The sequence below is a fragment of the Mercenaria mercenaria genome, chromosome 4, assembly GCF_021730395.1.
Source record: "Mercenaria mercenaria strain notata chromosome 4, MADL_Memer_1, whole genome shotgun sequence".
In the NCBI taxonomy this organism is placed as follows: Eukaryota; Metazoa; Mollusca; class Bivalvia; order Venerida; family Veneridae; genus Mercenaria; species Mercenaria mercenaria.
The window spans coordinates 95,730,454-95,802,542 of record NC_069364.1 but is presented as its reverse complement, the minus strand read 5'-3'; the positions used below and the strand labels follow the sequence as shown (position 1 = coordinate 95,802,542).

Sequence of the window (72,089 nt, the reverse complement as noted above, 5' to 3'; positions counted from 1 at the left end):
GTTAGTTGAACTTATATTTTACTCAAAAAATAATATAAATAAACAAGAAATATCTTTAAAAATGATGTTCGGCGAATTTTAATAAGGAAAGATGTTTATGAATTTTTCATCGAACATTCATATTTCATCTAACATTTTTCAAATTGCAAAACTAAACACCGCACTTTAACAATTTAAATTGTTCTCTTTTAATTTTTCGCAAAGGTTTCGTAGGGTTGCACTTTGGTTCGTTTATCCTTAGACGAATAATTACAGCAGTAGTTTGATGAAGATTCATGAAGCGGTTCATTAGAAGAGGTCATTAAACGTGTTTATATTTTTAGCAAAATTGGTCCCCATTTGTAACAAAATAGCAGGAGACCTTACGATATTGTTACACATCTAATTTGATAAAAATCCATTACATTTTAGTGATTAATGCGAAGAAAGGCATATCTACTTTTAGTTATAGTGGTCCCTAATAGGGCCCAAGTTCCTATATAAATAAATTTGGAAGAGGACCTTATAATGATGCTCCAGGCCAAGTATGACAAAGATCAACCAAGCTGTTCATGAGACGCTTTATAAAGGCATTTCTAGTTTTAGCTCTAGCAGCCCCTAAAAGGGATCAAATGTCCCAGCTAAACAAAGTTGGCTGCGGGCCTAATAAAGATGCTACAAATCAAGTTTGATCAGAATACATGAGAAAAAATCAATTAAAGGATTTTTTATTTATTATTTTTATTTATTTCTAAAATAGGCCAACTGATCCCGCTTTAACAAATGCATATTCGCTATTCATGAATCTTTGGACAATGACGTCACACCTATAAAAATTGAAGGTGAAGCAAAACATACAATTGTAATTATTTCAAAATTTCTGTTTCATAAGCAAAGTTAGCCCGTAGTCACATCACATAGATAAACTGTATGCAGCGTACCTTCATTTCAGTGTAATGAGATTCAGTCATTATATAGCATATACATAATAAAACAGATTTCAACTGAGTTCAATATTTGCATACCATACTAAAGACAATATTCATATATAATAAATCAGTTAAATAATTTATAACAAATCTATCAAAGCAAACAAGTACTCATTTTAATATGCAATCTGAATAAGTCAAAAAAGCAAGAAACCTTTTCATATGCAGACGACAATTGTAACAAGGAAAATCTTTTAAAAAGCACTTCTCTACATAAAAGACTCTTATCACACCCTTATTCATGTGATACGCAGACCGTATTGAGCTCTTTCTTTAATTTGATATATGTTGGTATTTGAACAGGTTTTTATCATATTTATTAAACTTACTTATCATTTTGAGATATATCAATATTCTTGCTAAATATACTGAGCCAAAGTTAGCTTTAAAACTGTGAACAGCGTCGTTTAGGATAAACGCTTTGTCTACATTTCACTCAGCGTAGCACAATCAACAGAGTGAAAGAAATTGACACTCGTACAATCAGGCAGAGTGTTGCATAAATCTTCCATTTTGATAAATTATCTATAATGCGTTATCATGTAGTTTGATTTGCAAACTGAAGTCACGTGGCATAGGTAACGAATTCGTTCTTAGACGGCGTTCGCCGAAAAAGGGGTCTAGTAGGAAATGTCTACAGCTTCATGTGGGTAACTCTAATTGGTAATAAAAGAATAAATGCATCGATAAGATATTTTGAAACAATAAAAGGCCACCATTGGTTTACGACTGATTAACTAGGACTATCATTAACCTAGTGAATCTAGGTTTACGTTCGATAAAGTAGGTTTCTCGAACAAAACTATTATTCACGAGCGTGAACCTACATGTATGTTTACGGTCGTAAACCCATGTTCACGGTCGTTGGTTTTAACATTGGTTTACGCCCGTGAACCCAGATTTACGCCCGTAAACATAGGCTCATGCTCGTGAACTTAGGATAACGACCGAAATTCATATTTCAATTGAAAAAACTTAGTTTATCGAACGTAAACCTGGGTTCACGAGCGTAAAAACAAAGACAAATATCAAACAGGGAATGCCACGTACCAAAAACGCAGCCTCCCCAAAACAAAAGCCAGAGCACGCAGACGTGCACACCACAAACACACTTAAATACACATACACGCGCACACACACAAAGCCAACACACCAGGACAAAACGAACAAACAAAGGAACACAGTGGGGCACCGCCTTGGAACGGTCAGTGGCAAAAACACCACTGGGGAGCTTAAACCGGTTTATGGTGCGCACCCAACCTCACTCTTACCCCCACGATGTTCCAAAGACACGGGACAGTGTAAATAAAAGTAATCCCCTCCAGGTGAATCTCTAACACACGTAATGAAAACAAAAAGGCATGTCATGTAAAACACAAAAATGCTCGTGCATAAATATATGAAAAGCAAACCTTTAGAGCCCATAACGCATGTACTAAATGCCTTTTCAGAAGACAGAGCAACAAGAGAAACACCCTTAAGGGCCCGACGAAACAGGCCAGAAGACAGATATCAAAACAGTTCAGTCCTGGTAGGATTTAAAAACTGCTTATCATAGAGTCCTCCCCCTCTTCCGTCAGACACAATCAAAGAGGGAAGCGTAGTGTCCATCTGTAAACGGGTTGAACACTAAACATGCGGTATGTCTCAAAACAGTTGGGTCGTAACCTCTTTTAATAAAACGTTTTATAATTTTACCAAATACATTTGGAAAATTACCATGACCCAAGATCTTACGAAGTTTGTAAACCACATCCCCATAAAAAAAGGGTTTAGAATACCTTCTTCTTTAAAGTGTCTTTAAATTACTATTGAATTTTAAAACTAAATCAGAATAACGATAGTAAAATTTAGCAAAATATTTACGCAATTTGTAATAACGGTAGCCTTGCTGAAGAAGTTTACTTGTAATATATTGTTTACGTTCATTGAAATGTTTGACATGACTACACGCTCTGGCAAGCCGAATTAAATAAGAAATATATACCCCATAAGATGTAGCCTGAGGTACATCCCCATCCAAATGGGGAAAATTTACAATACTAAAATTAAAATCATCCCTCTTGTCATAAATTTTGGTATGCATAATATTGTCATAAATAGAGAGATGTAAATCTAAAAATGAAGCATCAGGATCCAAATTGTTAGTTTTAATTAACTGAAGCTCCCTAGGCTAAATAGTACCCACCAATTGACCAAAAAACGGATTATCAATATTAAGAATATCATCCAGATAGCGTGATGTATTATTAAAAGCAGTTATAATATCTGCCTGCGTATCTGGAGAAAGGCTCAACATAGTCTCTTTCATAACAATATAAAAACAAATCTGCGACAAGGGGTGCACAATAAGTTTCCATGGGAATTCCAACTACTTGTCTAAAAACTGCTTTCCCAAACCTGATGTAAATGTTGTTCAATAAAAAGGTAAGGGCTTTACAAGCTTCGTCACAGGTCCACATTGTATAATGTTTAATAATATTGCTAGTAAAAGAAAGCTTTATCAAAATTGCAAGCGAGAAATGTAGCATTCTCTCTGGCAAAAGTCTTTTGAATTAGGGCAGTTAGTTTGTCATTTATTAAGTTATGTGGTAAAGTGGTATATAAAGTAGAAAAATCATATGTACTGACTGTATATACCTTGTAATTATTAATTTTAAACTTATCCAGGATTTCGCCAGAAATTTTAACCGACCAAAATAAGTGTTTACCAGAGTTTTCGTGTACTTTATCGCAGTATCTTTGCACGTGGGCTTTCACAGCAGTTAGACATGATGTTAATAGTTTTGAAATATTTGTAGTTGTACAAGAGCTTGAATTAGCGATGAAGCGAGCTTTATATCGTTGTTTATGCAATTTAGGAATCCAGTATATGGTTGGTAGTTTAAGTTGTTGATCGTCTATACGAACTTTTAAATTAGAAACTTCAGTGATGTGATCAGTGACCAAATTATTTTCAACAGAAAGACTCAATGTATAAGTTTTAGTGCTATTTAGTTCGTTTTGTAAAACATTTATATAATGTAGGCGTCAAATGATGATAATATTGTTGGCCGCCTTGTCTGCTGGAACTAAGACATACTTAAAATGAAATTCTTGGATTTCCTTTTTCAAATGTCTTAAAGTAAACTTGGTTTTTGGTGGAAGTAAACCATGGTTTACGCCCGTTATCTTATGTTTTCGCTCGAAAATATAGGTTAGTATTTGAAAAACTTGGATTTACATTTCGAAAAACCTAGTTTAACGATCGTTAATCCTAGTTCTGGGTTCACGTAATTATAGGACAATTGGCGTGCCATACGCGGTACTAGCCCTTTAACCTCATTGTTAATATTTTCAATTTACGGTCTGGATGAAATCTCAGAAGTGTGCCTTTACATTTTTCTGCATTGTATTTGTTCATTTTTATGTCGGATTTTAGTTATATAAATGTACATTCAATTTATCACTTGTTATGTCAAAACATTCGCAGTAACAAATTAGCGATGAAATTAATTAAACTCTCCCAAAGGCATTCTGCCTGACGCAGGCCATTTTCTTCTATGTATAATATTCTATAACAAATAGGACAATAATTCAATGGAAAAAAGCCATCTTGAAAGAACGCAGCGTAGACAGCAGACCCCTCAAATTAATAACGCTCAAGTCATAACCCAAAGCTATTCACTAGTAATTTTATAGGCCGCAAATGAGCAATATTCATAGATTTATAGCACGCTGTCGAACGTATCAGGGAGGTCAATGATGCTGCTATCATCATGTGGCATAAAACTTTTATTTAAACTGTTCTTGTAATTTTGAACATCGTCTGCACGGATAAAGGGTTTATGCATTATTAATGAATTTATTATTCCTACTGGTGGTTTTGCCCCTGACTAATTCAACATAATGTCACACATTATTTCAGTTTGCAATCGCTTCGTCCTAGTTATATATGTATTACTTTCTATAATATATATTTGATGTTACCTATAATATATAAAATGTTCATGTGCACAGCCATATATATACAGCTATGGTTTCATAATTTTAGGGGGCTGAGTGCTGTGGGTTTAAAATTTCCTTTTGATTAATTATCTTTGTTTTGTTAAATGTTTATTAAATATGACCTACCTACCCACCTGAAAGACATATGTTTCATTTTCACCTGGAAATTTCTTTTTCTATGAATATATTGGTAAACTTCAATATTTGAAATTCATATTCTAAAAGTAAGTACATAAATGTCCACAATATTTACCACATGGAGTCTCTCCGTCAGCAGAAATGACATTATGGAAAGACATAAAAAGTATTTGATATTTTATGTTTTATGTTTTTCTCCCTGTATTCCATGGTTAAGTCGTCCATATTGTATAAATGTGGTACAAAGCCCGCACTATACAGACAAACAGTTTAAAATGTACCCCTGGGGCCGTATTCATAAAGTGTCTTAAGTATAAGTTTTGACTTAAGTTGAAGACAGCGGTTAATGCACAATTATTTACTTCATTCGTAAGTGGTATTTTTCGGTTTTATTTAACAAATAATCAAGGCCTTCGAGTGGATTAGCTTCTGATATATCACGGTCAGAGTTCAGATGCGTAGGAATTAAACCACGAGGGCGTTAGCCCGAGTGGTTAAATACTGAAGCATCTGAACGATGAACCATGGTTCTAACTGCCTAGGAGATATATAATTGCGTCAAGACATTTTTATATTACTAAGTGGAAACGTTGCTGGATAATTATAAGACCTAGTAACTTCAAACAATTGAATTAGTTACGTGACAGTCCCTTCTATGTGGCATTCCGACAATTCTTACTGATTTGTTTTGCCTGGCTTACAAATCAAAACAGTATAAGTTAAGCATGTCTGTTTTGATGTAATAGTATTGCTAAATATGAGACCATGTGCACAATAACTCATTTCGCAAGTGCAATCTGTGGCTCAGTAATTTTCCAGTGTCATGTGTGTAAATAATTTTTTGAAGAAGGTTGTTGGTTGAACTTATGTTTTACTCAAGAAATATTATAAATAAAAAAGGGGTCTAATAGGAAAAGTCTACAGGTTTATGTGGGTAACTCTAACCGGTAATAAGAAAAGAATAAGCATCGATAAGATATTTTGAAACAATAAAAGGCCACCAATCAAATTAAAAGCAGACTCATTCCCCATTTATGCATCTTGTATCTGGCATTTGAAATGAAGCAATGGAAAATTATATAGACTAGATTTATATTTCCATGCCATTTCTCATGCGAGATATAAGGTGGACTAGCTCCTAGACTATGATATTTATGATTTTTTAAATTTTCATCTTTAAACTTGTGAATATAGCCAGTCTGTATCCCATGTTCAATATCATAATAATACAATCAGCTCTTAAAAAGACATTACATACAAGTTATTGTTTAATTCAATGTTATCTGAATATATTTCCTTGCCGCTAGCATTTGCAGTAAAGATATAATAATGATTGAACTGCTAAACTGTTAGGATACTTCAGCCGGTGCTAAGGGAGTAAATTGCGTTCAAGATTTGATTATACTGAAATAAGAAGAAGCATCTTTTGACTCATTAAATAAATGTGCATTTGCTTTGTAGGTGACATTATATAATTATCATATAGCAGCGTGTGTGACATTGATATTTTCAACCCGAGGGCAGAATGTCACCCGAGGCGAAATCCGATTGGTGACATTCTCAATCTGTTTCTAGGTTTGACAATATCAATATCACACACGCTGCCATATGATATTTATTTTATTATACCGAACACAATTAAGTATATGTACATGAAAATGTTAAAAAATGTTTTTAGTTATTTTGTTTTTCTTTCTGACATTTACTGTCGTCTGAATCGCCTGTGTACACATTGAATAGTGACGTCACGGGAGGCAATCATTTTATGATTTGGCTTAAAATTGAAGCAGTTATTTGCCCTTATATGACATTCAAAATATTAGCGTGGTCACATGACGTGTTCGCTTAGTGACGTGTCAAAAAGGTTGAAATGTTTTTGATAGTCAAAATATCTCTTTCTCGGGTAATGGGATTTTATCATTGTCAGCAAAAATGAGGTAAAATCACAGGCGCTTGAAGCTCTTTCAATAAATAAATGCATTATCATGTCCCACCCACCTAATATACTATGAAATAGTACAGGTTGGCAAGTAAATCGCGTATTTTTGTTATATTTTACCAGCTGATAACTCGAACAGAATCTCAGTTTTCAATGTAAACAGCCTTTCAGATGAAAGAAAAAACGTTCATCCTATGTTACACTGAGCACAACTAACAAAAAAGAGATTAAATTCATCCAATTTACCAGCTAACTAACACTATCAAAATCTCCGTTCTGGTAGTCCGCCATACCTTATCCAGCTTCCGGTTGTAAAATCCTAGGTAAATCACTTTCGGGAAAAACCCATTAATTCATCCTTAACAATTCTTACCAAAAAAAACAACAAAGGTGATTGAACAAATATATAAAGACTACCTGCAAACACCCCGGGTCGATTACAGTAAAAGAAACTTTTGTTTACTTTGGAAAACCCTTAACGGTTTTAAGAATTGTGACGTATTATTCACGACGTCATTACAGCTTGAAGATGATTAGGCTCTGCTTTGTGGTTTCTGATACAAAGTGATTGATCGTTCTGAACTGTTTTCGACTTTCTCAACACGCCTCATTTTGAAGATTAAATGCTGAAACTAAAAACTAATTTTGTAGGGTTTCAAATTAAAAGATCTATGTTAAAATCTGTCAAGGGACGGCTAAATATCATTACTTCAGTTAATGTAGTGTCTGGTGATTTTATTAATCAAGGAAGCATATCTTTCACGATACATGAAATTATACTACTTGTCAGAATAATTTGTATGTTTAATATATTGATAACGTAACATATAAGCACAGATAGTGCTTGACTCGCTTTTCGTGTTGTCATTGCTATAATTATTGTTGAATTGCTTTAATTAATAGAATTTGGGTCATTTGTGACTGATTTGGGTTCATTATATGGATAGCTGGGTCCCAGCATCATACATTATGTCATATACAAAAGTTAAAGGGAACCAGATATTTGATAGAGCAAGTGCTCGTTGTAAAACGTTATGTTGAAATTTGGACCAATCAGAAACAAGTTCTAAAAATAGCACGTCTGCTGGGGTATAAATAGGTAGATGGATGACGGAGAAGGCATTCGGTATCCAGCGGTTGAAGAAGATACATCGAGGATTCAACTAATAATTTATCCCAGTACCTTGAGAAGGAGACTATTGCAGTTACCATGTCAGGGCGGATAAATTATTAAAAAGAAGACTTTGGAAGTTCTTAGACTAAAGAAGAGTAGCAGAATTACGATAAGGTTTCGAGCTATAGGGCCAGCGCATAGGAGTTTTACCTTAAAGGTAATTAATGCTATAGACGATAGTATATAGGCTGAGCATCGGGAAGCTGAGACAGAGACCCAGAGTTTGGTAATCTACTGAGATAGTAGGAGAGTTCCAGCTTATAGACGGTTCAGCATTATTGGCGAAGTAAGCCATGGCATCGGGGATAATACCTATATGGTAGTTGAATGCTACATATGATAGCATATAGGCGCTGAGCATCCAGGAGTCAGGGCAATCTTATAGAGTTTGAGAGGACAGAGGTCGAGCATCTATGCGATAGGACTCTTATGTTGTTGATTCAAAGACATTGTCTGACGGGAACTTCAACAAAATGACCAGTCAAGTATAGAGTCTCCAGCCTATAGGAGTTTGAGCTAATCATTTTTAATTGAAGATTGTTAGTTTGAAACATTTAGTGATTTGCCTGATCCCTGAATAGTCTGTCTCATAATAGAAATCATTTACGAATCATTGGTACACGAATCATTTAGGCAAAGTAGCCAGAGGAAAATTCTATATATGAGATATTTGGTCTCACCAGCTCTACTTTTTAACAAAGGACATTCTACATCGTTTGTCAGCTAGTCTAAGACATAGTCACCTTAGCGATTGGACCCAAACCATTGTTCAAGATACTAAAGGCGTAGGCACTTCCCTGGGTCATATAACTCGTATCCTGACACTACTATTGTTCGTTACTAGAACACACAGCTGAATAAATACACTTACATGTAGACGCGGTATGACTCGTAAGATTTGTGTCATGCCTACATCATTAATATATCGGCAGTATTGCTTTTTGTGCCGTTGGAATCTTTTTTAATGGCATGATAGAATTGCTCCGAATCTCGCGCTTTGCGACTTGAAGGGTACCCATAGTTTACCCAAATGCTGTTTGTTGTCACAAACATAAGTGTTTATTTTGGCGGGAAATGTGCACGTGCGTTTCATGGCGTATTAAAGGTGTTTTATTGAATAAAAAAGAGAGATATACATATTTCTTCTATATATGCAGAAATCAAAGTGGCGAGAGTAGTTATATAAATACCGCAGCGGAGCCCTATTTCACCTAATTTAACATTCAGTCCCCGGTTCAGACTGACCAATGCCGGACAATTTAAAATCTACAGGTTTTAAACCCAGTAAAAACCAACTAAAAAGTTTTAAATACATATGATATAGATGAGTTTACAGAATAAAATATATTGTTTGAAAGAAAGAAGATTTACTGATAATATAAATCCTCATTATGTTACAACAAAAAACGGGAGAAAAATGATAAGGGCTACTTGTTCATCTTGTGGAAAAATGAAATCAAAGTTTGTTAAAAGTACAGGGGGTAATTTAGATATTCACAAAGCAATGTTACCTTTATTACCTAAGAATGGTTTAACACTTCCAGGATATAATTATTGTGGGCCAGGAAATCCCCTAGATAATGGACCCCCTGTCAATGAACTGGATGCAGTATGTATGGACCATGATTTTTGTTATGACAGTGGTGTAAAAAAGGGTACATGTGATAAACAAATGCTTTCCAATTTAAATAAAACTAAATCAAAAACATTTGGAGAAAAGATTGCAAAACATTTAGTTGTAAAACCAGCTATCAAAACGAAATACACACTTGGTCTCGGACAAAAACAAAAATCAAAAAACGGGAAAAGGGGGTAGAGTATACCCCCGGAATCACATGGAGTGATGAATTAGCAGAAGAATTACACAAACCAATTAAAAGAAAATTTATGAAACGAAGAGTGATAGTTAATGATATTGATGATACTTGGTCAGCTGATTTAGTTGACATGCAAGCTTTTTCAAAATATAATAAAGGAGTAAAGTACTTGTTAACCGTTATTGATATATTTAGTAAATATGCTTGGGTTATTCCATTAAAGAATAAAACTGGAGAATCTGTTACTGAAGCATTTGAAAAAATAATTTTAGAAGGACGATTATCAGTAAATTTATGGGTAGATGAAGGAAAAGAATTTTATAATAAAAAGTTTGAATCATTTTTGAATAAAAATAAGATTAATATGTACCATACATTTAATGAAGGAAAGGCTGTAGTAATAGAAAGATTTAATAGAAGTTTAAAAAGAATAATGTGGAAATATTTTACAACAAATAATACTTATACTTATTTAGATAAGTTGCAGGATATGGTTGATAAATATAACAAAACAAAACATTCTAGTATAAAAATGACACCAACCGAAGCTAGTAAAAACTTAAATAAAGGTACTGTTTACTTTAATTTATATGGTGATTTAAAGATACCAAAGAGTAAAACAAAATTTAAAATTGGTGATCGAGTTCGCTTAAGCAAACTTAAAAGACATTTTGAAAAAGGATATATACCAAACTGGACAGAGGAAATATTTATAATTTATGGAATTAATAATACAAATCCCAGAACGTACACTATTAAAGATTTAAATGATGAAATAATTCAAGGTTCATTTTATGAACAAGAACTTTTACCTACTACACAAGAAGTTTTTAGAATAGAAAAAGTTATTAGACGAGACTATAAGAAAAAACAAGCTTTAGTAAAATGGAAAGGTTACAATGAAAAATTTAATAGTTGGGTACCATTTAATGAATTGAAAGAAATTTAATTTAAAAAATATATTATATAAATGAGTAATAAAAATCTAATTTCTAATAATGGAATAGAAACAATAGATCAGTTAATCATTCACTTAACCAAACTAGCTGCTGCTTACAGAAAAAGTTATAAATTTTGTGGGAGAGTAAGTACCGGATTATATATTACAGCAGGTGTCTTTGGTTGCTCAGCTGCATTAGCACTTGTTCCAGCTATTCCTATATTTGTAGCAGTTGCTGGCGCTGTTCCATCAGTAATTACTATATTTACTTATAGACTAAAACTTGACGACAAGAAATTTATTTTAAAAGCACATCATCACAAAATAAAACAACTAATAACAAAAGCACGGATTGGAAAAGTAAATAAAGAAGAAGAGAAACAAGTTATTCAGGATATTTTTACAATACTATTAGAAATGCAGAAAGAAAAAATATTCAATGCCTTTTGAAACGTATATGAAGGAATTTAAACTTAACGGATATAAAAGTAAAAAAGAAGAAGAGTTATATTAACTTTAATTAAAGATTTTTTCTATAAGTATTTTATATAAATGAGAAAAATTATATCAGTTGAAGGTAATATTGCATCAGGAAAAAGTACGTTTTTAGATATTATTAAAGAATATAATCCTAGTTTTAATATAATTCCAGAACCAGTTCACGAATGGCAAAATGTTATGGACCCAAGTTATAATTCATATAACCTTTTTGAACCTGCTGCTCAAGAACCTTCCAAATATTTATTTCCTTTTCAGCTAACAACTTTAAACAGTCATATAAAAATGTTATCTTCTGCTAAACAGTTTGATGGTGTTTCTATCCTTGAACGTTGTTATTTAACTAACAGTAACGTTTTTACAAAACAACATCACAACAATGGTGTTATAAATGACCCCGAGTGGGCAGTATACAATCTTTTCTTAACTGATCATATTATAAAACCATACGGAAAATATCCAATTGATGGATTTGTTTATGTTAAAACCGACCCAGAAATATGCTTTAAAAGGCTTCAAAAAAGAAACAGAACGGAAGAAAATAGAGTTGGTTTAGATTATTTAGAAAAACTACACAAATTACACGAAGAATGGTTAAACAGAATGTTTCAAGAAGGTATTAAAATTTTAACAGTTGATAACAATTTAGAAAAAATGACTTTAAAATCTTATTCAAAAGATATAGATAATATTACCTATTTTTTAAATGTTCTTTAGATGCGTATTTAGAGATTTTTTTCTATAAGTATATTATATATAGATGGTTAATAGAAAGGTAGATAGAATGATTATGTCAAAATTATCTAGCACTTTAGGAGAAATAATGAATCCAGACAAAAATTCATATAAGAAAGTTCTTAAAAGAAGAAATGTTATTAAATCAAAACTTGATCATATAGTTAGCGATGAATATAAAAATCATGTTATTGATAAATTACAAAATGTTATAGATCCTTATCTTTTGAAAAATAATTTATTTGAATGGAACTGTGGTTGTCTATTAACTGAAGAAGAAAATGCTGAAAGATTATGTGATTGTCCCAGACCAAATAATATTCGAAACAATCCTAAAAAAGTTATTGTAACCGACTGTGATACTAATGAAGAAAAAACATATAAAAGCAATTATGCAGCGTCTAAAGACCTTGGTATTAATTCTGGGTTAATAACAATGTGCTGCAAAGGAGAAAACCGAGTAAAATGTGGAATATCAAAAACTAATGGAAAAAGATATAAATTTAAATATTTTATTTCTTCTTAAAGATAATTTAAAACTTTATTATTTTATTATTTTTTAATTATTTTTTAATCCTTTTTTGCTTAACGAATTTTATTTTCTAAATATAATATATAGATGGAAATCGAGAGATCTACAAAACAATATTATAAGAAATTTGAAATTAAAATTACATATAGACAAGATCCAAAGAATCAATTATATTTAACTATAAACAACTCTTATGAAATACTTAAATCTGAACTTAAAACTTTAAAAGGTATAAAAATAAACGTTGTTTTAAAAATAACTTTTGCAAAAATGGATAAAACTGATACAATATATAAATCAGCTTATTTTCAATCAAAGGCTTTAGAAATTATTAACACAAACGAAATAAAAAGAACTTTACATCAAGCTTTTGATGAAATAATAAATAGCATTGGTAATTGGATTTCTGAAGGAAGTGGCTGGAGAATAGAGTCAGTTGATGCTCATTATATAAATAGATATAAATATAGTCCATTGGCTGCTTCAAGTTATTTAGAATTACCAAAATCATTACAAAATTCAATGAAAGGATTAATAAATATAAAGAATGATGATAACGAATGTTTTAGATGGTGTCATTTAGCTTACAAATTTCCTGTAACAAAACATTCTGAAAGAGTTTCAAATTATAAAAAACATATAAACGATCTTGATTATACTGGAATTAAATTTCCTGTTACATTAAATCAAATACCTAAAATTGAAATTTTAAATGAAATATCATTTAATATATTTGGTTATGAAGAAAATAGTATTTATCCATTGTACATATCAAAATATCATTATTCTGAAAGATGTGACATGTTATTAATTACCAACGAAAAACAACAACATTATGTTTGGATAAAAGACTTTAATAGATTAATGTTTAACAAAACCAAAGATCAACATAAAAAACATTTTTGTAAATCATGTTTACAGAATTTTTCACAAGAAAGAATATTAAATGAACATATTCCAAATTGTTTAGCTATTAATGGTACCCAAGGTGTAAAAATGCCAAAAGAGGGAAGTAAAGTACAATTTAAAAATTATCATAAAGGTTTAGCAGTACCTTTTGTAATTTATGCTGATTTTGAATCAATAACTAAAAAAGTTCTAACTGCTTTACCATCAACTGAATCTTCATTTACTGAACCATATCAAAATCATATAGATTGTGGTTACGGCTATAAAGTTGTTTGTTGTTATGACGATATTATACTAAACCAACCCAGATTTATAGAGGTCCTAATGCAGTTTATAAGTTTTTTGAAAAAATTGCTTGAGGAAGAGGAATATTGTAAAGAAATATTTAAAGAGCACTTTAACAAAGAACTAAGAATGTCTAAAAAAGATGAAAGTGAATTTAAAAAACAAAAGTTTTGTCATATCTGTGAAAAAGAATATATAGAAGATTCAATCAAAGTAAGAGACCATTGTCATATAACAGGAAAATTCAGAGGAAGTGCTCACTCAGAATGTAATATTAATTTTAAACTAACACACAAGAGGTTATGACGGTCATTTCATCATGCCGCAAATAGGGAAATTTAAAAAAGAAATTAATGTTATTCCTAACAATATGGAAATATATATGGCATTTATGATTTCCGACTTGGTTTTTATTGATTCATTCCAATTTATGTCTCAATCATTGGATAACCTAGTAAAAAATATTCCAGAATTTAAATATTTATCTCAAGAATTTGATAAAAATATAGAATTATTAAAAACAAAAGGTGTTTATCCATATGATTACATGGATTCATTTAAAAAATTCAAAGAAACAGAATTACCTTCTAAAGAAGAGTTTTATTCAATTTTAAATGAAACTAATATTTCTGATAATGAATACGAACATGCTAAAAATGTTTGGAATAAATTTAAAATTAAAACAATGGGAGAATATCATGATTTATATTTAAAAACTGACGTATTACTTTTAGCTGATGTATTCGAAAATTTTAGAAAACTATGTTTAGAGTACTACAAATTAGATCCTTGTCATTATTTTAGTAGTCCTTGGTTAGCTTGGGATGCAATGTTAAAAATGACTGGAATTAAGTTAGATTTAATAACTGATATTGATATGTATCTTTTTATTGAAAAGGGACTGAGAGGAGGAATAAGTTATATTTCAAACAGATACAGTAAAGCAAACAATAAATATATGAAAGATTATAATTCAAAAGAAGAAAGCAAATACATTATGTACCTTGACGCAAATAATCTTTACGGTTGGCCTATGTGTCAACCTTTACCCTCTGGAAACTTTAAATTTATATCCGAAAAACAATTTAAGAAATTAATTGCAAAAGGTAAAACTAACTTTATAGTTGAATGTGATCTTGAATATCCAAAAGAATTACATACTGTACATAATGATTATCCTTTAGCTCCTGAAAAAATTATTATACCAGATCAATGGCTTTCTGATTATAGTAAAAATATTAAAACAGAATTTGAAATAGGAAAAAGTAATGTAAAGAAGTTGGTTCCAACTTTAATGAAAAAACAAAATTATGTAGTTCTTTTTAAAAATCTTGAACTATATACACAATTAGGGTTAAAAGTAACAAAAATACATAAAATATTAACTTTTGATGAAAGTCCTTGGTTAAAAAAGTATATTTATTTTAATACTTAAAAAAGATCTAAAGCAAAAAATTCATTTGAAAAGGACTTTTTTAAGTTAATGAACAGTTCTGTATTTGGTAAAACGATGGAAAATTTACGCATAGGGTTAATATTAAATTAACTCATGATGAAAATATTTTATTAAAATACATAGCCAAACCTTCATTTGTTAGTTCAACGATGTTTAACAAGAATTTGTTTGGTATTCATAGAATAAAAGAAAGTTTGTTATTAAACAGACCTTGTTATGTTGGAATGTGCATTCTAGATTTATCAAAATATTTAATGTATGATTTTCATTATAATTACATTAAGGAAAAGTACGAGGGTAATTGTAAATTACTATTCACTGACACTGATTCATTATGTTATGAAATAAAAACTAAAGATGCATATGAGGATTTTTATAAGGACAAAGATTTATTTGATAATAGTGATTATGATAGTAATTCAAAATTTTATTTTGATAATAATAAAAAAGTAATTGGAAAATTTAAAGATGAAGCTGCCGGCATTCCCATTGTTGAATTTGTTGGATTAAGAAGTAAAATGTATTCTTATTTATTAGAAAATGAAGTTAATGTTAAAAAATGTAAAGGAATTAAAAAACTTGTTGTTAAGAAAACAATAGTTCATAAAAATTATAAAGATACTTTGTTTAATTCAACCCAAACTAATCACACCTTTAAAGTTATTCGTTCTGATAAACACAATCTTTCCAGTTATGTTATAAATAAAACATCTTTATCATGTTATGATGATAAAAGATATATTCTTGATAATGGTATTGATACATTAGCTTATTCTTAAATTAAAACTTAAATTAACTCTTAAATTAAAACTTAAATTATAGAACCATAAATTGTTAACTGAATATTCATAACGTTTAAAGAATTAATATAAATAACATCATTTATTTTAAATTCATTTGCATAATTAATAGAAATAGATTCATTTTTTCTATTATTTTTTACATGATAACTTTGAAGATTTACATTTTCTTTATTTTTTATTTGTAATTTAGCTTCTCCTTTATCTAATTTAATTGCATCAACAAGAATAATTAAGATGCAATTAAAATTAATTGTTACATTATTACCATTTTGAACTAAACCAGGACTAGCATTTACAGTTTTCCATTGAAATAATCCACCATCGGTATCTTGGGTATAACATGTTAAAAACAATGGAGGTTTTCTTATTAATTGTCTTTCTATTTTATTTACTTTTTCATTTATATTATTAAATATTCCCATTATATTAATTATTCCAGTTAATTTACATGTCCTTATTGGTTAAAATAATTTATAATAGTTTGTTCATTTTGTTTTACATTATTAATTTTTAGTATTTTTTACAGTAAATCATACAACGGTACTTTATCTTGTAACATTTTAATGAAAAATAAACAATAATATCCGCAAAGCATACTTGTTTTGTCTGATATTGAACATAGTTGTATTTTACATTTGGTATATACTTAAATACTTCTTGCGGCGGAGGAAGCCCAAATGGATCGAAATACATATTATTTAAGTAACAAACCCAATGTGTTCCAGGACCAACAGAGTCGTCCAAATTTATAATTCCACACTCGTTCTTTACTTTTAATTTTAATAAATTATTTCTACTAAATACACCCCTAAAGTTTTTAATTTTTAATTGTTTTACCCATTGTTCAATTTCAAAGTTAGAAATAGGTTTGTTTATAAATTTAATTTTTTTTTTACTAAATTTTATTTTTTTTTTTTTACTATAGGAATTCGTCTGTAAGGTCTCCGTTGTGAATCAATCTGTATACCCTGGCCATGTCCCTTACCACTTAACAAAGATGTAATCAAAGGTATTCCTAGACTAGCAGCCAACATACCTAAAAACCCACCGTCTTGTTTTTGTTTTTGTGTTAATTTAATCACTCCAGATCCTACTAATTGCTTTCTTAGTTTGGTGTAAGATATGGTGATATCATATTTCTCTTATCATTAGCTACTGAAATCATACCATTTCCAAGTATTTTACTAACACAAGTACTGGCCAGTCCAGAAAGGGCTCCAATGCCTAGAGGGGCTAATATTTTTGGAGCTATTTTTGCTGCCATTGGAAGAATTGTTTTTCCTAACAAACCAGCCAAAGCTCCTAAAAATCCACCATTTTGACCTTGACTGGACATTTGGCTTTTTGAAATTGTAATTTCTAATCCCTTATTATTTGCAACAGCTTTTTTAATTTGATTAATTTGTGTTTTTGTTAAAAGTAAAGGGAAGTTTCCATGTAATTGTTCATGTTTTAATCTAAAAGTATGTGGAATTTTGTTGTTGTAGGCCCGGGCTAAATTTTTCTTTTGTCCATCTGTAAGGTTAACTTTATATTCAATATAATTTGATGTCATTATATATAATTTATATTTATTTTATTTAAACAATGACAAGTTCATTTAAACAATAACAAGTTCCTTTCCAATAGTATTTATTTCAACTGTTTCTTCATATAATACAATTGCGTAAATACGAATATTAGCTGCTGGTGGAATATTTAATTTAGCTGTTAATGTAATGTGTTTAGGATCTTCTGTAGTTACTTCCTTTTTATATTCCAAGTTAAAATGAATAAATCCAAACAAACTTCGAAAATTAAATCTATTTAAGAGACTTCCAGTAGTCTTATTATTTTGTTTATAATAATAATTAATTACATCATCATATATTCTTGATATACTTGTGTATTCTGTTTCTGGATAAAAAACACCATTACCAACTTCAAGACGACAAGAGCTCAAAATGCAATTTTCATTTGCTGCATTAATTTTAAATGTATCTAACAAATGTGGATTATGTTCTTGTGAATTACTTTTATCAGGTCGTTGTAAATAAACAAATACATGTTGTGGTTTTGTTACACCAGCTGTTATTCTAAAGGTTATATTAGTTTGTTGCATATCAGTTGATTGTGTTATCATTTCCCGAAGGTATGACCATCTTGCTTTTGTAAATCTTTCAGAAATTAAATTAAGTCCAAATTCATTAAAAATTAAACGTGGAACCCATAGAATTAATTTTGTTACAATTACTCTACCAGGATCAGCAGCATTAGCTCTAAAAATTAATTCATCATCATCTGTCAGCTGTAGTGTTATTTGAATTTGACTTGGAGGTATAATATTAGTTTCTAAACCTTGAAAAAATGAATAATTATTTAATGGAATTTTAGCATTTACCTCTTTATTATCCTTGATTAATTCATTTCTAAATTTAAAACCTGAATTATCAGCAACAGCAGCAGTAGCAGTAGTATCTAAATAAATATATTCATTTGTTCCAGTTGATTTTGCATAATCCTCAGACAATTCAACTAAATTTTTTACATTTATTACTTTGTATAAATTATTACAATCATAAACAATTTTTTCCATTTTGTTTAACCACTAACTGATTGATTAATGAAGCTGCATTATTAATTAGAGCAATTTGGGCTCCATCTCCGTCACCAGCATACCCGGCACCATCAGCAAGCTTATTTACTTTAAAACTTACTTCAAAATAACCATTAAACCAATCAAAATATGAGCTTCTATCATTAATTGTAAAGTGATAACCGTTTTTTGTTGCTTAACATTATTTCCCAGGGCAGATATTAAAGCTGTATCTAATTGAATAGGAGTTAATTCATATCTTTCGCAATATTGTTTTGTTCTAAACATGTATATATTATATATTATATATTATTTTATTTTTTATTTTAGTTTTTATTAAAGTTAAAACTTTATTTTTTATAAATTAATCTGTTAATACGTTTACGCGTCCCCGATCCTGACAATAATCTATTTAATCTTATATTAATATCCTCCTCATTATCATTATTTTTACTGTTATTCTTTTCTTGTAATTCCTTAGCAATTAAATTACCAACTGCCGGAGCAGGTTTCTTTTTAAATTTTTTAACAATTTTATCAGCAGCTAAATTTCCAACTTCTGTTCCAACCTTTTTTGTTCCACTTTCAAGTGCTGCTTTTCCTGCTGTTTCCAAAGCTTTTTTTCCAGCTGTGCTAATTGAAGATGCAACTCCGCTTGAAAACAATTTCGTTAAAGTGTCAAAGAAACCTGGTCCATGTATGATTTCTTTTCCCGTGTGAGCATCAACATAAATAAATATTCCTTTATTTTTGTCATAAACTTTTTTGTACATTATATAAAACTAAAATTTATAATTTCATATTTCTTTTAAAATTAGTGTAAAACTTGTTTCAACCTCATTAAAATTAATTATTCTACCAAATACATCTGTAATATATATTCTAATTGAATTTATAATATATTTATTAATTTCAGAATATCCAACTCTTTGTGGTTCTTTTGTAAATGGATAAGCTCTTGTTAAATCTGCAGTACTTAAAGCATAGATAATATCACTGAAATTACCATCAACAAGTGAATTATCAATAAGATCACAATGAATGTAAATTGTATCAACAGAGTTAGTTATATTTGGTGTTGTAGTTCCCCATTCAGTATTTCTCAATGCTTTTTTCTCAAACCCAAGCAATGTATGAAAATTTGACATTCTTAAATCCAACATAAAATTATCTGTAATTGAAATCAAAATCTTAAAACTACTTAAATCAAATTCCAAACTTATTGGAGCAATTTCTGATTTATTAAATTCAAAATCATCATTACTATTAATGTTTCCCTAATATAATTATTAATATCTGTGTAACTGTAAGAACCATTTGTAAATATGATATCTTTCCATTCTTTACCATTATTGTAACGAATTCTTTTATTGTCATATTCATCACTAATATTATGCCAAGAGTAGGTCATAGTGTTAATACTATCCAAACCAACAACATAAGTTTTATTTTTATCTAAAATTAAAGAACGACTAAATCTGATTGTAAAATCACTAGGAGTATTTTTATCATCTTTAACTGTTTCAGAACTTAATACTATTTTTTGTTCCATTTATATATTCAAGAAAAATATTTTTTATATAACTTTTCATGTTGTTCTGGTAACAATTTTTTCATTTTTAATAGTTCATCAATTATTCTAATACCTTCATTTTTTAGTTCTTCATTATTATTTCCAGCATCAATTGAACCACAAATTAACTCCAACTCATTAACCAATTCTTTTGGATTACATGGACAAACGTCATAACCTTGTCCCCTAATTACTTTTTTAAATTTCATAGATCTTTTATTGATAGGTAATCCTGACTTTTCTGTTAATTCTTTGAATATTTTTATTGAATGAATTGAATACATTTTATTATTGTTATATCTTTTATTAATCAAATCAATTAAATCATCATCTACTTTAGTGTTAATGACTTCTTTTCCAGTTATTCTATCCTTAGCAATTAATTTGTTTTGACTATAAAGTTTATTTAAGTTAATAATTAAATTACCATATTGTCCATTTGGTGAAACTTTATATGAATTATGATGTTTTATTCCCTTTCTAAATACCTCTGAGTCATTAATCATTTTTGATAAGCGTTCACCGTATCTTTTAAGATTTTCTTTGTCTAATTTTAACTCTGAAACATACTCACCTGCAGTCATAGGTTCTGCATCTGAAAATTCAATTTTTTCATCTGGATTTTTTTTTACTGTGTTTATTTATTCTACGAGTGCATTTCTTTAATTTTTCGGTAACCTCTTTTCTTGTTTTTATCCAATCATCTTTATCTTTGTTTATTACTAACTCTGATAATACAGGTAAATTCCAATCTGATAATACATCTTTATCAATATTTATATTTAAATTTGCCTCAAATTCTTCTGCTAATTCTTCAGGAAATTCTCTAGTGTCTTCAAACTCTCATCATCATCATCTTCATCATCTTCATCATCCAAACCCATATGATCTTTCGGCGGTAATAATCGTATTGGTTCTTGGAATAGCTGTGGTAAACCCTGGTATGTTTGTATGTCTTTCATTTCATCACCTAGTAATGCTAATTGTTGTTTTATTCCAGGTAATGCTTTTAACTGACTTGATAATTGTTCTTTTTGACTTTCTATTTTTTCAGTAATTGGTTTATAAATTTCAGTATACATGTCCCGATTTGTAGCTTTTTTAATTTTTTCTCTCATTATTTCTTCTCTAAGATCTCTCATCTTTTGCCCGACTAATTTTTTTCTTATTATCATTTCATTAAGTTTTGATTGCATTTATATAATAATGTAAGATAATGTAAGATATTGTAAGATAATGTAAAATAATGTAATATTATATAAATGGAAATTCCAATGATACAAAAAGTGATAAATCCAATAACTTTACACAATTTTATCCTTTTATGCCAGATTCATGTTTTAGAATGTTAATATGTGGATCTTCTGGATCTGGAAAAACAAATACATTAATGCATATACTTCGAAAACCTCTTATATATTATGATAAATTATACTTGTATGCTAAAAACTTAGAACAATCTAAATATCAAGATTTAATTAACAACTTAAGCCAAATTGCAAAAAAAAATTAAAGTAGATCCAAATGAAATACTTGAATGTTCTAATAATGAAAAAATTGATGTTAATGATCTTGAATCAGAAAAACAAAAAGTAGTAATATTTGATGATTTTGTATGTGAAGATAAAAAAGTTCAAAATGAAATAACAAAATACTTTATTCAAGGACGTCATAAAAACTGTTGTGTTATTTATTTAAGTCAGTCTTACTATAAAACACCAAAAGATATCCGAATTAACTGTTCACATTATATTTTATTTGAAAGTCCAGGTAAACGAGAAAATGATATGATTTGTAATGAACAAAATATAGATCGTGATTCATTTGCTAATGCAACAAATCAAAAATATGATTTCTTATATATTGACAAACCAAGGAAGTTTTTAAGAAAAAACTTTACTGGTAATATATAATGGGAGTTTTTAATAATATAGAACAAATAAGTGAACCTGAAAGTATAAGTAAAATTAAATTTGATATTGATTTAAGTGATTATGCTACTAAAAAACAATATAAAAAGCTTAGAAAGGACATGGAATCATATCTTCACAGAAATAAGGAACTTGATAACACAATGAACAGAGCATTAGATATGGGAGGTAATGAAATAATCAACCTAGGAAATCCAGATAAACCCGCTGATGCAGTTCCAAGACGGTTTGTGTATAAAAAAATTCAAAGTGTAATAGATAACTATAATCTTGAAGATATTAAAAGTATAAAACAGACATTAGAAGCAGAAGTAAAGAATATTGAAGAATTAACAAAAGATTTTAAAAAGAATTCATTATTGATAGTTGAATTACAAGGTAAAATTGAAGAAGAAATGAAAGCTATGACTGATTCTATTAAAGAACTTGAAGAGAAATCTGATTTGACAGATGACAATATAAAAAAAAGTATTTAGAACCAATTTTGAAAAGTTATACACTCAAGTTCAAGAATTAAAAGATAGTATGATTAAACATGAAGAACTAAAAGACAAGATTATTGAAGCTGAAAAAAAGTTACAAAATATGTATCAGTTAGAAATCAGAACAGAAATAAATAAACTAAATACTGAAACTGAAAAAAAGCATAAAGATTTATTAGAATTAATTTCAAATAAACTTGCAGAATATAAATCTGAATTGGAAAAGGCAGCTTCACAAAGAGGTGATGATCATGACACAGCATTAGAGGATTTTAAAGAAGAAATTAATTCTAAAATAGATGACTTTAAAAAACAAATTCGAAATTGGATTAGTATTGTTGACAACCGTCACAATTTAAAGTATGCAGACTTAAGTAATATTACAAAAAAATTACAAGAAGATATGACGCAGCTTAATGCTAAAGTTGAAGAACATAAAAATGAACTGGACTTTGTAGTTGAAAAATCAGTTAAACAAGGAGAGTTAATTACTGCTAATACTGAAGCAATTAACACAGTTAATAATCAGCTAGAAAATTTGAAGAAACAACTTGTAGACCTGATTAATAATGTTGATGCACGTCACAATATAAAGTACGAAGAGTTAAGTAAACTTAAAGGTTTATTACAAAAAGATATTAATGAATTTAATGATAAATTTAATAATAAAATTAAAAAAATAATAAATGATTTGGACTCTGTAGTTGAAATATCAGCTAAACAAGGAGAATCAATTACTGCTAATACCAAAGTAATTACTGCTAATACTAAAGCAATAACCGCTAATGTCGAAGAAATTACCACTAATACCCAAGAAATTACAAAAGTAAAAAATGTTTTCTTAAAACAAGAAACACAATTAGCTAGAACAAAGAATACTGTTTCTAAAGTTGCTACAACAAAACGACTTGATGATTTAGCTGAAATAATTCTTAAACTTAAAAAGAAAGACAGAAAAATAGAAGAAAAACTAGAAAAAGTAAAACGTGAAGTGTTTCTCTTTGAATACTATTATAATCATACTTTTGATTACATACAAATGAAAAAGTATTTTGACCGTCGTGGTGCCTGGATATATTCAACATATAAAAATATGGCCGATCTGAACTATTTAAATATATTTGAAATAAGACCTGGAATTATCGTAGATTATGAGGATTTTATACTTATAGACCAAAAATATAAAATAGATGTACTAGATATGCTTTTGAGTGGTGTGTTTATAGTAAAAAAAAACGGAACTTATATAATAGATATTAAGATTTTATTAAAGGGTGTGAGCTCTTTAGGTGAACCGGATAAACCGACTAAAAGCCCAATATCACATTTTATATTTAGGTGGCGGAATTATAGGCCTCAGGATGATGTTTTATTTTTTGATATATTTGATAATGTAAATATAACAGCTGAGGCAGCTGAGGACTTTGACACTGATCAGTTAATATCTATGTATAAGAAAAAAATTAAAGTTTATCTAAAACAAGGGACAATGTTTGACATTCATCCTTATGAGGATTCAGCATCTACAGAAGTAACATTTATGCTTTTGATGGGTAGCTACATTAGATTCTACATATCGGATGAACCTGTATCTTATGATGGAAACAGACTTTTGGATTAAAAGTTTAATTAAAGTTTTAATTACTATGTGTACCCTAATAATATACAACAAGGAATTCCTTATTCTTCATCTTACTGTAACTCGCTTGTTCGGCTATATAAACTTGTTCAAGAACATCCTAATCTTCAGAAGTGTGGTGTTGAACTTAGACTTATCATGCAAAATATGAAAGCAGTGAAGGAAATATGCACAGAACTCGGGTGGTAAACGATCTGGCAACGTTCGAAGTCAATACGTGCAAACGGATTACAGCGTAATTCTCAATGAGATGTTTCAAAAAAAAACCGACATAAATGTTTATCTTAAAAGGAATGCAATAAATCGTCTGTTTAACTTATAACACCATTTGTAAACGCTTTGCGTCATCAAATTACAAAGATATAATCTATACGTTTAATGGTTCATGAATTACAGTGTCATTCTCAATTACCAGTCTAAACAAAAATCTATTTATCGACACCGGTGTCATTTTCAAGTTTGTCAATATCAACAATAACAGCTGATAAAAGGAATGTGATAATAAATCGTCTGTTTAACTGCGGTATAATAGTTAGTACATAAATAAGAAATTCGAAAGTATTTATAGTTAATTATTTTTAATATTTTTAGATTTTGTTCTCATTTTTGTTAATTGGTAAGGTTTTGTCAAGTTAAAGCAACCTGCCAAAGTTTTACTAAAAGTTTGCCAAGGTGGCAGCAACTGCCACTTTGCTGCCTTCGTGGCAGGATTTTGGCAAAAATTTGGTAGAAGTGTTTAATCATAATTTACTTAAAGTACTATGAAAACCTGTTTTTTTTTCTTATTTTTTAAATTGGCAGGCATTGGTCAGTCTGGACCGGGGACTGAATGTTAAATTAGGTGAAATAGGGCTCCGCTGCGGTATTTATATAACTACTGGCGAGGCTTATATTAATTATAAGTAAACGCATTCAGACTTACTAACTAGAGAAAAATCTGAATTGTGGTCGTCTTGGAGTCCAAGGCTAATGCTTATGCAAAGTCCTGAAAACTGGTGTGCAAAAACTTAAAAATTACGCATTTGAAAAAGAGACAAACGTATGTTAAGTAATCGTAACACCATTCACTGGCCATTAAAGTTATGTACAAAAACACTTGGACGGTCCTCTATGTTATTGTTTTTTTTTTCATTTAACTTCTGACGTAAATGACTCATATAACACTTGGAAAAGGTAGAAATATTAGATCTAATTCTGTTAGCGTGTGTGAAATATATTCGTTAAACAATTCACCACTTTGGTACCAGTATTAAGATTCAAGGATTATTTGTAGATTTTATAAGGTAAAAAACAAAGACAAATATCAAACAGGGAATGCCACGTACCAAAAACGAAGCCTCCCCAAAACGAAATCCACAGCACGCACGCACGCACGCACGCACGCACGCACGCACACACACACACACACACACACACATACACGCGCACACACACAAAGCCAACACATAAGGACAAAACGAACAAACAAAGGAACACAGTGGGGCACCGCCTTGGAACGGTCAGTGGCAAAAACACCACTGGGGAGCTTAAACCGGTTTATGGTGCGCACCAAACCTCACTCTTACCCCCACGATGTTCCAAAGACACGGGACAGTGTAAATAAAAGTTATCCCCTCCAGGTGAATCTCTAACACACGGAATGGAAACAAAAAGGCATGGCATGTAAAACACAAAAATGCTCGTGTATAAATATATAAAAAGCAAACCTTTAGAACCAAAAACGCATGTACTCAATGCCTTTGCAGAAGCAGAGCAACAAGAGAAACACCCTTAGGGGCCCGACGAAACAGGCCAGAAGACAGATATCAAAACAGTTCAGTCCTGGTAGGATTTAAAAACTGCTCATCATAGAGTCCTCCCCCCTTTCCGTCAGACACAATCAAAGAGGGAAGCGTAGTGTCCAACTGTAAACGGGTTGAACACTAAACATGCGGTATGTCTCAAAACAGTTGGGTCGTAACCTCTTTTTATAAAACGTTTTATAATTTTACCGAATACATTTGGAAAATTACCATGACCCAAGATCTTACGAAGTTTGTAAGCCTACATTTGTTAGAATTTTATTTCTTTTTCGTTTTTTTTTTTTGTGTGTTTTTGTTTTTTTGTTTTGTTTTGTTTTTTTGTTTTTTGCACCATGAATGACACTTCCCACTTCGTAATTTTGGATCGCCCATAACTTATGTCATGCAAAGGTTCTAAAATTGTTGCTAAGCAATGCCTACGGATCATTCACTCCTGTCAGACCGAAGCTGAACACGGAATGGCCGAATACCAAAACTGCTCATGTATATTTTAGACAAAATATGTAAATTTTAGATAAAATTATGATCCGTTATGTAAGTACCTTTGAAAATAAAATTTCCGACTTTCAAATGGTTTTTAGCTGACAGCAATCCGTCATCATTTGCCTTCAAAATCGCCGTTAATAAAATCGAACCGAGGCGTGAAGTTGCCAACCTGGATCTCTTTCAGAGATCTACTGTCTTTTCAAGAGATCTATCCTGCATATACTTTTTAATGGATTGAGCTCCAAACACCTGTGGTAAAATAAACTCATTCATTTCATTGTACCGATGCATTGCATTTGCAAATATAGACGTAGAATTACACTCATTAGGTTTTGAGCAAGATATTTTGTTTTGAGGGAACAATCTACAGCAGGAAGACTCAGTATCAAACAGTCTCATAGCCAAGGAAATGCTGATTCAGTATGACTTCGGCTTTCCAATTCAAATTAACATTGTCAACGCACGGGGAGTAAATCATGCTTATAAATGTCTTAAACTAGTATTTTGTACTTGTTCAGTAATGAGGATTTAACTAAAAGTACGTGACAAAGGACAAAGTAATTCCTTTATCGGTTGAAAGGCGCATAATGGTTATGTACTTTAAAACATGTGTTAAACATAATTCGGACTGTACTTTTCCTAGATTATATTCATTTAGACCCAAGTTTAAGATATAAATGTGCTCTTTTTATGCATGTTAACAAGTTATGTTTCTCAGTCTCAAAACATCCCGTCTAACTTACTTTTGGAAACGGCGATAAAACGACTTGCTCAATATTTATTTATTCACCTCTGGCGCATAAATACATAACAATGTTCACTGAATTAAAAACAAATAACAATATACTCAAACAAATGAAGCTTGTCTACTAGCAAGATTGTAAAGCGGCGCTGAAATCAGCTTCGTGTTCAGTAAATTTGAGCTGCTGCAAGTTGATAATGATTTCATTTCCAAGACAGAATCTGATTCAAGTTCACAGAAACTAACAAGACTGCTGTTGGTAGAATTTTGGTATCTGAGTCCCGCAGCCCGAGGTCCAAATCCATTACATTGTTCAACAGGAATACGATCTGTATCACTGTAAACCTCGTTCAAGCGTCCAGAAGAATGTGATTGGTAGCAGGGACACTTCTGTGGTCGTCTGCCGTTCTTATATGTCTGATCACGTATATTGTCCGGGTGTAGCAACCCACTGACGTTCTTCATGCCGTTTAGATCGAGAAACGTCAGTTTTGAAATGTTGTTCGCATTTCGTCTTATAGAATTAACAGCCGTTCTATCGGAACAATAAATTGACTTTGACTTTCCATTAAGCTCCAGCAATTCTTCCGACGTATAGCAACAGCGACATAGTGTTCTTTTAAAAGCCAATCGGAACTTCTTGGACATTAAATTATATAGGATTGGGTTGATAGTCGAATTGCAGAAGTAAAGGACCCCTGAAAAAAATATTTCCAAATCATCTCAGCGTGAATTTGCAAAGGCCAATAACTAGTGGAAGCATTGATTTACGTTTTACCAATGTACGCATTATTTAATATTTCTCTTGATTGTATTTCTATCAAACAGCAGCAAATAAACTCATTCAAGATCCATGTAAATAAAAGTCACTGCTGTACTACGACTAAGAAACGCATACGTATTTTAATCAAGAAATGCTATCGTGAAAATATCCATCTAAAAGAAAAAAAAGAAACATTATAAATGACAGAAACCATTCAAATAAAATGAATTGAATGGTTTAGTAATAATTCGATTTTTCAACAAAAAGAAAAAAAAGAAATACCGGATACGTAGAAGAGGTCTGACTGAAATCGTATCAGTGTTGGAGTCCACATGTCAGTCGGAACGTACGACGTGATTAGACGCTGTGCATGAAAAGGTGCCCACTGCACGAAAAAGGCAACCACTACAGCAACTGTGAAAGAAAAATACGTACATTTATACATGTATTAAAGAATCTAACATATAATGATAACTGCTTACTCATTGTGATATTTTATGTCAACTGTAATATAAAATTCAGACTACTTCTTCTTCGTATCATTTTTATTGGTATATGTTTCATTTTGTTACAGTAAGCATATTAAACTCTACAACGGCATACTGACATATCTGTTTTTCTTTTATATTTCATTTCCAAAAATAATTTTAACATTGATGCATAGTATACAAATACTGTTTTCTAGCACGTTAGTCTTTTCCCCTTAATGCTTGATTACAAGACTTTAAATTGACATATGTAATGGAGATTCGATAAGTTAAAGATCTTGCAGTCATCTGACAATTAAACGGACATAAAACAAGGAAATGACACATAAAAAGTTTATTGAATGGTGTTATATTATTTGCAAATGAATACAAATTATAAGACATTACACAGCAGACGTCATATTAAAAGAAACATTACTCTCTGTGTGAATGTAGCGGACCAGTCACCAATATCGCATTTTTCGTATGCGATTTCGGCATTCTCCGGTTTTGTTCGGAAAGTCATGCGCAAATTCCGCTACATTCACGTTCAGAACATTCAGAAGAATACGAAAATTACTAAGTATCATCACGAATTCACTTATTAAACTGTAAATTAAATATTCACCTAATTTAGAAAGTTCCCACTATTAACTTACTTTTCCTAATCCAACAACTTTACCATCTTTCCCCCGCCCCCGCCCAACGCACTTGATGCATTCAGTAACTGCACAAGAAACAGAAATTATTTGGTCACTGTGCACTGGACGTTTGACCTACTGACCTCAAATCAACAATTATGGGTCATTTACCAGTCATAATTGACCTCTGTATCAAATGTGATCTTAGACCAAAGCATTCTCTAGTTATTTGGCAAATATTGTTCTACTGTTCTGGGTCAATGTGACCTTGACCTTTAACCTACTTACCTCAAAATCAATAGGGCTTATCTGCTGGTCATGATCAACCTCTCAATTAAGTTTCGTGATCCTAGACCCAAGCGTTCTCAAGCTATCACCTGGAAACGGTTTAACTATTCCGGGTCACTGTGACCTTGACCTTAAACCTACTGATCTCAATATCAATAGGGGTCATCTGCTGGTCATGACCGACCTACCTATAAACTTTTATTATCATAGGCCCAAACGTTCTTGAGTTATCATCCGGAAACCGATTATCTACGGACCGACCGACATCAATATACCCCTCCTTCTTCTAAATGGGGGCATAAGTACATGACTTTTATTTATAGGCATCTTTATAAAATGTAAATTACATTTTTTTTTTCACAAAAAATAATGAAATAAACACTGATGCGGTGTTTGATGTATGTATAGTAATTTTCATTCTTATTTATCATTTTTAACATTTTGAAATAGTCTTGGATATACTGACCAGCTGTTTAAAGGGTCCGACCTACTTTGCAAAAATATGCTTATGTGATATGAAAGAGCTGTACAAAGGTACTTAACTTGAAAATATGTTTGTACGATAAAGAACAAACTGTACGAAGGTACTTAATTGAATGGTGTACTATCACATGCTGCGTCTTCAAATGTTATATTATATTTCTATCTTAGAATGACCTTCGAATTTTAATTGTATAAAGATTGTTGTTTGTATGAATCTATATGCATTTAAAATTATCAATATTTTTCTGGGATAACCAAGTTTTGACAGTTTGGATCAAAGAAAGTGTCAGTTTCTTACGAAATAGAATGCTAAAATTACGGTTTAGTAGAATTTTTCAGCAAACAAACAATATCTGTATAAACAACCTATCTGTCCAATACATTTTACCGTCCTGTCCCGTGGAATTGGATACTTAAAATATTCTAAAAGAATTGTCCCCCTTTAAAAAAGAACGCCATTTGTAAAGATATAAAAGTAAACTATTGTCAAAAACGATGTTTAACCTAGTTATGTAAAGTTTAACCACTGGGACATTGTTGCAAATGCATAAAAACGATGGCTTGTAACAGCTTTTTTTAATGGTGAGTTTTTAAAAGCGCTGAACTGTCCGGAAGTGTGGTCCCTTCATGCAGTCCCTTTCCGGAATTCAATACATATATGAGTAAATTGACAATGGTTTTGTAGAATAATATAAATGTTTTATATGCTGTTTAATTTTAATGTAAAACTTTTTTTCTTTCTATGATTTAGTGATTTTCGAACTTGTTTCTCCGAAACATGGACCTAACTCTTAAATAAAATACTAGCACTAAATTCTAGCAGATTTTACGTCTCTATTAAATGTTGAAAAAAGTGGTAAATAAATGTGAAAATTGGAATTTGTCATCATTTAATGTGAAAAGAAGTACTGGAACACAATTTAAACTAGAGCTGTTTTTGAGAAATGCGCATGTCTCCCAGAACTGCCTAATCATCTGAATAGTAGTATATGAGTAAACTATGCACCAAGACCTCAACTGCCTTATCATCTGACATGATTTAATCTTGGGCATAAATAACCCATATACTACTATTCACATCAGTAGTATATAAGTCCTTTGTGTCCCAAAGACCTGGGCGATTTTCGGTAATTCAAGGGCAATAATTCCGAAGTACCCTGGCTGATTTGGCTAGTTATCGAACTTGGCCGAGGACTTATTGGCAAAGACATTTTGTTCAAGTTTGGTGACGATCGGATGAGAAATGTTCGATTTAGAGTGCGGACAAGATTTGTGACAGACACACAAACACACACACACACAGACAGGAGTAAATCAATATGTCTCCCACCACGCTGTGTGGTGGGAAACATAATTATACCATTTGTATCACTCATTGTGTACAGAAACGTTGTTAATATAAAAATAAAATGCCCCCAATCTGACTAAAGTACATCTCCTATTACGCTACGCATAGGATCTGAGAACGACCTACTGATAGCCTCGTTCTGACGACCCTTTCGCTAGCCAAACAGAGCTTAACTTACAACATTTTGCAAATCTTCATTTAGCCTTGATTTTTTGATATTTACAATTCTTATGTCATAATATGTCAGATAGCCGGTTAGCTCAGTCGGTAGGCCACTTGCTCTGTAAGCGATGGGTCCCGGGTTCAAGCCCTGGAATGATTGCACATTTTTTTTACTCTTTGACATTCGAACAAGTCGTCTGATTTGTTCAAATAAAAATAGCAATTCTGGAAATCCAAAATATACAGAAGACGTATGTGAATGGGTCGTTCTCAGATCTTCGTTTAGAAGATCAAGTACTTTAGTCAGATTGAAATGCCCCTTACTGCTTAGCTGCAGCAAATTTTGACTATAAATTATTCATATCCAATACTCTTGTTCGAAAAGAAGTTAGTTTCGCGCAAAAACTTTCGTCCTAACATTAATTGAATTTCAATGAAACATATATACTGACATTTAACTTCGTAACTTAAATGATTAGGAATACATGTACTTACTTAACATCCGAACTACCGCTTTCCGTGCCTTCGTTTTTGACTTGTGCTTTGACTCCAGTTGTGATGTGCGCAGCTTTGCACCAATTAAACCATACATAATAGTTATGAGCGCCATGGGAAAGACAAAGAATAAGAACGTTGATATTTGAAAAGCATATGTCATCCCTTCCTGCCACTCAAATGGAATATTACATTGTAAAGAGTCTTCGATTCCCGTACCGTTGTACGTCACATACGGAAACACCCGAGTATGAATTGGATAAGGCAAAGCAAATAGGCACGATAAAATCCAAATGGAAAACACCATTTTCATAGCACGTGATAAGTTTGATAGAGTTTGTGCTTTGAGTGGATGGCATATTGCCACATATCGCTCAACTGTGAATGCGGTGATTGTAAGAACTGATGCGTATGACGTCATTTCCGCCAAAAATGATTTAAAAATACAGAGTGCTTCTCCGAATCTCCAAGGATAGGATTCCCATATGCCGTATAATTCTGTTGGAAGACCTGAAAATAATTAAGGAAATATATATCTGGCACGCACTTTTCTAATTTATGTATACACTCGAAGCAAGATTAAAACAACTCGATGGCAAATCATATGACAGTACTCTTTACTATATAATACATTTTTTAAAATTATCTAATTGTATATTTTACCCCTGGAAACCAGGGTTAATACCGATCAAAAGAATTGCTATGGGATATCTTCGTAATCGAGAAAAGATAAATAAATGAACTAACGATATCTTTTAGATGGACATAATTGCACGTATTTCCTGGCAGACGTTCTCTAAGGATGTTTAATTGCGGCGAAAATTGAATATAAAGAAGACAGAAAAAATATCGGTTGGATATAATTTATAAACAATTCTCCTTGGAAACGCGAATCAGAAGACGTACAGAAAAGAATAACAATTTTAACTATCTTGTCTCATATTATGTATAGGATGTATTATATGTTTGTGGTTTTAATATCATAATAATAATATGAACAAGTATTTTGTTCAGAATAAAGTAGTTTCATATATCTACAGAAGAAAAGACATAAACCTGTTACACATTTCATTAAGTATTTACATCAGATGATAGTTTACCTAAGTCGTTTCCTTAACTGAAGAAAACCAAACATTTTATGTTTCTTTTATATTTCGATTAAATTTGTTTATCATCTAGTAAACAGAACAGCTATGCCGCCTTTACAGAATTTTCCAACATCCCAAAAATACTAAAAATACTTTGTTTTTATTTTAGCATACACACATAGCCATGTGCTGTGAGTAACGTTTCAAACTTTCAACAAAATCGAATAGTCATTGTAAAAATTCACACATTTAACGACAGAAATACACAATATAAGCATTCAACGATTTTTATGTTAGAAAAATAACTAGACATTTGTTGAATGCAAGCATTTTATATAACTGTAAATTTTATGACAACTATATACATTTTCACTTTTTACAGATTTTACTTCGGCTCAGCAAATTTGTGTTGAATGTGACAAGTTAAATTAGAAATGATGGATGTTACAAAATGAATATTAGATTTAGACAGACAGATAAAGATGAAGTTAAGGAAAAAGAATAGGCTCAATAATACTTATTTCGAAAAGACTTTTGTAGCTTTTCTGATATCTGTTCTGTTTGTTTTGATTTATATAACTTTTTGAGTAGAAAGTTTCGTCTTCGAAAACGTTTGCAGATCTTCCAGCTCTGTCAATATTGTTCCAATGTCGTCGGCGTAATGAACTGAAAGCTGATCCTCTGGAAGTACTTGTGAGGATCATTGACCGGTTACATAGGAGCTGTATCATAATGGTATTTTGTCTGGACCAGTCTGAAGTTACTTAAACATTATTACTTAACAGTGTAGACGTTGTTACAATATTGTTATTTCAATTGTGAATACAATATTCCTTCTGTAATATTCATTTCAGTTTTGTAGACTTAAACATGTCAAATACAAAGACTGATCTATTGTTTACTCGTAAACTGAAATAAATATATCTGAATGAATTATCATGATAAAACTATCTTGGTAACGTAGGTCCTAATACAAAGACACTCCTATGTCTAGCATGAGATATTCATCCAGAAAATATAACTTACTTTAACTTCAAGAGCTCTATTATAGTGTCATGTTGCTAAGTTATAGAAAAGCGAAATTAATACATAAGACTTTTATCGTATACTTTACAGTAACGGATACTCTTTCAATTAACAAATTTAAGAAATTAATATTACAGAATTATTTTGTAGATATGTTATTTTTTAACAACAGGTCTATTTCTAGACTCATAAGGGAAACATTGTGTTCGAATCTGTAAAATACAGTACCAAAAGTGGCATCTCATATTTATAGGTTATTAGATGTATATCGAGAAATATACACGAGTTCTGCAGCGGAAATATTGCGCGACTTTAGGAGCACAATATCATTCCGCGAAAGAACGAATGCATATTTCTCGATACAAATCTAATAATCGTTTTAGATTTGTTCTTTAGCCTGAGTAAAAATGAAAAAAAATCGTCGTTAAAGAACTTTTAAACGTGACGACATGCATAAAAATGACGTCACAATGGACGTCAAATACTCGTTATGAAACTGGAACGTCAATATGGAAAACTATTGACGTTTCAGGTTCCACTTTAACTTAACGGAGTGTATAATTGAGTATGTAATAACATCTAATATACTTGTAGGCTCTGTAAAATACATGTTTTATACTTTGATACAAAGTGAAATTTCCAGGCATTGGCGAACACCTGGGCGAACATCTGGGTACAACCACCTCCTTTCCTAACACGAAAGAATTCTGCACCTCTAACATGAAAGAATTCTGCACCTCGGGCGAGATTTCGAAACTAAAAGAAGCGATTTGAAGTCAGCGGCCTCAACAGTTAAGCCACGGAAGCCAACAGTGTGTACTCGTACAAGAAAGAATGTATATATGTCATCTGTTCAAACTTTATACCGAGTGGTTTTTCAAAAATAGTTTATTTCATGTTTTAGAAATTTCTTCGAATAGATAACTTTGAATCATGATGATGTGCTTGATAGTGTTAGATGGAATATAAATATAGATATTTTATTGCCAGTGCATAGTGTTTATTTATTTTTTAAATTTATTTTCACTTTTGTGTGTGTGTGTGTGTGTGTGTGTGTGTGTGTGTGTGTGCGTGTGTTTGTGTGTGTGTGGGGGGGGGGGGGGAGTGTAGCGCCGCGTTTAAACTGCATTTCAGTTAATGTCATGACGGGTAATCGTTTCTGGATTCTGTAAAAGTTTTAACCTGTTTCCGCATGTACATGCCATCTTCTCTACATAAATTGGAGGTGCAGGACGAAATGATTTCTGACATAATGTCTTTTATCAATTTAACATTCAGAACATAAGCCTAGTCCGACGATTCGTAGCCCCTAATGAGCTACACGGTTCGGCTTCCAGTGTATACGGGGTTAATAGTTGATTAAAGCGCAAGTAAATAATAATATTAATAATGAATAATAAAATGTTCTGTTCGAAAATTAATATGTAACTTGTTATGGACAGAGATTTGTAATTTTCAGAAATAGTTGCTGCTGTTTATTAGCAGTTTCCGGGTATAATTTTCAGAGAAATTAGTAAATGTAAGAATGTGATGCCAACTAATATGCATTTTCACCGATTGAAAGATATATAAATTATTTTGCAGGTGAATTTATTTAAGCTTCTCAAAATCATTATCTTATTAAGTAACTAGGAAATATTGTATTGTGTGAAAAAATATGTTAAAGAATTTTTCTGCTCTCATGATTAAAAGATACTATCAGAGAGAGAGAGTATTAGACAACCGCTTATTGCTACTTCCTGTAGTGCCCTAAAAAAAGGAAGAGGAGTTGTCAAAACACACTTCAAACGGCGTCTGATCTACTTCCAACACCAAGTAAAGCATTTATTTGTACCTTCTATTACAGGACGTCAAAGATATTTCGTTAAATGCAGATTTGGCTTCATTTCGTTAATATGACATCTCTAAGTTTAGGACAGCTGAATAAAGGTATAAGATTGTACTCAAAGCAGAGCTCGAACAGTAAGTAAAGCACCAACTTCGGTTTAAGCAATAGTTACCATGCTCTCCTTACTGCCATATGAATCTCCTGTCACGTGAGACCAATGAAGTATTTTACTTTTGTACAGACATCTAAATAAAACAAGGACCCAAGAACGCCATATTTGTTATTATTGTATAGCTTTGTTATTATTATGATAACTGATTACAATAATAAGTTTCTTCAGTATAATTAGTACTTAGTGCATCCGGTGGCAATTTATTTAGGCTTCTTTACAGTTGTTACCCGAAACATGGTATGAGATGTAGAATTTTTAAATGTCAAAAGCCATACAGGTTGTGAATTATACTTTTCCACTTGGTGTCGATTGTTGCATGTCCGAAATTAAATCGTAAATTGTCAACATCTTCTTCCAGTTGGGCGTACATGTGTTGTAAAAAGTATCTCTGATTTGTTTACACATTCGTAATTTACCAGTTATAGAAACAGATTATAAATGAAGCATGAAATCCATTGTATAGATATCAATAAGTTGTTATTTCATAGACCCTCTAAACGCAGATACTGTCCATATCTTAACGGCAATATCAGAAACGAAACGTCATTGAGATGATTATAGACTAGATAGACTGTAAGGTGATAGATAACCAACAGAGATAATTGGATGGAAAACAGGAAGCTGCAGGCGTAAATCCATTTAAGCTTGTCGGGTAGTTAAGGCTTGTCAATTGCAAGAAAATAATTATGCCAATTTTCAAGAATGAGTCGGAAAGAAATTTGTTATGCTTGAAAAACTGTTCTCGATGATATTCATTAGAAATGAAAAATAAATAAAAGTACTTTAATGAAAAGGATGGTTTTACACATTTAACAATTTGAGCTGATTTCTCCTCAACATTCTTATCTTCATAATTTTCTTCTAAGATATAAATAAGTACAATTCTCACTTTTACGCTGAGGAGTCATTAATTTCTTAACATGTAGCTATATAGCTATAAACGTATGTTAAAAATACATAGTATACAGAGTGTAGGTATTAAGTTCCCGCAGTAATGGTTTTTGAGTGTACAGTAACGAAACTTTGTATGACTTTCTTGTATACTTAAACATAATTTGATTAACTATTAAATTTATCTTTTTTTTTGACTTTGGTAATGGTGATAGGACGTCAGGGAGCACTTCTTTGCGTTTACAAAATTTTGCTTTTAATTTCGACAAGTGTTCACTTTATTTAGCGTAAAAACGCGAAAATATAAATGGCTATCTGATGATCTCTCATGATGCCAAATAAGAATGTGCTTTAAGTGTTACATGGTAAACACCGACACCGACGAAAGGGTGACAACAAAAGCTGTACTATTTGAAACAAATCAAATAGTCTGAATAAACGTCGCTTTTATGCACATTTACGTGTTTTTATAGTCATCAAAACTTTGCGTATTTAACATCTATAACCAGAAGTTAAACATGATGTGGTATTAAATACTATATTTATTCACACAGCAAATTTATTCACAGTCTAGGAATCTAATGACTGTCGGCCGTATAAAACTTTGATAGAACAACGTGAAACATTCTGTAATGACAAATCTTTTTTATTAGCTCCCAAAAGGCGTAATGTCTAATGCAAAGTACTTATGTGCTTGCAATATAGTGATAAATCCTATTGTGTGTCTAAGATAGTTTGAAAGGCATTCCAACATTTTTAGTGCTTGTGTCCTGACGTAAGCCTGTCCGAAATAATATCGTCTTTAGTAGCTATTCCCAACATCCAACAGTTGTCAAAATTATCTAGTTTGGCCTATCTGGGATAAAGAGCGTTTTTTGTTACAATATGTGTATGTTTTGCGTGCTGTGACTATGTATATCTCTAAATAAACAAGAAATGTCTTTAAAAAAGATACCCGGCCGCATTAGTCAATGAACACTTCAAGCTACGAAACAGACATGCACTCTGCACTTTTACATACGATCGGGTATTTATAAAGCAAAACAAAATATAGTTTTTAAAGTAAAAATTTCATGTTTTATAACATATTTTACAGAACACATATTTTATATCATAATTATATTAATCATAATCTAGGAAACTTTTACAAAAAAAAAAAAATTAGACTAAAAAGGAGGGACCGAAAATTGTGTATGGTTGGGGAGCGGGGGGGCGGGGGATGGGGGGGGGGGGGGGGGTGCAAAATAACCATTTTTGAACGACGAGTTGACTAGGGGACGAGATGACTGTAAATCGTTTACGGGAGATCACACCGTATCAGAGTGGTATAATCGAACTCTGCCGCAGGGGATTCAGGTTTACGACGTTTTACAAGCTATTTCCACAGGAGTCTGCAACGAATTACAGTGTCTAACAATATAAATCCGGGCACCTGCACACTCCTTAAGAAAATATTTTCTATTCCATTCGGAAATCTGTGGAAATTTTCATCCACCAATCAAAATGTACAGTTTTAATCGGCTGTTGAATGACCTTCATCCCAGATACAAACAGGAAGTAAAGATGAAATCAATACCGGCCTGCGGCCGGAAAAGCAGGTTATGAATTTCTGCCTCGTTTTTGTTGTTTAAAAACTTTACTCATGGCAAGAAAATTGTTCATTAGAATGTATGACCTTTCTTACATTGATTCTACAATTGTTGTATCTTACTGTGACAGAAATAATATTTCAAGTTTATTGCAATAGTTATTGCTTTGGTAACTTTTATTAGAAATTCCAGAAGAATGACTTTTAGAGAAATTGGTAAAAAAACAATATTTCAGCAGGAGATCTTTCTAGTATAATAGGTATCAGACACGAAAATAATTTTGATTGATGTGCATTTTGTCCTTGTAGAGTGAAACGTTTTACTAATTAATCCTTGTTATCGGACCTATTTTAAGCATTCCTGAAGGGATCAAATATAATGCAGGACATAAAACATTATGTATTTTGCATGAAGTCACCAGTTATCTGCCAGCCTCAAAGTAGTAAATTTCGTTGCATGGTACAAATAGGCGTAATTATACTATATTTTTAAGCTTAGATTATAAAGTTAATGGATTTACTTTTATTAACCACGCATTCTTATACAGATAAGACTAAAACCAAACTTTTGACAGCTTGAACACTGACAAATTACAATAAATGTTCGACTTTAATCTACCCTATCGACTACATTAAGTATGTTACCGTAAATAATACGTTATTATGTAACGCAAAATAAACTTTATCACAGAGTACAACACAAAAGGACAAAAAGTGTATATTGTGGTAGGTCGAAAATGCTCACTTAAAAGTAACAGTAATTAAAACAAGATCATCCATAAATTATGTTCAACGTTAAATTACATTACGAGAGCAATCCAACACGAAAGAAACCTGTCATGGTTTGTTCGTTTTGGGTTTAACGCCATTTTTATCAGTATTTCTGATTTTGTTATTTTATATAACATGTGTGAAAGAGATGCGTTTTCAAATTTGCCGACCTTAAGTCTCTACGAGGCTTGTACATGTCCAGCATATCAACAATTTACTTGGGAGATTTATTATTATTTTTTACTTTACAGCTGCGAAGTTTCTCGCAGTGTAATACTATTACATAAAATAGGCTTTCTGTACTAACTTTGGATAGAAGAAGCATTTTAACGCATACAGTTATGCCAACCCTCCCCCACCTCCTCCCTCTCCCCAACCCCACTTGAACTTACTATAAGGGAATAGAATATTGTGTCAATATTAACTACAGTATTATTATTTTTGTTCGATCGAATAAAAACAAACAACAGGAACAAAGCAAACATCTCTATAGTGAATGTCTGTCTGCGATAAGATTGGAGTATTTCAACTTTCCCCAAACAGATTACATAAAAGCAATTGAACAGAACATCCAAGAGGAAAACATCGCGATCTATAAATACTAATTTACTTGTAGCTTGACTCTGAGATATGTTTTCGCAAGCTAATAAATTATTTTAGCTGTAGGAGAGGAAATATAGCTTTCACTGAATTGTGATTTTAAAAAATTACTGAAAAATTCTCAGGTCAACAAGGATTTTTTCTGAAAGTTCAAATTTTCAACTCACATTGTTTTACTTAACTGTATCATTAAAAAACGCAAATTAAAAGTAACACAATATTATAATTATGTTTGTTTTTGTTTGTTTTGGGTTAAACGCTGCTTTTCAACAGTCTTTCAGTTATGCAACGGCGGGCAGTTAACCTAACCAGTGTTCCTGGATTCTGTACCAGTACAAACCTGCTCTCCGCAAGTAAATGCCAACTTCCCCACATGAATTATCAGAGGTGGAGGACGTTATTATTACATCTAGACTTAAAACAGAAAAGGTGGAAACTCCACAGGTCGCTCAACACAACAAAAACGAAAATGTTGCAGGCTCGGTTTGATTCAGCCTGTTCATGGACGGTAGTGGAAATCAATATAAGATTGACTTTTTTGTAGGGGAGGGAGGACGGGGGCTTGGTGGGGGTTTGCCTTCTCCTCCGTTATTTAGTAGTTCAGGGCGGTGTAGACTTAAGTCTTGCGGGTCAAACTTTCGGTCACATAATAACACCATGGTGCTACATTCAGGATTGCATTTGAAAAAATCACGATATTTTCCTCAAAGGAATAGAAAGACGGCTAGGTTTATAAAAACAATGTAAGCGCTGTTATTTTTCGTCTCTAATAAATGCAACATTACCTCGTATGCAAACTTTGGCGAATAGCCTCCCGTGTTAAAAATGTAATTATTTGCGGCAAATTTTCCCAAGCGGCGTCAATTAAAAAAAAAGCTCTATACGTCGGTGATAAATCAGTGTTATTCATGACTTGTTTAAGCCGAGATTCATTTGATTAATCTCTAGGTTCATTAATGTGCTATAAATGATGACTTGAGTACACGTAACAATCGCTGTTAACATAAAAGCGACATTTGCATAAAGTTGTTGAAAACAACACCATTATACAAACAAGATACAATACAATAGATTATTAAGCATTAAACAGTAAGACCTGAACATAAATTTATTGTAAATATCTCTGTATGTCTGGTTAATATCAATGAGTTAAAGAAAGCGCATAATGAATGTTCCATGACATGTTACTATTTCCTCCAGAAAAGAAAAAGTCAGCAAGCTTGATTTTTTATACCAAGGAAATAAAAGAAAGCTGTTATTGTATAGCTCATCAACTTTGATAGAAACCGGTGGGTGCACGCTGATCTATATGAACGAAGTCAGAGATATTTTTGATCATGACAAAATGGTTCATTTTGTTCGTTTTATTGTAAATAGCTTTTACCAAACAATTGAAACTTAATGAAAGAAAAAAGATCAAATGTTAGAGGAAGCACGCAATTGATTTGTCCTAATGTGGCGAAGATAATGCATTTATAATTGAATGTACAATATTAAAGAATTAATAAAGAACTTATTTCTCTTGTAATATGAACCTGTTGAATAGAGAACTTAGGAAAGCTATTTATGATTAAAAAATGTATTATAATAAGTATTTAAAGTATAGAACCTCTAGAAATTGGGAAAAGTATAGGAAATGTAGGAATCCTGTAAATAAACTTAAAAAACAATCTGTTAATAAATATTTTCAAGAGAGATGTATAGGTGGTAGCAAATCTGCTGACTTTTGGAGCACAAGTAAACCATATATGTCTTAAAAATGTTTGTCTGAAAAGCCTAAAATAATCTTGAATGAAAATGAAAAAATGGTTTCAGATAATTTGGAAGTTTCAGAAGTTTTTAATAATTTTTTTACTGCTGTGGCTGAAGATATTGGTAAGGATTATATATTTGACCCAAAAAACCATCCAAGTCTAAACAAAATCAAAGAAAGAAAATTTAAGCCGGATAGATTTACTTTTGAGCATACCAATCAAACCAAAGTTGCCAAAATTATAGACAAATTTAACAGTAAAAAAGCTACTGGTGCTAATAAAATCTCTGTGAAGTTATTAAAATTTGGCAAACAAGCTCTTGTTGAGCCTATCACGAACTTGGTAAATCTTTCTATTTTCGCTAGTTCCTTCCCAGACAAATTAAAAGAGGCCCAGGTCACTCCTTTATTTACGAAAAATGATGCTTTACTCAAAACTAACTATAGACCAGTACGTATTATACCTATCCCATCAAAGATTTTTGAAAAAGTTTTATCTGAACAGCTCACTGTCTATTTTGATCATATTTTTGATAATTTCCTTTGTGCTCTCAGAAAAGGATATGGTTGCCAAACAACTCTTTTAAGACTGTTGGACAGGGTGGCGAATCACGTGATCGTTGTACGTCATATCGCTATTCCGCAAAGAAGAAATTAACAACAAAAGTCGTCGATTCAAATCTTCAAATCAATGTAAGTTTTTTATTTCTCAACCAATTTCTATGAAATACGTTACTTGCGAAGGAGAAAACAGTATTCTATCTCCCATGTTAATGGTTTCCTTCTGGACCGTCGCTAAATATACAAACACACTGGAAAATCTTTTCTACTCGGCCCGATCGCATTGGCTTATCCACCAAGAAAATGTTATTTTTGGCATGCATTTTATACAAATCCTGTTCCAGTGGTCATGTATTCGCAAAGAAAACTTCCAAAGTTTTCTATTTACTCGGATGAAACATATTTAATATGAAATCAGAGTATCAGTGAAAGGGAAAACGTGTGTTTTGTGAATATGCTAATCCACAAAGAAAACAATTTTACGCTAATCCACCAAGTCATTTTTTCAGGAGCATGGCCAATCAAGAAACGAGTGATTTAGCTAACCTCTATAGAATTTGTGGAAGAAGTTTTAAGTACAAAAGAAATCTATATACCCACGAGAAAGAGCATGCTAGTACTTTGCCGTTCCATTGTTGTGGAAAGTCATTCGCTTCTCGCCAAAGTCTACGACGACAAAGGTAATAAGCATGTTTACACTAGTACAATTCGCAGGCATAATTAGTGACCGATCTGTTTGGCAACTATTGGTATGCTTTGTTGCTACTGTCCTTCAGTTTGTAAACTACGAATCCGGGTTATATCTTATACACTTATAAATCGAACTTTATATAACTTTATAAAGCCTGAGAGCATACGATGTACAGCACCGCGCTGACTAAATCAAATGTCAAGTCTCACGGGGGATTCAGACCTAATATATAGAGTTAAATAACAATATTTCGTGTCCGATATATAGCTTACACATATATGTATCAATTTTTCATACATGTACATGTCCGCAAGTGTTGAAAAATACCACACAATCCAGCATGCAGGATGGGCCTCGGACCTTGATAGGAATGAAATATACTTAGGAAATAAAAATATGTCTATATATCTTATCAGGTGAATAATATATGGGTGGGACTTTGGATGCGTATTAATTGAATAACGAGTGCGTAACACGAGTGATTTAATTACTCGCATCCAAACGACCGCCCATATATTAATCGTCGATAAAATATAGAAACATGTTTATTATTTAGACTCTAACACGACAAAATCTTTTCATGTATCCGAACTATGTTTAACGCATTGCACCATTTCATTGTAACGTCAAAAAAAAAAAAAAAAAAAAAAAAAAAAAAGGACGGCAATTGGACGCGCTTGTTTATATAGGAAATGTTGCGGGTCGTGTTAGAACTCTGTTTCTTTGCACGTAAAAGGTGAGCTTTTGTAATCACCCTTCGTCCGTCGTCCGTGCGTCCGTCAACAATTTCTTGTCTGCGCGATAGAGGTTTCATTTATAATTTTATTTTAACCAAACTTGCACACAACTTGTATCACCATAAGATCTCGGTTCCTTTCTTGAACTGGCCAGATCCCATTATGGGTTCCAGAGTTATGGCCCCTGAAAGGGCCAAAATTAGCTATTTTGACATTGTCTGCACAATAGCAGCTTTATTTATGATTTGATTTTTATTAAACTTGCACACAACTTGTATCACCATAAGATATTGGTTTCTTTCTTGAACTGGCCAGATTCCGTCATGGGTTTCAGAGTTATAGCCCATGAAAGGGTCAGCATTAGCTATTTTGACATTGTTTGCATAATAGCAGCTTCATTTATGATTTGAGTTTAACCAAACTTGTACACAACTTGTATCACCACAAGATCTTGGTTCCTTTCTTGAACTGGCCAGATTCCGTCATGGGTTCCAGAATTATGGCCCCTTAAAGGTCCAAAATGTGCTATTTTGGCTTTTGCAGCCATATAGAGGGTTTGATTTGATACAAACTTCCAAAATATCTTCAGCAACAATAAATCTTGGATTCAATGACGAATCTGTCAGATCCAGTCGTAGGTTCCAGAGTTATTTTATATCTGATTACCTCCCCTGATTGTAATCAAAATGGCTTTATATCAGTAAGAACTTATAGGACTTATTTGAAATTTCATCATTGTCATTAGTTGGACTGAGACAATCAAGGTAGATAACTATAGACTGATTTTATGTCAAATTACCTCCCTTTATTTCAAATTAAAATGGGTATAGGACGGATTACACCAAAGAAGTCCAAAAAGTAGTTCCATGCTATGGATGAAATCTGGTATAATGAGTGACCTGAGGAGGTGACGGTTATATTTTTGGCTTAGTTTAATTGCTTATTGTATTGTATCTAGACCATTTTCATTGTGAATTGTGGAATAAGTTTTTTTCTTTGCGAAAAATGTCTACCTACGCGTAATTGCTAAACGGCTGTTTTCATTGGGGCATTTTTAAAGGGTGATGTTTCTCAGAACAGATTATTTTTCTTATATACAACATAACATGTCAATATTTCTCTATTTTTGATAAGAAGACATGTCATACTAAATGACCATATATGGTTTTCATATCATTGAAATGCTCTAAAATGCTGAAAATGAGGTCTGAATATTTTATTGTAAATATGAAATAAAGAAGAAATTGAATTGGTAGAATGTAACCTATATCGTCGTAACTAATGCAGATACTGATCTGAAATTTCTTATGTCAACAGATGGACTTGGACAACCAGTGAAGATACATATTGACTGAATTTATGACAAATTACCTCCCTTTATTTTTTATCTAAATGAATACACCTTAGCAGCTTCTAATGAGATTAGTTTGAAACGTTATTTATGTCTTCCATGGTAAGAAATGGTCATATTAGATAACTCTTGATTGAACATTTATCGATATGAATACTTTACTAATATATTGTTGTATAGGCTTGTACTTTGTATCTTCTACATGCATATACCAATGCATGATTACCTCCCCTGATTTTAATAAAAATGGATTTATCTCTGTAAATATTTATAGAACTCATTTGAAATTTCATTATTGTCTTAAGTTGGACTGAGGCAATCAATGTAGATAGCTATGTGCTGATTTTATGTCAAATTACCTTCCTTTGTTACAAATTAAAATGGGTGTATCTCAGTAACCAATGAAGATACTGATTTGAAATGTCATTTGTGCCATCAGATGGACTCGGACAATCAGGAGGGTAGATAACTTTTGACTGAATTTATGACCAATTACCTCCCTTTATTTTATGTAAACGAATATATATCAGCAGCATCTAATGAGATTGGTTTTAAATGTTATTTAAGTCTTCCAGGGTAAAGAATAGTCATGTTAGTACAAAAACGCAGCATTTGAGCCTAGGACCCTCAAACTTGGTATGGAAATTGGCCCTGACTAGGTCAAAAGGGACTGTTATAAGAAATGTTTATCCTGATGATATTTAATGTGTATGCCTATGTGCTTTATGTCAAAACTTGATCATATTATTTTGAGCAATGATACCCGGGTGACCAATACAGGGCCATCATGGCCCTCTTGTTTTCAGTATCTCTAGTATAGAACATAGGTACTCAATTGCCAAGGACAGATTATTTTATATGTTATATAATAATATATAGACAGTTAGAAGGACGCCATGAATTACGGGAATGGAAATGGATGGCTGGTTTCTATCCTAATAACGTCAGTTTTATGCGTAACCGGGCTCAAATGAAGTGAGCGCAGTTATACATACAACTGTCACATTGAGATATGAACCAGCTACTTCCGTTCCTGAAAATGATCGCGCTCATGTAGCCTTCTTTATGTATTTTATAGAGTCCCAGAGTAGTATCAGGAAATAATTAACCCAGGTAATTCAGCGCCTATGATTCTTTTACTGAGTGTCTCACATATTCTATTACAGGTGCAGCGTTCACGGGGAACTGTTTGTATCACATGACACAAAGAATTTTCTACACAATCAGGCCTAAATGAACACGAAAGAAATGAGAAAAAAGACCAGAAATATTCATGTGACCTTTGTGGACTGAAGGCAAGCAAGTACTCTGGGCTGAAGTCTCATATGGCAACACATCAAGAAGGAAAACGGAAAAGATGCCCTGTGTGTAATGCATGTTTTACATATTCAATGAGAAACTAGAGACACAAGTGACGTATACTAACAAAATTAATATAAACATAGTCTCGAGTAGCTGTTAGTACATGTAACTAATGTTTTATACGACGTATGTTTTAAACGAATATATAGCAATATATCCTTAAAGTATTTATCCCTGCTTTTACATTTTGTATCTCTCCATTTTAAAAACTCATTTAAATAGCAAAACCGCTTTGCAAGTCAAACTGAACGATTATCGTAGTTGACTTGGTGGATTAGCGTAAAATTGTTTTCTTGGTGGATTAGCATATTCACAAAATACACGTTTTTCCTTTCACCGATACTCAGATTACGTATTAAATACGTTTGTTTCGAGTAATTAGAAAACTTTGGAAGTTTTCTGTGCGAATACATGACCACTGGAACAGAATTTGTATAAAATGCATGCCAAAAATAACATTTTCTTGGTGGATAAGCCAATGCGATCGGGCCGAGTAGAAAAGGTTTTCCAGGGTGTTTGTATATTTAGCGACGGTCTAGAGGGAAACCATTAACATGGGAGATAGAATACTGTTTTCTCCTTCGCATGCAACATATTTCATAGAAATTGGTTGAGAAATAAAAAGCTTACATTGATTTGAAGATTTGAATCGACGATTTTTGTTGATAATTTCTTCTTTGCGGAAAAGCGATATGACGTACAACGATCACGTGATTCGCCACCCTGTTGGAGGATTGGAGACAGGCTGTTGATAATAACGAAACGTTGCATCAATTTTAATGAATCTTTCAAAAGCTTTCGACTGCTTTCCCCACGAAATTTTATTGTCAAAATTAACTGAATATGGATTATCAGAGCCGGCTTCAAACCTTCTTCAGTCTTACCTCTCAAATCGTAAGCAGCAAATTAAAATTGGTAATATTGTTAGTTCTTGGGCAAGTATAAGCAAAGGGGTACCGCAAGGCTCCATCCTTGGTCCCCTTCTATTTAATGTTTTTATAAATGACATCTTTTATTTTATAGATAACAGCACTCTTAATGATTATGCTGATGACAATACTCTGTCATTCCATTCTCCAAATTTCAGTGAAGTTATTCAGGTCCTTCAGAATGAAAGTAATGTCGTTATTGACTGGTTTAGAGTGAACAAAATGCAAGCAAATCCAGACAAATTGCAAGCTATAGCAGTTAGCAAGAAATCCTTTCTTAAAAATCCTGTTTTCCAATTGGCAATAGCAGCATAACCTGTGAAGATACTGTATAACTCCTTGATACAGATATTGACTATAAACTAAATTTTGAGATACACATAGGTAACATTTGCAAGACAGCTGGTAAACAGTTAAATACCCTTAAAAGAATAGATAGAAATTTAAACAAGCTCAACAAATTGACCATTTTCCACACTTTTATCTTATCAAATTTTAATTTTTGCCCAATGGCTTTGTTTTTTATGCGCACAACTGTGTTGTTTGTGGCGGCCGTAAAAAGTCTCCCCGTACGTTCAATCAATGTTGTTATATTTTCATCCTTCAGGGATTGTTATTCGTTCTAAACTCTCGATGCGTCTGCGTGCTGTGGGTTTCGTTTTGGGGAGGCTGCGATTTTGGTACGTGGCATTCCCTGTTTGATATTTGTCTTTGATTTTTTTTTTTGCATTTTTGTTCTGAAAACAGTACCAAGAAAATCGAAAAACTGCAAGAAAGGGTACTGAGATTTGTTTACGATGACATTTCATCATCCTATTTTGATCTATTATAGAAAGTAAAAATGCCTTCCTTATATATAAGAAGAATGCGTACAATGGCTATTGAAACATTCAAAATCCTAAATGGTCTTGCCCCTGTGGTTCTCTCTGATTTAGTTGTAAAAAGAAATTCTTCAATTAACTTTAGATATTCTAATATTGTACAGGTATTTAGAGTTAACTCTACAATTTATGGTAAGCACTCCTAAAAATATGCTGCTCCTGTGTTGTGGAACTCTCTCCCAGATGATTTTAGATCATGTGCTAATTTTAGCCAATTTAAAACCCTTATTCAATCATGGAATGGCACAGTATGTAAATGTCCCTCCTGCTCTAGGGGTGTTTCATAACACAGACACAGCATAAAGTTAAGTGCATGCTTGGCTAAATGTATCCTCAAGCTTAAGATGGCTTTTGTTCCTTTCATTTTTGTCTTTTTGTTCTGCCGCTTCATATATATTTTTTTCAAGCACTGAGTTTCATTTTGCCTTTGTAGTCTGTTACTGCTATTGTGTCTACTGTAGATGTTTGTAGTTTGATTTTTCTCTTCCTGAATTTGCTGTAGCTAAATGTTTGTTTGTATGCAATTGAGTCCTACTTTTGTTTGTTTCTCAGATGTTGTATCTCTGCTTTAGTTCATGTTATATTCATTTTTGTGTTTATTGTAATTACATCCCTTTGATAGAACCAAAATAACGTGTCTGTGTACCTATTAACTTGAATGTGAAGTACCTTGTTGCTTGCAACCCTGCCTGTCTGTTGGAAAATTCTAATGATAGAGCTTATAATGTCATGTCTGTATGCCAATTGTTAATTAAACCAAGTTAATTTTTAACCATAATACAAATCTGTATTTTTATGCTATCCAACATGTTCATTCTAATGATTTTGATTTACCCTATGAAAAAAAATGCTAATCAGGTCACTTTCAAATCTGATTTGAGTGATATTCTGATTTTTTTAAGATATTTCTTAACCATGGCACCTTTGCCCCATATTCTTGGTCAACTTGTAACTAATTTAATCTTTGAAGCAGTTGTAAACCACTTTTGGTAGGATTAGCATGTTTCTCATAGATTTTATCCTTCTTACTTGTAGCTTATTTACCTTTGTTAACATACACTTGTTATATAGTCGGTTAAAAAGCTCATCAGAGCTTATGTAATTTGTAAATGTCTTGCCGACTCAAAATAAATCTTATTTTATGTTACCTTATCTTACCAATACAATTAATTGACACTCCATCTCGGCATCAAATGTTTCAATATTTCAGGTCATTACAATGTTACAGTAACGCACACAGTTCCAAATCATTATATATCTGTATGTTCAGATATTGTGTTTGCTTATTTGATGTTAGTGGAAAAGAACGTATCTACTGATTTATTTTTTCCTCTTATGACGTAAGTCCAAGGACTTCGGGATCATTGGCAAACCACTACAGTGGACGGCTTCTTATCTGAATTACCGCTACCAAACAGTCTCAATAAATGGCGAACTGTCTACTCCAGTCCACATGAAATACAGTATACCACAAGGATCTGTTGTAGGACCGAAAAACTACATCATGTACACAAAACCCGTTGGTTCAATCTGCAGAAGCCATGGACTGGAGCATCACTTTTATGCCGATGACTCACAACTGTACTTGTCGTTTAAGCAAAAAAAATATTTCCTACCAGCATACTTATATAAGATTGTACTAAAAATATCTTGAATTATTGAGATCTAGCTTGAGCGTAAAAAGTTAAAATTAGTTCGCTACTAAAATTAATTCTTTAGGAAGTTGGTATTAACCATGTTGCTCTAGATCTGATCTGAAGTATTATCCATTATCTTAAATATTTTTTAATGCACTTGTGTGCTATTCTTTTTATTTTAACTTTCTTAGTACATCCTATTTAGACATGAACCAGGCAGGATTAATGCAAACTTCACAAATCTATCATGTGTCTATTAGTATGGTTTTTAGTACCAACTATGTCTATTAGTATGGTTTTTAATACCAACTGTTATAATAAATAGGTATCATTGGTAGAGTACGGTTTATATAAATGTTGTTTTAATATTTTATGGAATGTGACTGACTGAACTAGATATTTTAGTCACATGTCCATTATATATGGATTTGACTTCCACACTTAGTATATTAGTACACTTTGAGGTAACTTTATCTCACCAGATTCACACACACACACACACACACACACACACACACACACACACACACAGAGTCAAATGCAAGCACACATGCACACACACATTTACACATGTCTGTATACTTTTTTAAGTAATGGACATACACTCACACACACACGCAAGCACACACAAACAAACACACACACCAAAGCACACACAAGCACACATACATATACACACACGAGCACACACATGCTTATACGTATAAATCTGTACTGTTTTAAGTCATCTGGTGGATTTTTGTGGATTTTGATGTTTGTAATATTATTTTTTACCGTTTTATATGTCTCTTATAATTCTAAATTTGAATGGCCATTTACATATGTTTTAATGCTATGTTGTATATACGTGTAGTTTGTAAATGGAAGAGACTAAAAAAAATATATAAAAAAATTCCTACTGTCTGCCAGTAATATTTTCCATCATGTAAATGGACGTTTCCTGCGTAAATAGCCGTATAAAACCTAAGTGCTAAATATTATTTATCCTGGGTAATTTTATGCACGCAAACACGAAACAGTCATTGATTTCTTTAAATAATAAACTTAATTTTAATGATTTGCACTCACTTGATACAGTTAAGCATTTCTCCAGTATATAGTGAGTGAGTTGGATTTTACAGCGATTCGACGAAACAAGGTCTGTTCCAGTATATGTAATGTAATAACGAATGTATAGGTCGTTGAGATGAAACGTCTTGTATAATCTACGATATACGATTCTTAACTTCTTCTTTAACACTAGGAAATGTCACAAAACAAATGTTGACGGGCAAAAGCTTCCCATAATGATTATTGTACATATTCGCAATAACATTTTCAATTTGGTAATATACTTTAATTTACAAGAAAAATTGCTACTTGATCAATTGCGTGTAAAAACAGCATTAATGTTGCTTATCAATATAAATGTTTTCATCATTTTCATCATAACACTGAATTCACGCTGTCTGAACTTATAAAGATGTAAATCATAAATGGGTGCCGTTGTGCAAAAACCAAAGTTTTGACATTGCAATCAGCACCAATCAAGATCAGTCTTATCCGTACTGTTCGTTTATCGATTTCAGCGCTCGTGTTCAACTGATGAGCGAACAGTGTGGATCCAGATCTGACTGCATGGACTGGATCAATACTGGTCGCAAAGCCCCGGAGTGGGCGTTCAAATATATACATTCATGAGAAAACAAAAAGAAAAAACGAGTACCGGGCAAACGTATTTATATTCTTACTTGATATGTTAAATAAAAACAAGCCTTCTAACATAATCAGGGAAACTTACAAATTATTTTACTTACATTTTCCATACGTCTAAAGTTGACATCAATTGTGAAACAAACATTATCAGTACCGCATTTTGTTTTAATTAACCTTATTGATGGTAAAATGAATCGGCGCTTTTAAGGAATTATACCGTAATTAGATAAAAATATCTTGATAAAAATAGTAAAATAGTTCGATGATATGAAACAAGTATATATCACAAAGTATCTGCATAACAAGTGAAAAGTCTCAGTGAGTGTTAATGAAATATAAAGGCTTTAAGTTAGTTTTAAAACTGTTCATTACCCTCAATATTATTAATTTTAAGATCAAATCCTACTTATTCAAAAGGAATGAAACAGCATTGCCCCATCAATCAGTGCGTGACGCCTTTCCTCATTTTAATGCCACACTAATTTGTTATCTTAAATCATAAGCAAAACAATGGTATTTGTTCAACAGCAACATATCATGGCAGCAGTTACTGCAAGGCCAATAGGTTAAATTGAAATTTAACAAAAAAAATGTATCTCAGTTCAAAATGAAAATGTTACAACATAATTTTTAAAAAGTTATGCTTAATTGTTTATTCTGTACAAGAAAAAAGTCATCTTTTACATTTTCTGTCTTTTGTAAATGGAATGATGATAAACATTCAAACAGTACAAAATATCTAAATGAATTTCACATAGCTTCACTCAACAACAATAGGTTTCTTTTCAATTTCACTTACCAAATATAAGCGTTAGCATGTCCGATATAGCAAGACTTAAAAGGTAGTAATTTGTGGCTGTGTGCATGTATGTATTTCGTGTTATCACAATACACGTGCAGATATTTCCCGACATTCCTGTGATGAATATCAGTGCATAAACAAACGTAAGAAATCCAACGGATGTTAAATCACGGCGTTTTTCGCCCATCATTTCTTCTAAAAACAAGTTAAGATCAATTTCTGTCGTCGTGATATTTGAGGTTCTATTCTCCAAAATAGTTTTTGTAAAATTTTGTACTTCAATGTATTCCATTTCACAACGTTTTAAGACAAAATTCACAAATTACATAGTTAGTGATGGACTCACATCTACATTGTTTCAAAATATTAAAAAATGCTCTTTTTCATAGCGAGCCACGATTTATTTACTGCAGTAGAAATAGTATTAACAAAAGGGTTTGGCTGCATTTTACGGCCAAACCATTATAAGAATTAATTTAATTCACAATATTTGCAAATTGACGTGTACACGTTTGTTTCTTTTTCTCTGATAAATTTCAGATATTTGTAAATTTTAGTCTTAATTAGTTTATTTATTTAAATAAAATTGTCAGTAACGTATCCCATTTTCTATTCGTATATCTAAAATTTATTAAAGCTCTTTTCTCTCAACAGCCTGTGACAAGTGATAGTTCTCTGTGAAAATATCCGATACTATTACCAAAGCTATGTCTTGAACAAATCTTGACCGCATTGTATCAATATTGGTAATTTTCACCATTTATAAAACGAAGAATGTGCGAAAGCATAGATTGTGTCCCGTTACAATTTGCCCTTCTCAAGATTTTTGTTTTCAGCGACATTCGAGAGTAAGCTTATTAATTCGAAGTCTTGTTACTCATCCTGCCAGCTTTGCTCAAAAGAGAGAGCACAGATCTACCGACCGAGAGTTGTGAGTTCGTTTGTGCTTATTTGAACTAATGAGCTAAAATTAACAACTATATCAAAACTGTGAAATAATTTTGTTTTATGGACAAAATGTTTGCGAATTTTGCCAAAAATCCTTTCCGTTTTTGGCGGCGAAATAAAATCACGGATTTCAACCTTTGAAAACAAAATGAAAGGGAATTTAATCGTTGTGAAATATTTTTACGGATTGATGCAACGACAAAGTCCATAAATATAAGTCATCCACGAATATTTATGAGTTTTCAATAAACCGTTATTTTTGTTCAACAGTCTTCACATATTTGTCTTTCTCTGAAGCCGCGTCATTTTCTTATTGCTGTATACACAATTTACGAACGTAACTCGTTTTCTAAAAACGCCTAGAATGTCATCTTTTGAAACTCGTAAATCTTTTGGTTCCGACAATTTGTGTCTATGTCGTCGGCGTAATAATCTAACCGAAAATGTTAATGGCCCGACCTCAAGTACATTAGGAGATTATTGACCTGTCATATTGCAAATACAAATACAAATACATGGCATTTATATAGCGCAAAAATTATTAAATATTCTGTTGCGCTTTACAATTACATAACACACATTTAAAATATATACATACAAAATATGAACAGGATTCTAGAACTTAGATTTAGAGATATGGACATGTATAAATACTATTTTACACCACTTCTGATATTTTGTATTTTTTTCAAGACTACACTCATTGTTCATGAAACTGCCTAAATAAATGTGTTTTCAGTTTTGATCTAAAGCTGACTTCAGACTGAATGTTTTTCAGATAGCTAGGTAGATCGTTCCACCATTTGGGACCGACGACTGCCATAGATCTGTCTGCTAATTTTGTTCGCCGTCTAGGTATGTAAAAGTTAGTGTCACTTTGTGAGCGAAGTCTGTATCGTTGTCGAGTAGGTACAAACATTTCCCTCAGATATACTGGAGCTGTACCATTGATGACACGGAAGACTATTACTAAGACTTTGAACATGACTCTAGCCTTAACTGGAAGCCAGTGTAGTTCTTTTAGAAGTTCGGCACTTGGTTGTTCATAGGAAGCATTCTTGACTACTCTAGCGGCATGATTTTGGACTTGCTGTAGTTTATTGATTTGGTAGGCTGGAATTTCTGTAAATAAACTGTTGCAGAAGTCAATGCGAGAATGAACCAATTCATGCACTAATGATTCAGTTGACTTTTGTGTGAGATGTTTCCGTATAACCCTAAGGTTTCGTAACTGCACATGAGCTATCTGACACTTTTTCTGAATGTGATGGTCAAAGTTGAGTGTATTGGTCATAGTTACACCCAGGTCTCTGACATGATCGACGCATTTTACGTCACACCCACCAACGTTTACACTTTTGATGTTTAATTTCGCTAACTGTTGTCTGATTCCATACATAATTATTTCAGTTTTAGACTGATTCATTTTCAGTTTGAAGGTTGTCATCCATTTTATGATTTCATTGAGACAACTGTCGAGTTGTTGAAGAACAGTTGTCTCATTTTGAGAATTTCCCGCTTGAATTTTTAACGCAATCTTGTGGTCGTCCGCGTATCCATAGAGATCAGCTGGATATTTCTGCACCACTCGGTTGAGAGCCGATATATACAGGGTAAAGATCACCGGTCCGGCACAAGAACCCTGCGGTACACCAAACCTCAGTGGCTCCGTGTCAGATGCTGCCTGTTCGACTAAAACTTTCATTGTTCTATTCGTGAGATAAGATTCTATCCATTTCAAGAGAGTGCTATGTATACCAAATTCATCTTGAAGGATTTGAATCAGTATCGGGATATCGATGGTATCGGACGCTGCACTCAAGTCGATCATGACCACAATTGTCATTTGATTTTCATCTATGGTTTCTAAAAGATCATTATACAGTTTGACCATTGCTGTTTCAACCCCATGATATTTTCTATAGGCACTTTGGTAAGCTGGGAGGAGATTGTTAGCTTCAATATGCTTATTGATTTGGTTTAGTGCAGTGTTTTCAAGAATTTTGGAGAGGAATGTTAAATTTGACACTGGGCGATAGTTTTGCAGTTCAAGTGGGAGACCTTTTTTCTTCAACAAAGGTTTTATCACAGCACTTTTCTATTCCTCAGAGAACACACCAGATAGCAATGATCGATTTACAATTTCTGTCACAACGGGAGCAAGTTGTGAAAAATGCTCCTTTAATTTCTTAGTTGGTAGCACATCAAGTTCACAAGTTGTAGATTTTGATGCATATACAATTTCAAAATATCGTTTTCAGAAAGTGGTTTGAACGCAGTAAATTTATTCATAATCACAGGTGGATCTGAGTAGGAAGAATTACCATTGCTAGGTGTTTCAGTTGATAATACGTCTTGTAATGTTGCTCAACTGAGGCCTTTAAAACTATTTGTGGCAGACCCTGAGATTTATTACTGCGTAGCAGGCAAATAACTGGCCATTTCAAGAAGATTCATGCAGAATGTTTTATGTCCTGTATTTGTCATAATGCCCGCGGGAAAGATAACAAAGATGTTACAACTGTTTCACTACGGTAGAATGTAATGTAAAACTGTTATATTCGTGTCAGAAATCATTGTCCGTAGGAAAATTATGTTGAAATATTACCTTTTTCTAATGGTTACACGTGTCATACTGAAGATATGTCTGCAACAAATTTTATAAAAACCTGACATTTATAGGAATGTTGCTTGTACGATTCCGGGTCAATATAATTTTCTAAATGTGTTGATAAATAAAATCTGGAAAGTAGATACCTCGGAAGCACCGAGAACAAGGCAAACAAGGAGTTTTCTTTTTGTGTCAGATGGTACAGGTGGACGAATTATGTGTCACACCACACAGTGGTGTGGGAGACATATTGATTTTCTCCAGTCTGTGTGTGTGTGTGTGTGTGTGTGCGTGTGTGTGTGCGTCACAAACCTTGCCCGCACTCTCAGTCGAACATTTCTCATCCGATTTTCACCAAATTTAAACAAAATATGTTTGACTATGAGACCTCGGCCAAGTTCGATAACCAGCCAAATCGGTCCAGGCATTTTGGAGTTACGGCCCTTGAATTACTAAAGATCGGCCTTTTTACTCTTGTCCGCACTCTAATTCGAACATTTCTCATCAGATCTTCACCAAACTTATCAAAATGTGTTTGACTATGAGACCTCGGCCAAATTCGATAATCAGCCAAATCGGTCCAGGCATTTTGGAGTTACGGCCCTTGAATTACCAAAAATCGGCCTTTTTACTCTTGTCCGCACTCTAATTCAAACATTTCTTATCCGATCTTCGCCAAACTTGAATAAAATGTGTTTGACTATGAGACCTCGGCCAAGTTCGATAACCAGCCAAATCGGTCCAGGCATTTTGGAGTTACGGCCCTTGAATTACCAAAATACTGGTGTGTCTAATTTTCTGGAATTTATCAGTAGTTACAAGGTTGTATTGTCTTTTTCTACAAATTATTTACAGATGATAATTATCTACTTAAGAAGATTCAAGGGTAGCAACTCTGAATTGACCAATATACATAATTAAAGTCTGAAAGCTAATCAAAAGTGAGCCTCTGAATGGACAATTCCACTTTCATTTTACTCCTCCACCTTTTGTTATTTTATTCATACCAAGGTCAATTGCTCACAAGTTTGACAGTCCTGATTGGATAGTTTGTTTAAGTAAACATTAATGATTGACAGTTTTGGGTCTGTCTATTCACCAATAAACTGAAGCCATAAAAGCTAATCAAAATTGAGATACATTTAAATAGGCCCTTTTCCACACAACTAATCAGCCAGACAAAAGATTACATGTATTTGTTTGTCACAAATATAAAATATGCACACTTTCCTCATGGCTTCAGTTCACAGTTATTTTACAAGCTTATATTTCACAATCAGTTATCACCTGCTTGAGTGCAAACATTGATGGTAAGTTTGTCTAGTCTAAATTTTTAATGATTCTTTAAAGTTAAATTTTGTGCCCCCACCCCCACCCCCCGCCCACCCTATGAGTGGTGGGGGCATATAGATTTGGTCTTGTCCTCCGTCCGTCCATCCATCCGAAGTTCGTGACTCACCTAGCTCAAAAAGTATTTGATATAAATTTATGAAACCTTGCATGAGTCTTTATCATGATATGAACTTGCGCACCTCCTGTCTGGCTCCGCCCCCTATTTATAGAGTTATGGCCCCTGAAATAGTAAAAAATGCTTATTTTCACCTTGTGACGTGCCTAGCTCAAAAAGTATTTCATATTAATTTATGAAACCTTGCATGAGTCTTTATCATAAACTGAACTTGCGCACCTCATATTTTTCGTCTGGCTCCGCCCCCTTTTATAGAGTTATGGCCCCTGAAATAGTAAAAAATGCTTATTTTCACCTTGCGACGCCCCTAGCTCAAAAAGTATTTGATATAGATTCATGAAACCTTGCATGTGTATTAATCATGATATGAACTTGCGCACCTCCTATTTATGTCTCCCACCACACAGTGGTGTGGGAGACATAATGACTTACCCCAGTCTCTCTGTGTGTGTGTGTGTGTGTGTGTGTGTATGTGTGTGTGTGTGTGTGTGTCTGTATGTGTGTCTGTCACAAAGCTTGTCCGCACTCTAAGTCGAACATTTCTCGTCCGATTTTCACCAAACTTAAACAAAATGTGTTTGACCACAAGACCTCGGCCAAGTTTGATAACTAGCCAAATCGGTTCAGGCGTCTTGAAGTTATGGCCCTTGAATTACCAAAAATCGGCCTTTTTACTCTTGTCCGCACTCTAAGTCGAACATTTCTCATCCAATCTTCACCAAACTTAAAGAAAATGTGTTTGACTATAAGACCTCGGCCAAGTTCGATATCTAGCCAAATCGGTCCAGGCATTTTGGAGTTATGGCCCTTGAATTACCAAAAATCGGCCTTTTTACTCTTGTCAGCACTCTAAGTCGGACATTTCTCATTCAATCTTTACCAAACTTGAACAAAATGTGTTTGACGATAAGACCTCGGCCAAGTTCGATAACTAGCCAAATCAGTCCAGGCATTTTGGAGTTATGGCCCTTGAATTACCAAATATCGGCCTTTTTACTCTTGTCCGCACTCTATGTCAAACATTTCTCATCCAATCTTCACCAAACCTGAAGAAAATGTGTTTGACTATATGACCTCGGCCAAGTTCGATAACTAGCCAAATCGGTTCAGGCATTTTGGAGTTATGGCCCTTGAATTACCAAAAATCGGACTTTTTACTCTTGTCCGCACTCTAAGTCGAACATTTCTCATCCGATCTTCACCATACTTGAACAAAATGTGTTTGACCATGAGACCTCGACCAAGTTCGATAACTAGCAAAATCGGTCCAGGCGTTTTGGAGTTACGGCCCTCGAATTACCGGAAAATCCGACCTTTTACTTTTATCCGCTCTTATAGTCGAACATTTCCCATCCGATCTTCACCAAACTTGAAGAAAATAAGACCATGGCCAAGTTCGATAACTAGCCAAATCCGTCAAGGCACTTTTTATTTATGGCCCTTGAATTACTGATTGGATCCACTCATCCAGACCATCTAATTGGATCCACTCGTCTAAACCATCTAGAAAAACTAGACATTTTTCATAGGGGCAGTTGTGGGAGACATGCGCTTTTCTCAAAAGCATATCTAGTTTATAATAGTTAAACAAGAATCTAAGGCAGAAGCTGTCTGTTTCGTCGGACCCTCTGTTGAGTTTATCTCGTCGCTCTGCTTTGTGCAAAGGTATTGGGTGCATGCGTATATGGTTATAAAGTTTGTTTTATTTATTTATATTCTATACGAGTATTTTTGTTTTGTTTTATTGTAATTTTTGTTTCTAATACGCATGTATTAAGGAATTCAGCTGGTGGTGTCAACTTTTACTTACATTGTTCTGTAACCTTAGAACATTTTGGGTATTAATAGCAGGATTTTGTGTGCCAGTTACCTGTTTAATTTCCACTGTAGTGTTTTGATATTGACAGTTCCAAGGCGATGTCACCATTGTTTTCCTTAAAGTGTTCTATTGTCCTTTTTGTTGATTTGTTTTCATGTGTCTGTGTTTACGTGTATCATTTACCCTAAAAGCTTACTTTCGTACACTACTGTAGGGATTTGTTTGTGAATGTTGCGCTCTTAGAACGAGCCTATTCCCATTTCATCAGTGTGTCCTTGTTTCAACTCTACTTAAAGATCTAAAGAAATACAATTGAATTCCAAGGGATCGGGCGTTTTACTTCGAAATAACCGAAATCGATTCAAAAAAATTAAATGCGCTTATAACATGTGAAGAGATCAAGAAGGCTGTGAAGTCCCTTAAGTCAAATAAAGCTCCAGGCTCAGATTGACTTTTAAATGAATACTTTACAGAAACTATAAATATTTTATGTTCTTTGTGATATTTTCAATGCTATATTAGAATCTGTTTTTATTCCAGAGAAATGGACCGAAGGTATAATTGTGCCGGAATTGTGAATTGTGAAAACATGTACTAGTATTAGATGTTGCACTTCATATTCTGATTATTTCCAATATGTAGTAGGCTTGAGAAAATGGGGGGGGGGGGGCGTAATTTCGCCGATCCTGTTTTCTCTCTTCGTTGAAGATTTAGAGTTGTATTTATAAGAAAATGTTAATTCTGGTTAATTGATAGATGATGTTTTATTGATTTTGTTGCTTTCTGCTGATGATATGGCGATTTTAGGTAAAACGCCTGAGGATTTTCAGAATAACATTGATTTACTACATACATATTGTTATCACTTGGGACTTGAAGTAAACACTTTGAAAACAAAAATTGTTGTCTTTAGGAAAAGAGAGGTGGCTAAATAATGGCAATCCTATTGAAGTTGTAGATAATTTTAACTATCGTGATACTGCTTTTAACTATACTGGTAGTTTTGCATCAAATGTAGAGCATTTGATTGGCAACGCTTTAAAAGCTCTTAATTTGCTGATGTATAATTAAAGATTCCGATCTGAAGCCTAAGTTATTGTGTCAGTTGTCTGACTCATTTGTAGGATCTATTTTGTCATACTCTTCAGAGGTACGGGGCTATACGAAATCTAAGGAAATTAAACGTATTCACATGAAATTTTGCAAACGAATTTTAAATATTAGAACCAGTACATGTAATGCAAGTATATATGACGAGTTGGGACGGTATCCCCTATAATATAAAGGGATATGTTAGAATACTTAGATATTGGTGTAAATTAATAAATACAGGCAATATAATACTGAAATTTATCTATGTTATATTGATAAAAGAAAGAAATATCTTAAGAAATATTACTACAATAGACCATGAATGATGAAATTTATTGAACTGATCACTACAAATAAAAGGAACGTTTCAAACAATCTAGCCAAATATATTAAAGATCCACTGAAATATGAAATACTATTATTAACGCAAATGGTTAATTGTAGCTTTGTGCCTAATATTTCTGAATGTCCAGTTATATCACAGGTGTTACTGTAAAACTGTTGCCGAGTCGTCAACCATGGGGAACGTACACCTGCGTTAGACACCGCCGTTGGGTAGGGGACACTCATGTGTTGCTCACTGCGCAACAAAGGGTGTGCTGCCATGAAGATGGTCTGATTGTGACCCTCTCCTGCCGGCTTGGCACCTCTGCATAAGGTGGTACATACGGTTCGTTAATTACATTTTACTCATTCATTTGTCAATCATGAATTTTGACCAGTATCGTTATTTATGTTTGAAACATCGTTAGTGCAGTTGACGTTAATTGGTACGCTCAATGCATGTATAAGGTTTACTTGTCTTATATGATTCGTTGCTGACTACAAATAATTGTCAGCATTTAGATACTTTTTATAAAATCGAATGTAAATTCTTCGAGATAATCAAAAGTTTGCGATAAGCAAGTTCGGGAGATCGAGTTTCAAATGTAAAATATTTAGATAATGTATTCTGCTTCAGCTTTGTAAAAACTGTACAAATGTTGATGGCTTGATATTATTTATAAGATACACCCATCAGATACACAGCAAATGAGGCAGTGACCTTTAAAACCATTTTTTTTCAGGCAGTGAGATCTATTACTGTGAGGGAGACAGAAAACTGATGACTTCATGCAAAATACATATTGTTTAATATCCTATAATAATTATTATAATGTCTTTATAAAGGCTGAAAAATTTCTAATAAAGATTTATCAGTAAATATATACCACTTGGAAATGACATTATACACGTTTCATGTCAGATAACAAATGCACTGAAAATATCTGCTTATTTCAAATTACACTGAAAGGCTTTATTCTTAGATTTCTATGAAAATTCTAATACAAAACAGCTTTAATAATAGCTTTGTTTTGAAAACAATAAATGTCCTTTGCACTAAGATGATAACAATTATATGGTCAAATTAACGTAATTGACATATCTAGATATACAAATATAGCCAAAGTGTAAGTAGAGTCTTTGATTTTGATAATATTCGTTGCTTTTGAAAAATGATTTAAATTGAACAAATAAGTTAATATATAAAAAGAAATTAAAATTCATACTTTCTTATACTGTGAAATACATTTTTCAAATATATAATAACGTTTACATATTCAAAGCTTGCAACAGCACAGTGTTGATTAAAAAATATCTATATCCTTTAAACGCGAAATATATGTGGCTTTCCCTATTTCTGGAGCGTAAGGATAGCTGCACTAAAAGTCAGTGTAAGTTAGGATAGAAATTACAAACTCGAGAATATCAACCCGTTGTGGATATATATTTAAATGGTGCATTTTAAAGACGATAGATCTGCAATAAAATACATTTAATATGTAAACAGTGTTTAACGTTTGACTTTTTTTCTAAAAAACACCAGTCCTTTCTTCCAGAAGCAATAAAATACTGACAACGGAAAATTATTCGAACAGTCATTTCCAAATATGTACTGCGCACTACTACACATATATAAAACTGAACTTAGTCAATGAATTTACTGAAGTAAAAGTTGATTTAAGTTCAATAAAAAAAGCAAGATTTATAGGTTATTAGCTTTGTATCAGAAAATGTGCACGAGTTCTGCAGTGAAAATATTGAGCGACTTCTTTTATTTACGCCAGTATTGCCAACTGTATTCAGGCTATTGAACAAATTCATTATATTTATACAACCGTAATACGCCGTCAAACGTACCTTTCTCGCTTGTACATTTGTCTGTATCGTTTATAGACCATTGAAGCGTACTTAATTTATTTTTATCTTTAAACTTGTAAATCAAGTCTCATGCGCATTCAGTCGTTCTTATTACATTTAATTTCATTGGCTCGCGCACGTGCAACGTCCAATGGTATTATTTATGTTACAAAATTACTCAATGGCCATTTCTTTTACGGACACTGCCTAAAACTTGTTATCTTCTTCTGCTAAGAGCTACGACCAATGATTTTACTAATTACATACTCATATATACATTCCGTTAAGTTACTGCAGACCTCATGAATATTTCTCGATACAGATCGAATAACCCTTTTTGTGTAAGTCACATCCCCAGTTAACACTAGGGGCGTCCGGCACTAGTCGGGATGCTAACACTCCTCAACCCGTTACATAATATTAATATGTTTGGATACGTATGTCATAAAATATTGTTGAACTTTACATGTCGTCCATCAGCGAATGTTAATCTCCTAAACTCGTGCAATATTTCCCCTATAGAAATCGTGCATATTTCTCAATACAAAACTTATAACATATAAATATTTTAATGGTTGCAGTGGTATCATACGGTGGTATGTTTAGGACATATGTTATTATTTTTAAGATTAAATTATCTCGTGCGCACGACATCTTATCTTGAGCGATCAACATCTTATCTCGTGCGCACGACATCTTATCTCGAGTGATCAACATATTATCTCGTGCGCACGACATCTTATCTTGAGCGATCAACATCTTATCTCGAGCGATCAACATATTATCTTGAGCGATCAACATCTTATCTTGAGCGATCAACATATTATCTTGAGCGATCAACATCTTATCTCGTGCGCACGACATCTTATTTCGAGCGATCAACATATCATCTTGAGCGATCAACATATCATCTTGAGCGATCAACATATTATTTTGAGCGATCAACATCTTATCTTGAGCGATCAACATCTTATCTTGAGCTATCAACATATTATCTTGAGCGATCAACATCTTATCTCGAGCGATCAACATATTATCTTGAGCGATCAACATCTTATCTCGAGCGATCAACATCTTATTTCGTGCGCACGACATCTTATCTTGAGCGATAAGCATCTTATCTCGAGCGGTCAACATTTATCTCGAGCGATCAACATTTATCTCGAGCGAATCAACATCTTATCTTGAGCGATCAACATCTATTTTATTCTTGAGCGAATCTACGTCCTTTATCTTGTGCGATCAACATCTTTTTTCGAGCGCACGACATCTTATTTATATATATTAAGGCCCTTTGTGTGTGCATTTAGGTCATCAGTAAAACATACGGACAAGTTGTTAATTAGGGTCCCGCCTATTCCGCTGTTATTTAAACTTCCCACAAGTACATGTACAAATTTATCACATCAGTTGGGAGAGCAATGCATATAATTGGTAATCCTATCTTCAAAATCAAAAGAACATAACCAATGATGCATACTGCATGTTAGAACAGCAACAAATTTCAGTTCGACTGATAAATTCGCGCAGAAAAGTTGCATGTATGAATTAAAGGAAAACAAGGAAAATCGTTTAATATATGGGGCGAAGTATGGAAGCCCTGGAGGGACCTTCCCACTTCTGACTTCTAACTTTTGCACTTCTCACTCCCAACTTATTAACTTCCTACTTCTAACTTCAACACTTCTGACTTCTAACTTCCACACTTCTGACTTCCAACTTCCTGACTTTCGACTTCTGATTTCAAACATCCACACTTCTTACTTCCGACTTCTTCCTTCTTCTAACTTCCGCACTTCTAACTTCCAGACTTTCGACTTCTGGTTTCCAACTTCCACACTTCTTACTTCCGACTTTTTGACTTCTTACTTCCCTCTACTAACTTCCGCACTTCTATCTTCCGCACTTCTAACTTCCTGCCTTTCGACGTCTGATTTCCAACTTGCACACTTCTTACTTCCGACTTCTTGACTTCTTACTTCCCTCTTCTAACTATCGCACTTTTGACTTCTAACTTCCACACTTCTGACTTCTAATTTCCTGACTCCCGACTTCCGCACTTCTGACTGCCAATTTTCCTTTTCTGGAAGTCGGAAGTAAGAAGTGTGGAAGTTGGAAGTCGGAAGTATGATCAGAAGTGATCAGAGTACGGAAGTTAGAAGTCAGAAGTGTGAAGTGAAGTAGGAAGTGAAGTCAGAAGTTGGAAGTGAGAAGTGCAAAGTAGAAGTCAGAAGTGAAGACGGAAATCAATTGTCCCTCCAGGGCTTCCATAGCAAAGCCTACATACTATTTTCTTTTGTCAAAGACTTAAATTTATTTCTTTGCATCATCACTGATTTTTTGCTGCCTTTTTTATCAGTTTCCGTATTTAAATGTCTAACCCTGCAAACATGTGAAACGGTAATAAGTATAATCTAAATAAAAACAAAAACGGTGGCAGTCATATGTTTTTACTTATGATCTGAATTCACACAAAGGTCCTTAATAGATATTGATAAGATGACCGAGAACAGATGTTGATCGCTCGAGATAATATGTTGATCGCTCAAGATAACATGTTGATCGCTCGAGATAAGATGTTGATCGCTCGAGATAATATGTTGATCGCTCAAGATAATAAGTCGTGCGCACGAACTAAGATGTTGATCACTCAAGATAATATGTTGATCGTTCAAGACAAGATGTCGTGCGCACGAGATAAGATGTTGATCGCTCAAGATAATATGTTGATCGCTCAAGATAATATGTTGATCGCTCAAGATAATATGTTGATCGCTCGAGATAAAATGTTGATCGCTCAAGATAATATGTTGATCGCTCGAGATAAGATATTGATCGCTCGAGATAAGATGTTGATCGCTCGAGATAATATGTTGATCGCTCAAGATAAGAAGTCGTGCGCACGAACTAAGATGTTGATCGCTCAAGATAATATGTTGATCGCTCAAGATAAGATGTCGTGCGCACGAGATAAGATGTTGATCGCTCAAGATAATATGTTGATCGCTCAAGATAAAGTGTTGATCGCTCAAGATAATATGTTGATCGCTCAAGATAATATGTTGATCGCTCGAGGTAAGATGTTGATCGCTCAAGATAAGATACCGTGCGCACGAAATTAAATATTAATCGCTAAAGATAATATGTTGATCGCTCGAGAAAAGATGTTGATCGCTCAAGATAATATGTTGATCGCTCAAGATAATATGTTGATCGCTCTAGATAAGATGTTGATCGCTCAAGATAAGATGTCGTGCGCACGAGATAAGATGTTGATCGCTCAAGATAAGATGTCGTGCGCACGAAATAAGATGTTGATCGCTCAAGATATTATGTTGATCGCTCAAAATAAGATGTTGATCGCTCAAGATAATATGTTGATCGCTCGAGATAAGATGTTGATCGCTCAAGATAAGATGTCGTGCGTACGAGATAAGATGTTGATCGCTCAAGATAATTTATTCCTAAAAAAAATAATTGCATGTCCTAAACATACCACCGTAGTATCATTTATATGAACTTACAACTATTATTTCGCCCCCTTGGAGAAAAAAGGTTCGTATCTTTTTGCTCCAAGGGGACGATTTGTGATAAACAATTTATTGATGTGTCAATGATGTTTTCTGTAGACAGTCCTAATGACATGAAAAAAGTTAGCTAACATGTAAGTCATTGTTGTTATTATTCTAACCCTTTGTGTTACTGGAGGCCTTTTAATGGTATTCTATATAAGAGGTTAGCGGACTTGAACTATATAAGAGGTTAGTGGTATTGAACTATAAAAGAGATTAGCGGACTTGAACTATATAAGAGGTTAGCGGACTTGAACTATATAAGAGGTTAGCGAACTTGAACTATATAAGAGGTTAGCGGACTTGAACGGTGTTGCCAATTTCATTATCTCTCACGCAAAAGATCTTAAATCACACCGCGTCTGCTATTATTTTAAAGATTTACGCTCTATGCTTTCAGTAGAATTTATTGTAAAAATCTTTCGTGATTTGTGGTGAACATGCTGAGTAAATTTAATATCATGTTAGACAATCATATGAAGAATTAATATAACATCTAATCAGGCTCATATAATTGCATAGACTACATTAACCATTTGTAATTGCAATGTAGCTATCAAACGGTGAAATATTTGCCAGTCTTAGAAACCAACGTTGATATTTCATTGGAAATAAAACGATAAATGGCTGAAAGTACCATTGTAGGCACTAATTTGTCTTAGGGTGATATATCATCTCTTTGGAACTGTAGAGCGCCGTCTATCATTACTAACGTATACAATACCACGGAAACAACTCTAACACCAGCTTATGAAAACTTATTCGTGTACAGAAAGGATTTCTGCGGTCTTATTTTGCTGATATGAACTGATGTTTATGACCCGATGTATTACTAGATAAATATAGATTTTAGTGTAATTTCAATTAAATATGTAAACATCTTAAAAGATATTCCTAATGTTTATGTCGTGGGAATGTCTGTGTGCATCATGCACCAAGAGGGTTTTAAAAAACTTTCCAAAGTGTTTTGTGCCTTTCAGGAGTTTCAAACTATTATGTTTGCATAACTTCTCTTTGCGAGAAAGTATGTCAAAGAACTTTGGTGTGTTTTGTACGGTTAATAGTCCATGACTTCTCAATCACATTTCTCGAAAATATACTTAATCATACAATTGAGACAGTGTGTTAATAGTTTATTGTAACTTTTCTAGATGGGTAGTCCTAGATGTTCATTTATTTGCTTAGTACTCTGAAACTGAGGCGTGCAAATTTTTAGATGTTCTTTAATGCCTGCTTTACTTTAGAGCTGAGGCGTGTAAAGTTCTAGATGTTCTTTTATTCCTGAATAACTTAGCAACTGATGCTAGACTATCTAGTTATTCAGTTACTCGGCCAGAATAATTATTTTATTCATCCAGTCGCCCCCGTATATTTTAAGTCGGGCACCAAGTTATAATTTAGTTTACTTCATTAATCTTCAATGATATCAACATTTCAATAATAGAATATTCACAAGTCTTGATATATTTGGCTGTTGACGCATGATCCAAGGTCCCCAGGCCTTATTTTAGGCGCGGAATGCGACTGGGTAGAACCACTGACCTTCCGTAAACAGCTGGATGGCTCCCTAATATGAAGATTCTACACCAGAAATGAGGTTTCGATACTACAACGGTGTAAAGTCAGCTACGTTAACTACTTAGCACTCCGTCCACCCAAACCCCTAAAAACGATGTCTTAATGCATTGTTGTCCCGTGTCTTAGAGGTGGAGCAAACATTTGTAAGAATCTATGCATAATTGTACATTATTAAGATATCGAACATCTCTACAAAGATAAACTAATGTGACAGAAATTAGATTCTGCAAAAGGAAATGAAAGTAGTGAAGAATTGTTGATATACATGTATTAAGTGTGTATTTTCTTTTATTTACATCTATATGGTTTGATATGTCAATTATTTATCAACATTTGTTTGATACAACCTGTCTTTTAACACAATACAGCAGTTTTTAATGTACAGTTTACCTTTGCGATCATGCTTTTATCAAATAATTGAGTTTGACCCAATGCCGTTGTCATTATCTCCAAAAATACCTAATTTAATGCTTTCACACACCTGCAAATGAAAAAAAGAAATTGTGAGCACATTAACTTTATGCAGCACCAGAAAAATAGGCATTCGTTTTATTAAATACCTACGAATTTTCTTTCTGAAATACAACCAGTATTTTGACTGATTAATAGACAACAATGTATTCAGCTCCCACCGGATGCGAAAGTATTCTAAGATTAACTGCTTGCTCTACTTACAAGGTCAAATGTGACGTCTGAAATGACGTAATGATGATATCTCGACTTTCATGTGTCAAAAAAGTTCACCATTTCAAACAAATTTTCAGCTTTATTTGAAGCATTGCGTGAATAAGTAGCAGCAATGAAAATGAATCAGACAGTAAATTAATAACACTATATGAGCGAAATATATTGTAATTTTTTCCTGTACTTCTAAACTACATCTTACTTTAACTCGGTAAAAGTCTTTCCGACCTCACACTGAAACATGCAGTTATCCTGTTTTTATATTTTAATGTAAACAGCTCTAACATTGTCAATCTACATCATCGTTAACAAATTATCAACAAATTTCCTGTACAAATCTCTTTGCATGGGTTTCGGTCTCTTTTTTTTCTGTAGCAGCAAAGTAAATAGTTTCCGGTCATGGCTGTGTTCCTCACTCTCGAGGGAAATGTTTAAATTGAACACATTTAACAAACTGAAACATGATCTTGCATCAGGACCGCCATTTTTACTCTCCTGGCAAATGCGGAGCTAACGAATTTGTATTCCATACTTAAATAATAATTGCTCTGCTTATATTTCAATTTTGTTAAATTTGATAGAACCTGAACAAATTTCTTTAATGTTTTGACTGCTCTAAATCCACTTTGATCTTCAATTACCTAGTTTTTCCGCCTTTAATTAGAAAATAAATTGCAATGTGGGGCTTGCGGATGTAATTCTAAGCGTCAGATTTTATTATCGGCCTCTGTCAAACATTTTTTAAGAATGTACATTATACCTCTCATTACAATTAAAATCTAAGTAAGTGAAGCCATTTCAGCTTTTTAAATAGCCTTTGATGTAATGTAGGGTAATTTTCCGCAAAAAGCCCGGATAATCCAATGATTTACATAAACCATGCAATTTAACATTTTCTTTTATTGTAATTATGGCGTTTCAGTCTTGCAGATCGAGTTTCCTGAAGAATACAAACGCAAACGTTCATAGTAGATTTTCTTTTCAAGCAAGACTTCAGTCTTTTAAAAAAATACATTTTAATTTCATTTATTACTTTTTCCACAACAAATGTATTAATATTTAAATTCAACGGATCAGGTCTGCTGGTAAAGTTAATCCAGTTAAACCAAAGCTTTTGCATTTCATATTTCAATTAAACCAACCGCCTCGATAGCCTAGTGATAGAGCGTCCGCTTCGAGTGCGGGAGGTCGTGGGTTCGATCCTGGACCGCGTCATACCTAAGACGTGAAAAATGGCACCAGTAGCTCCCTTGCTTGACGCTCAGCATTAAAGGGGAAACTGGCCTCTTCTCTCATACCCTCGTGGCGATGGATTCAATCAGGAATGAGGTGTCGAGAGTGATTAATATCAGTTGCAGAACTTTCTTCACAATCGACCTTAAATGAATTATGTATAAATTAAACCAAAGTTTTTGTATTTCACATTTAAATTAAACCAAAGGTTTAGGCATTTCATATTTCAAATTTAAGTATATCAATGCGTTTGTATAACAGTAGAGAGAAAAAAAACATAACAAAAATGAAAGTGTTGCAGGCTCAGTTTGATACGGTCCGTTTATGGATGGAAGTGGTAATGTATGCTACCATACACGCCCTCTAGCACAGGGATAAGCAGAGCTTAACACCTGTACATGTTACAAGTCTTAAAATACATTCGTAGAACCTTCAATTATGTACTAGAGTGCAATTCCATGAAAACCGGCACATTGTCCCCAGTTATAAAAACGGCCAAAATGATAAAACGCTTGGCAAAACTAAACAAACTAAAATTTAGAGAGGTGATCCGAGGTCAGGAAGCCTACATATCACAGAACATCCGAAAGATGGCACCATACGATGAAGGATGAACAAGGATAAAACATATCCCGAAAACTATGGAGGTGCGAGTAATGGAACCGCCCAAACCGAAAGGCTGAAGCTGAAAAACTACCAACAGTACCACTAACAGAACATAAATGTTGTAGTGAGCGATTGGTAATGATCGAAATATAACACCTCTGAATGTACAACGGAACTTTGACGGCCACCACACGGCGCTAACAAACCTGTGCAAGTAATTAATTATTAATTAACAGTCTTAAAAAGTCAGTATTTCCTTGACTGGCCCCAAAACAGATCTGACTGTATTCCCCTCAGGCCGGTGTTAGAGGGGCGTTCAGGGTGTCGAACATTTCATTTCCACTCATAAACATACTAAATCAAACCAAAGCTGTACTTTTGCTTGGTTGCGTTTTATGCTGTCAAATATATCTTGTTACAGATTTGTATCAATGTGTTTTTGATAAAGGCAGTACTATATTAAGACACAGAAGATGATTGAGAAGCTATAATAGTAATAACTTGATGCGAAGAATTGACTTCTGTTCTACAATATACATCATTTAAAATTCTCTGACAAATTTTTGTGTGGATGTTTTTATTCAAACGAAAGTATTCTTCCATTTCATCTCTGCAGCTTCTTTTTTTGCATAATGACATTGTAGAAGACTAACAGGCTATACGTAGACTTTTAAAGTTTTCACTTTATACATACAGCGAAAAGCAACCATGCCCTCTTGTGAACATGTTCTTTGACGAATCAGAATAATTTCAACAATATTGGAAGCAAGGGTCATTTGTGTGAGTTTAAAAATGGGCCAGCCGTTTCTGACCATTTCTTTTTCAAAGTTTCAACGTTACACGTACATGTAAAGTAAAAAGTGACCACACCGCTTCCGGTCATGTTTTTGACCAATAGAAATGAATACTTGATAGAGCGTAACCCAAGGAACATTTCTACGGAGATATAATATCAATTCTCAAATGCAGGAGGAGATGTTGTGGATAATGTTCTCCCTTTTTTAGTACTTGTTGTCACTATGTGTACCTAGTGGAAACGTTTGAACAACAACGGAAGAGGATTACCTAAGGAACATTCAGGTCAAGCTTCATCAACGTCTGTCTAATGGTTTTAGAGGAGGCATCGTTTGAAAACAGTGGGTAACAGACGCCGAAAATAAAAAAAAAGAATCACTTGACTGATACATGTTTTTTTTATGGCTACATTATTTTCTTCTTCATTTCTCCGTACCCAACATACAATAACTTCAGATCCGCACATGAATATCTACGATAAATTACGTTGGCGTAGAGAAAGTCCCTAAATGAATCCGAAATCCGATTAATCCGAAATCAGGTATCCTCTGTCCACTTCCGCACAGGCTGCAATTCTCTATCATAAGATCTCCAGAATAAATGACAACGCATTGCAACTGTTAAAGGCAGTTTATTTGTAGTCAGTATAAAGCTAGTGTTTTTAGTTTTCAGATACTTTCAATCCAAATTTCATTCGGACATGTGCAATTTTTCCTAGCATTAGAAACAAAATCATTATGTTTCTTCCTTCTCTGATGATGGTCCATATGTAGGTCATCAGTATTACTAGATGATGTTATTTAAGGAAAGTTTTACTACTTCTTTTGAATTCGTACACTGTGATATCATAAATTGTCGTGGTGGTTGTAATTAAATCACAACGAAGAAGTATATATCTTATGTATTCATATCCACAAGAAATAGCAATCTTTTGCTGCATGTATGGTACTTCACTTACAAAAATGCAATTAATTTAGGATCATGTTATTATAATCAGGTGACATTGAACACTAATTGCGACAGTAGCTTAACAATGAGGCTGAGACAGCACCAAAAGAAATTATAGATTACCTGTAATTTT

General features: G+C 33.0%; 1 protein-coding gene across 1 annotated transcript; it reads right to left on the bottom strand.

Moving 5' to 3' along the window:
- Window positions 1–27,436: 27,436 nt before the first annotated feature.
- On the bottom strand, window positions 27,437–53,062 carry LOC123553591 (pyrokinin-1 receptor-like). The gene is made up of 4 exons (XM_045343283.2): window positions 52,419–53,062; window positions 32,059–32,568; window positions 28,457–28,588; window positions 27,437–28,109 (listed from the first exon to the last, which is right to left on the bottom strand). The coding sequence occupies exons 1-4, from the start codon at window positions 52,711–52,713 to the stop codon at window positions 27,517–27,519; spliced, it is 1,530 nt and encodes a 509-aa protein (XP_045199218.2). The 5' UTR covers window positions 52,714–53,062; the 3' UTR covers window positions 27,437–27,516.
- Between the last annotated feature and the right edge of the window lie 19,027 nt (window positions 53,063–72,089).

Bases quoted from the DNA above. Each gene is read 5' to 3' on its own strand.
- LOC123553591 (XM_045343283.2), bottom strand. From the start codon at position 52,713: ATGGAATACATTGAAGTACAAAATTTTACAAAAACTATTTTGGAGAAT. The intron at 32,569-52,418 runs GTAAGTGAAATT...AATTATTTTCAG, and splicing joins CATGCTAACGCTTATATTTG to GTCTTCCAACAGAATTATAC. The intron at 28,110-28,456 runs GTATTTCTTTTT...TATTTTTTTCAG, and splicing joins AGACCTCTTCTACGTATCCG to GGGTCCTTTACTTCTGCAAT.